Consider the following 72,089-nt stretch of genomic DNA (forward strand, 5'->3'; position numbering starts at 1 on the left):
TCTCAGCATTGCACTCAAGCCTGGACAGTAGAGCAAGACTGTCTCAAAAAAAAAGAAGAAAGGGAAGGAAGGGGAGGGGAGGGGAGGGGAGGGGAGGGGAGGGGAGGGGAGGGGAGGGGAGGGGAGGGGAGGGGAGGGGAGGGGAGGGGAGGGGAGGGAAGGGAAGGGAAGGGAAGGGAAGGGAAGGGAAGGGAAGGGAAGGGAAGGGAAGGGAAGGGAGAAAAAGAAGAAAACAGTGTAGAAGCTATACCTGAACATGGTCCAGGCAAGAACCCCACAGCCGGAATTAGAGTCTAAGGAGGCCGAGTGCAGTGGCTCATGCCTGTAATCCCAGCACTCTGGAAGGCCAAGGCAGGCGGATCACCTGAGGTCAGGAGTTTCAGACCAGCCTGGCCAAAGTGGCGAAACCCCATCTCCACAAAAATACAAAAATTAGCTGGGCATGATGGCAGGTGCCTGTAATCCCAGCTACTCAGGAGGCTGAGGTGGGAGAATCACTTGAACCCAGGAAGTGGAGATTGCAGTGAGCCAAGATTGTGCCATTGCACTCCAGCCTGGGCGACTGAGCAAGACTCTGTCTCAAAAAAAAAAAAAAAGTTGTTAATTGTTATAAGTACATAATAGGTATATATTTTTATGGGGTGCATAAGATATTTTGATACAGGCATACAATGAGTAATAATCACATTAAAGTAACTGGAGTATCCATCAGCTTGAACATTTATCATTTCTGTATGTTACAAACATTTTAATTATAGCTTTTTAGTTATTTTATTTTATTTTTATTTTATGTACTTTTTTTTTTTTTGAAATGGAGTTTCACTCTTTTTGCCCAGGCTGGAGTGCAATGGCTCAATCTCAGCTCATTGCAACTTCCACCTTCCAGGTTCAAGCAATTCTCCTGCCTCAGCCTCCCGAGTAGCTGGGAGTATAGGCATGCGCCACCTCTCCCAGCTAATTTTTTTGTATTTTTAGTAGAGATGGGGTTTCACTATGTTGGTCAGGCTGGTCACAAAATCCTGATCTCAGGTGATCCACCTGCCTCAGCCTCCTAAAGTGCTGGGATTACAGGCTTGAGCCACTGCATCTGGCCCAGTTTTTAGTTATTTAAAATGTACAGGCTGGGCACGGTGGCTCATGCCTGTAATCCCAGCATTTTAGGATGCCGAGGCAGGTGGATCACCTGTGGTCAGGAGTTCGAGACTAGCCTGACCAACATGGTGAAACCCCGTCTCCACTAAAAATACAAAATTAGCCGGGTATGGTGGTACACACCTGTAATCCCAGCTACTCAGGAGGCTGAGGCAGGAGAATTGCCTGAACCCAGGAGAAGGATGTTGCAGTGAGCCGAGATTGCACCATTGCACTCCAGCCTGGGCAACAAGAGTGAAAACTCCATCTCAAAAAAAGTACAATACATTATTGCTGACTACAGACACCCTGTTGTGCTATCAAATACTAAATATTATATTCACTCGATGTAACTGTATTTTTGTGCCCACTAACCGTCTCCACTTCTGCCCACTCCCAACTATCCTTCCCACCCTCTGGTAACCATCCTTCTACTCTCAGTCTCCATGAGTTCAGTTTTTTAAATTTTGAGCTCCCACAATTAAGTGAGAACTTGCAAAGTTTGTCTGTCTGTTCCTGGCTTATTTCACTTAACATAATGTCCTCCAGTTCCATCCATGTTGTTGCAAATGACTAGATCTCATCCTTTTTATGGCTAAATAGTACTCCATTGTGGCCGGGCATGGTGGCTCACACCTGTAATCCCAGCACTTTGGGAGGCCAAGGCAGGTGGATCACGAGGTCAGGAGTTCAAGACCAGCCTGGCCAAGATGGTGAAACCCCTGTCTCCACTAAAAATACAAAAAATTAGCCAGGCGTGGTGGTGGGCACCTGGAATCACAGCTACTCAGGAGGCTAAGGCAGAGAACTGCTTGAACCTGGGAGGAGGAGGTTGCAGTGAGCCGAGATCATGCCACTGCACTCCACCCTGGGTGACAGAGCAAGACTCCATCTCAAAAAAAAGAAGAAGAAGAAGAAGGCCGTGCGGTGGTTCACGCCTGTAATCCCAGCACTTTGGGAGGCCAAGGTGGGCAGATCACGAGGCCAACAAGGTGAAACCCCATCTCTACTAGAAATCCAAAAATCAGCTGGGCTTGGTGGTGTGCCCTGGAGTCCCAGCTACTTGGGAGGCTGAGGCAGGAGAATCGCTTGAACCCAGGAGGCAGAGGCTGCAGTGAGTCAAGATCATGCCACTGCACTCCAGCCTCAGCCACAGAGCAAGACTCCGTTTCAAAAAAAAAAAAAATAGTACTCCATTGTATATATGTACCACATTTTCTTTATCCATTCATCCATTGATGAACACGGGCTGATTCCAAATCTTGGCTATTGTAAACAGTGCTGCAATAAACATGGAGTGCAGATACCTCCCCAACATGCTGATTTCATTTCCTTTGGATAAATACCCAGTAGTGGGATTCTTGGATCATATGGTACCTCTATATTTAGTTTTTCGTTGAACCTCCAAACTCTTCTCCATAATAGCTGCACTAATTTACATTCCCACCAAGAGTTCCTTTTTTTCACATTCTCACCAGCATTCATTATTGCCTGTATATTGCTTAAATGCAATTTTTACTGGGGTGAGATGCTATCTCATCGTAGTTTTGATTTGCATTTCTCTGATGCTCAGTGATGTTGAGAACCTTCTCATATACCCGTTTGCCATTTGTATGTCTTCTTTTGAGAAATGTCTATTCAGATCTTTTGCCCTTTTTAAATAAGATTAATAGATTTTTTTTCCTGTAGAGTTGTTTGAGCTCCTTATATATTCTGGTTATTAATGCCTTGTCAGATGGATAGTTTACAAATATTTTCTCCCATTCTGTGGGTTGTCTCTTCACTTTGTTGATTGTTTCCTTTGCTGTGCAGAAGGTTTTTAACTTGATGTGATCCCATTTGTCCAGTTTGGCTTTGATTGCCTGTGCTTTGGGATATTACTCAAGAAATCTCTGCTCAGACCAATGTCCTGCAGTTTCCCTGATGTTCTCTTTTAGTAGTTTTATCGTTTGAAGTCTTAGATTTAGGTCTTTAATCCATTTTGATTTGATTTCTTTATATGGTAAGAAACAGGGGTCTAGTTTCATTCTTCTGCATATGGATATCCAGTTTGCCCAGCATCATTTATTAAAAAGACTGTCCTTTCACCAACATATGGTCTTGGCACCTTTGTCAAAAATGAGTTCATTGTAGATGCAGGGATTTGTTTCTGAGTTCTTTATTCTGTTCCATTGGTCGTGTGTCTGTTTTTATACAACTGCCATGCTGTTTTTATTACTGTAGCTCTGTAGTTTAATTTGAAGTCAGATAATGTGAGTCTTCCAGCTTTGCTCAGGATGGCTTTGGCTATGCTGGGTCTTTTGCGGTTCCACATAAATTTTAGGATTAATTTTTCTATTTCTGTGAAGAATGTCATTGGTATTTTGACAGAGATTATATCAAATCTGAGGATTGCTTTGGGTAGTATGAATGTTTTAACAATATTGATTCTTCCAATTCATGAATGTGGAATGTGGTTCCATTTTTTGTGTCCTGTTCAATTTCTTGCATCAATGCATTATAGTTTTCATCGTAGACATCTTTCTCTGCTTTCATTAAGTTTATGTGTAGGCATCTTATTTTATTTTTAGCTATTGTAAATGGGATTAATTCTTGATTTCTTTTTCAGATTGCTCACTGTTCACATATAGAAATCCTACTGATTTTTGTGTTGATTTTGTATCCTACAATTTTACTAAATTTATTAGTTCTAATAGTTTAGTGGTGAAGTCTTTAGGTTTTTCCAAATATAAGATTATCTCAGCAAACAAGGATAATTTGACTCCTTCCTTTCCAATTTGGATGCCTTTTATTTCTCTTATCTGATTGCTGTAGGTAGGACTTCCAGTACTATGTTAAATAACAGTAGTGAAAGTGGGTACACTGGTCTTATTCCAGATCTTAGAGGAAAGGCTTTCAGAATTTCCCTGCTCGGTATGATACTAGCTACGGGTCTGTCATATATGGCTTTTACTGTGTTAAGGTATCTTCCTTCTATTCCCAGTTTTTTCTTTTTTTAGGGATGTTAGATTTTATCAAATGCTTTTTCAGCATCAATGGAAATGATCATATGGTTTTTATCTTTAATTCTGTTGATATGATATATCATATCGATTGATTTGCATATGTTGAATTATCCTTGCATCTCTAGAATAAATCCGACTTGGTCATGATAAATGATCATTTAAATGCGTTGTTGAATTTAATTTACTGGTATTTTGTTGAAGGTTTTTATATCAATGTTCATCAAGGATATTGGACTGTAGTTTTCTTTTTTTGATGTTGGTATCAGGGTAATACCAGCCTCATAGTGTGAGTATGGACTTATTTTCTCCTCCTCTATTTTTCAGAATAGCTTGAGTAAGATTGGTATTAGTCCTTCTTTAAATGTTTGGTAAAATTCATCAGTCAAGCCATTTGCCGGGAAACTTTTTATTACAGCTTCAATCTCATTACTTGTTATTGGTCTCTTCAAGTTTGAGATTTCTTCATAGTTCAGTCTTGGTAGACTGTATGTATCTAGGAATTTATCCATTTCATCTAGGTTTTCCAATTTACTGGCATATAGTTGCACGTAACAGCCTCTAATGATCCTTTGAATTTCTGCAGTAATCCATTCTAATGTCTCCTTTTCATCTCCGATTTTATTTATTTGGGTCTTCTCTCTTTTTTTCTTAGTTAGTCTGGCTAACGGTTTGTCAATTTTCTTGATCTTTTCAAAAAACCAACTTTTTGTTTCATTAATCTTTTGTATTTTCTTCATTTCAATTTCATTTATTTCTGCTCTGATCTTTATTATTTATTTTCTTCTAAATTTTGGGTTTGGTTTGCTCTTGCTTTTCTAATTCTTTAAGACAGTGGTTCCCAATATTTCGGCACCAGGGACCAGTTTCATGGAAGACGGGGATTTTACCTTAGCTTTCATTGAATCCATATGTCAATTCAGGGGCTTTGTCATCTTTATAATTGTGCTTTCCAATCCATGAAGATGGCATATCCTTCCATTTATTTAGGGTTGGTTTTGAAGTTTCGTTTTTTGATTTTTTGTGTGTGGGTTTTTTTTTTATTAGTTTGTTTGTTTTTGAGACAGGGTCTTGCTCTGTCACCCAGGCTGGAGTGCAGTGGCGTGATCTCAACTGACTGCAACCTCCACCTCCCAGGCAAAAGCAATCCTTCTGCTTCAGCCTTTTGAGTAGTTGGGACTACAGGTGTATGCCACCATGCACAGCTAATTTTTGTATTTTTCGTAAATGGGTTTTCATCATGTTGCCCAGGCTGGTCTCAAACTGCTGGCCTCAAGCAATCTGCCTGCCTTAGCCTCCCAAAGTGATGGAATTACAGGCGTAAGCCACCATGCCTAGCCTTATTTAGGTTTTGTATAATTTTGTTTCAATAGTGGATATTTTCTAGTTATATTTTTGTTTGTCTTTTTCATTTTTATTTTAGGTTCAGGGGTACATGTGCAGGTTTTTTATATAGGTAAACTCATGTCATGGGAGTTTGATGTACAGATTATTTCATCATCCAGGTACTAGGTCTAATACCCAATAGACATTTTTTCTTATCTTCTCCCTCATTCCACCCTCCATCGTTAAGTAGGCCCCAGTGTCTGTTGTTCCCCTCTTTGTGTCTGCATCTTTTCATTTCCTTAGTGGTATCCTTTGAAGCATAAGATTTAAATTTTGATGAAGTCTAATTTACCTACTTTTTCTCTTGTTGCTTGTACTTTTGATGTTATATCTAAGAAATCATTGCCTAATCTAAGGCCACAAATATTTATACCTATGTTTTCTTCTAACAGTTTTATGGTTGGTATGGTTTGAATGTTTATGTTCCCCTGAAGTTTATTTGCTGAAATACTAATCTTCAAGATATACACACATAGTCAGCCCTCTATCTGTGGGTTCCACATCTGTGGATTCAACCAACCATGGATGAAAAAGGTTTGGAAAAAAATTGCCTCTGTACTGAACATGCACACTTTTTTTCTTGTCATTATTCACTAGACAATACAGTATAACAACTATTTACAGAGCATTTACATTGTATTAGGTATTCTAAGTCATCCAGAGATGAAGTAAAGTGTGAGGGAGGGTGTGCATAGGTTATATGTAAATACTATACCACTTTGTATCACCGGTTTAAGCATCCATGGATTTTGGTATGCATGGGAGGTCCTGGGACCAATCCTCCTGCCAACAGGTACCAAAGGACGACTGTATATGTATAAATATATGTATATGTACATGTGCATGAACACATGTACACACACACAGAGATGCAATGAGTACACCAGCAGCAATGAGCGTACCAGACACTAAGACTTTGGTTTTAAATACTATTCTCCTCAAAAGGAACCAGAATTCCTTGAAGAAATGGCTGACTTCGGGGCTAAAGCAGAGAAAGCATATAATACACCTAGAACATATTGTACCATAAAGTATGGTAATTCTCAAAGGATCATGGGGATGTGTCAAAATGACACAAGAGCCAGCCAAGGGGCTCCCACTGGCTAACTCTGGGATAATTTGAGCGTCAAAATAATGACATAATTATAGCAATTTCTTATAACCCATTAAATAGGAACCTATGAGCCCATACTAATATAAATTAATAGATAAATATTCCTCAGAAGTATTGACAACATAAAATAGAAATTACAAACAAAATATATTTTTTTCCTGGATGACAGAGGGAGACTCCATTTCAAAAAATATAATAAAATAAATAAATTTTTTAAAGTCAAAAAATTAATAGACAAATAAATGAGAGCAGAGGGATGGGAAAGCTTTCCCTTACAATAGAAGTTCAACTAATAAATGTGGAAGAAATAATAGAAGGAATGATTATCTTTTTTTTTTTTTGAGGCAGGGTCTCACTCTGTCACCCAAACTGGAGTGCAGTGGCGAGATCATAGTTCGCTGCAACCTCCAACTCCTGGGCTTAAGCAATCCTCCCACCTCAGCCTCCCAAGTAGCTGGGACTACAAGCACATACCACTGCGCCCGGCTAATTTTTGTATTTTTTGTAGAGACAGGGTTTTGCCATATTGCCCAGGCTGGTCTCAAACTCCTGAGCTCAAGTGATCTGCCCTCCTCAGCCTCCCAAAGTGCTGGGATTACAGGTGTGAGCTACCATGCCCAGCCAATGATTATCATTTGATAACCTTTACAGTAATAATCATTTTGGTGAAAGAACAAATAAAATGGTACTTATATAAATAGGTAAAGTCAGGGCAACTTTGAGACCCCCATCTCTAAAAAAACAATTAACTTAAATAATTAGCTGAGTGTGGCGTGGTGGCTGGCACCTGTAGTCCCAGCTACTTGGGAGACTGAGGCAAGAGAATCACTTGAGCCCAGGAGTTCTAAGCTGTAGTGAGCTATGATCTCACCACTGAATTCCAGCCTGGGTGACACAGCAAGACCCTGTCTCAAAAAATAAATAAATAGGCCGGCCACAGTGGCTCATGCCTGTAATCCCAGCACTCTGGGAGACCAAGGCGGGCAGATCACCTGAGGTCGGGAGTTCAAGACCAGCCTGACAAACACGGAGAAACCCCTACGAAAAAGACAAAATTAGCCGGGCACGGTGGCACGTGCCTGTAATCCCAGCTACTCGGGAGGCTGAGGCAGGAGAATCACTTGAACCTGGGAGACAGAGGTTGCGGTGAGCCGAGATATCTCTATTGCACTCCAGCCTGAGCGACAAGAGCGAAACTCCATCTCATAAAAAAAGAAAGAAAGAACATACTTTAGGTAGGCCAGGTGCAATGGCTCACACCTGTAATCCCAGCACTTTGGGAGGCCGAGACTGGTGGATCACGAGGTCAGGAGATCGAGACCATCCTGGCTAACACAGTGAAACCCCATCACTACTAAAAATACAAAAAAGTAGCCAGGCGTGGTGGCAGGCACCTGTAGTCCCAGCTACTCGGGAGGCTGAGGCAGGAGAATGGCGTGAACCCGGGAGGCAGAGCTTGCAGTAAGCCGAGATTGAGCCACTGCACTCCAGCCTGGACGACAGAGCGAGATTCTATCTCCAAAAAAAAGAAAGGGAAGGGAAGGGAAGGGAAGGAAAGGGAAGGGAAGGGAAGGGAAGGGAAGGGAAGGGAAGGGAAGGGAAGGGAGGGAAGGGAAGGGAGGAGGGAGGAAGGGAAGGAAGGATGGAAGGAAGGAAGGAAGGAAGGAAGAAGGAAGGAAGGAGAGAAGGAAGGAAGGAGAGAAGGAAGGAAGGAGAGAAGGAGAGAAGGAGAAAGAGAGAGAGAGAAAGAGAGAGAGAAAAAAAGAAAGAAAATACATTAGGTAATATAATGAACACCCACTCAGTCTAAAATAAAATATTTCTAAACACAATAGACTCCCCTCCCTACCACATTCCCAGTACAATATCTTTAATTTAGCATTTGTCATTCTCTTTTATGTATTTATACTTTTACTACACAAGTATCTATTTCTTAACAAAAGATAGTATTGTTTGGCATGATTTTTGACTTTACAGAAATTGTATAATACTGTATATGTCCTTCCAAGCTTATTTTTCTCACTCAAGTTTTCTTTGGCGGGAAGGGGGGGTTTGCTTGTTTGCTTTCTGAAAATTCCTAAGTCTTATCACTCAAGTTTGATATTTATTTAGCTTAATACACATAATTTTAATTCACTCATTTTATCTGCTATATAGTGTTCCATGATATGAATATATAATTTTCCATTGTGTATCATACTGATGAGCATTTTTTTTTTTTCTGAGACAGAGTCTCGCTCTGTCACCCAGGCTGGAGTGCAGTGGTGAGATCTCAGCTCACTGCAAGCTCCGCCTCCCAGGTTCACGCCATTCTCCTGCCTCAGCCTCCTGAGTAGCTGGGACTACAGGCACCTGCCACCACACCCAGCTAATTTTTTGTGTTTTTAGTAGAGACAGGGTTTCACCATGTTAGCCAGGACGGTCTCGATCTCCTGACCTGGTGATCCACCCACCTTGGCCTCCCAAAGCGCTGGGATTACAGGGATGAGCCACCACGCCCGGCCTTGATGAGCATTTAAATTGTTACCTCATCTATTCTATTACCATCAGTGCCAAAATGAACCCTAAATCTGACTCCTTGTGTTGATTTGCAAGTACTTCTCTAGGCCAGTGGCCCTCAAATTTTAGAAAGCATCAGAATCACCTGAGAGTTTTACTAAACAATAGACTGTTGAATCCCACCCCCCGAGTTTCTAATTCATTTCTAACAAGTCCTTAAGCGATGTTGATGCTGTTGGCCTGAAGACCTCACTTTAGAACAACTGCCTTAGGATGTTTACCCTGGATTAAAATTGCTATCAAATAATTCTGCATCTTCAACTTTACTAAATGATGCCAAATTGCTCTGCAAAGGAATTTTAATGATGTGCTCTCTCAAAGTCAGTTCTCTTTCTCATGTCTGAAACCACCTTTGCACAATTGTGACTGAGACAGTGAAAGAGATCTAACTTAGTCGACTTCATCTTGCTTCTAACCTCCAAGCTGTCCTTGTTCATTCCTGGGCATAAGCTGAACTAACTTTGGGAGAAACTTAGTTTATGGTTTATAGTTTGGAACAAGGATGATAACAGCCCTTTCCCAAAGCAGACCTCCTTCTTGCCTGGGGACTAGACTGCCTTTGTAGGACTAACATTAGCCACAAGATTAGAAATTATGGTTTCGGAGTCACGCAGCTGGAGGCTACAAGATTCTAAGATTCTGACCCTCCCTAAACTGCTCCTAAGATCAGTACTGGAGATATTTTGCAGACCCTGCACTTGATGGATCAGCTGGCACCACCCAGATCAATAAACTGGCTCATCTGAACTTGTGGCCCCCACCCAGGAACTGACTCAGCTCCAGATGACAGCTTTGACTCCTTATGATTTCATCCCTGACCAATCAGCACTACTGGCTTACTGGCTTCCCCCCACCAAGTTGTCCTTAAAAACTCTGCTCCTCAAATGCTCAGGAAGACAGATTTGAATTAATAATAAAACTCCAGTCTCTCGCACAACCAGTTCTGCCTAAATTACTCTTTCTCTATTGCAGTTGCCCTGTCTTGAGAAATCGGCTCTGTCCAGGCAGTGGGCAAGGTCCACACCACATTTGACGTCATAACACTTCAAAAGTGTTGCCAATCCAAAGAATATGGAATTGCATTGCACTGTGGTTTCCATTTGAAGTTCCCTGTTACTAATGGGATTGAGCATCTTTTTATGTGGCTGTAGCCATTCAGGCTAAATTATACTGTCTCTTATCTGTTCATTCCTTTGCCTATTTGCTATTAGGGTGTTTGACTTTAATTTATTTCAAAAGACAAAATTACAGGCTGGGCACAGTGACTCACGCCTGTAATCCTAGCACTGTGGGAGGCCGAGGCAGGTGGATAACCTTCGGTCAGTTTGATACCAGGCTGGCCAACCTGGTGAAACCTTGTATCTACTAAAAATACAAAAATTAGCTGAGTGGCGTGGCAGGTGCTTATATTCCCAGCTGCTTGGAAGGCTGAGGCAGGAGAATTGCTTGAACCTGGCAGGGGCAGAGGTTACAGTGAGCCGAGATCTCACCACTTCACTCCAGCCTGGGTGACAGAGTGAAACTCCGTCTCAAAACAAACCAAAAAAAAAAAAGACAAAATTACAACAAATTTGGTTTAAAAATCGACTTGACTTTTATTTGTGATTCTAGAATCAGGCAACGCTTCACTGTATGAAATAGAAAGGGTGTTCTGGTAGACAGAGCAGAGGAGGTTGACTTTGTAGGCCAAAAAGGGCTAAAGAAAACAGAAACAGAGACCAAAAGGTAAATTGGCCATTTCATAGTTACTTTCCTTCTAGGGTTAAAAACAGAGGGGACTGGCCAGGTGCGGTGGTTCACTCCTGTAATCCCAACACTTTGGGAGGCCAAGGCGGGTGGATCACAATGTGAGGAGATCGAGACCAACCTGGCTAACATGATGAAACCCTGTCTGTACTAAAAAAATACAAAAATCAGCTGGGCATGGTGGCGTGCGCCTATAGTCCCAGCTACTCAGGAGGCTGAGGCAGGAGAATCGCTTGAACCCGGGAGGTGGAGGTTGCAGTGAGCTGAGATCGTGCCACTGCACTCCAGCCTGGGCAACAGAGTGAGACTCAGTCTCAAAAAAAAAACAAAAAACAAAAAAAACAGTGGGGACTTCCTTGTTATGCTGACTCAGGTTGACTGGAATCTCCGGTGTTTTAGAAAACTGGCCCATTTCAAAGTTTGGTTTGATTATGTGGCACTTAGCATAAGTGACTCCATTCTGGTCTGGGCTGCCGGGGCCTAGGGCAGGAGGCTATCCCAAAACAATGGCCTCCTATAAACCTTACTTAACACTTATGTAGTTATAGTTACTAAACCATCATCTTTAGAACATAATGCGGAAAGGCTGGGTGCAGTGACTCACATCTATAATATCAGCACTTTGAGAGGCTGAGGTGCGTGGATCACCTGAGGTCAAGAGTTCGAGACCAGCCTGGCCAACATGGTGAAACCCTGTCTTTACTAAAAATACAAAAATTAGCCACGTGTGGTGGTGCATGCCTGTAATCCCAGCTACTTGGGAGGCTGAGGCAGGAGGATTGCTTGAACCCAGGAGGTGGAGGTTGCAATGAGCCGAGATCGTGCCATTGCACTCCAGCCTGGGCTTCAGAGAGAGACTGTCTCAAAAAAAAAAAAAAAAAAAAAAGAAAGAAAAAAAGAACATAATGAGGAAAATGCATGTCTAGCACATTTTTCAGAAAATTCAAGATATACATTTATACTGAATTTACTATAATACAGAAATTTCTGTGTTCTGTTAGCCTAAAAGGGCAAAGCTGATGCAAACTTTAAATATAGAGAGTTAATTTGGACGAAGTTTGAGGACTGCAGCATGGGACATACTTCCAGCTTGCTTTGGAGAGTACTCCGGGAAACAAAGGAGAGGCTCAAACCCACATATCAGGAGGGTGCAATTACTAAAGTTGTTTGTCAGGAAGTCTTCTTGGTTTACAGAAATAACATTAGTTAGCGATCAGCTAACCAATGTTATTGTTGAACTATAGTCTAGTTCCATTGTTTAACTATAGTCTAGCGCCCCGCATAGCAAGTGGCTTCAAGAGGGGAGTGACTGCTGTTACAGTTTAAATGCCTCTCTGGGCCTGGATAATTTAAAGAGGCTTGCCTTCCTCAGATTAAAATATGTTTTTTTCTTTCTCAGTTATAGTAGGAGAAAAAAGAATACAAAATTATACATGTACCACAATATACAAACTAAAATTCCAAAACACTATCCTTAGAAAAGAGACTAAAAGGAAATATACTATTATTGCATGAGCAGTTTAGAGATAGATTTCTTATTTTATGGCTTTAAGTGTGTATACTTTCTTCCAATTTTCTATATTTTCAGTTCTTTTATAAAATAATGCAGTTTCATATTCCATGGAGATTCAGTGCCAAGCTAATACAAAAAACAAAAATCATGTATGCAATATTACCCCAAATATCCCTTAAATTGGGCCGTCTCAGCCAGGCAGGGTGGCTCATGCCTATAATCCCAGCACTTTGGGAGGCCAAGGCAGGCAGATCACCTGAGGTTAGGAGTTCTAGACCAGCCTGGACAAAATGGCGAAACCCCGTGTCTACTAAAAATACAAAATTAGCTGGTGGTGCAGGCCTGTAATCCCAGCTACTCAGGAGGCTGAGGCAGGAGAATCACTTGAACCCAGGAGGCGGAGGTTGCAGTGAGCCCAGATTGTGCTACTACACTCCAGCCTGGGCGACAGAGCCAGACTCCATCTCAAAAAAATAAAAAAATAAAAAATAAAAATTGAGCCGTCTCTCAGGAAGTCCAATAGTGATTTAATAAATGCTCAGGGTAATTTTGCAACATGGCCTATTTTTTTCCCCTATCATTGGAATTGTTGCTATTTGTTTGATTGAGCACCAGACAGAACGACAGAAAAGCAACTATCTACGTGTATTTCTTTTTAGAATCACACTTAACTCTGGTAAGATGATGTTATCAGAGGCACCCAGGAACTAGGACCAACAAACTAGGGACCAAGGAAAAGCAGATTTACACATCCCATCTCATGCTCAGCCTACAGTTCACTGAGAGGAATGTTAGGTAGAATCATGCACCATTTACATTGCCACTTTCTCCCTCTCTTATTTTTGTGGAGTTGAGTTAATATGGTTGAGTTTGCATATGGTAAATTTGTATGTGATGAGACTCCTTTGTACATAATTCATTTATAATAGAAGAAAACCTCTTTTTTAGAAGGAACAGATTTCTTGAATATATAAAGATATACACACTTTCTGTTTTCATCATTCATTTACTCTTTCAGCAAGTATTGTATCTGCAATTTTTTTTTTTTTGAGATGGAGTCTCACTCTGTTGCCCAGGCTGGAGTACAGTGGTATGATTTCAGCTCACTGCAACCTCCACCTCCCAGGTTCAAGTGATTCTCCAGCCTCAGCCTCCCGAGCAGCTGGGATTAGAGGCCTGCACCACCACGCCGTGCTAATTTTGTATTTTTAGTAGAGATGGGGTTTCACCATGTTGGCCAGCCTGGTCTCAAACTCCTGACCTCCAGGGATCCGCCCGCCTCAGCCTCCCAAAGTGCTGAGATTACAGGTGTGAGCTATCACGCCCAGCAATTTTTAATAGAGGAGATAGAAGGAAGAAGTAAAATAGTCTCTATCTCTACTCTCATGGAGCATAATCAACTAATCTATCAGTAAAATAAATAAAAAACTACCCTGTGATAAAGAAGTACACAGTAGCTTAATAACATATAAAAGTAATATTTTATCTTCATTGAGGGTTTTAGAAAGGCTCCCTGAGAAAGTGATTGCTGAGCTGGGTGAGAAGTGTGGTGGATACTGTGATGTGTGGACTAGCAGTGGTGCTGGAGCCAGATCATACTGCCTCATGGGTGCCAATAGTTGAATTGTTAGGAATTTTGAGACAGGTTTTAAACAACCATTATTAAATATTATGTAAAGTTACATTAAAAACACAAATCAATAATACTCAAAACTCATCACTTCCTAATTATTTTTTACTACATTTTACTATTATCTGTGCTTTTGAGGTTATCTATTGTGCATCTTTTCCCAATTCCACATTCACTGATATCACAATTGGTAGCTTGAAACTGGTCATGGTGGGGGTATGTACAACATGGAAATTGGCAAACACTATAAAATGGGGCTTTTTCTCCCAAAGAGCTGGTTGTTAAACGTTTACCAACATACTACTGAGACAGCCAAGTGTAAAGAGGTTCCTGGAGAAACTCTGACCAGCCTGTGCACACTGGAGTAAAGCCACAGAAGTTCACACCCTTTACAGCAGGAGGAGCCTGGCCCCTCCTCTTCCTAGGTGGAACCTGGGATTCAATCCGTAAGGTGGGAAGCCTATATACTAGCAGGAGTCTCCCTCTGCTGAGAGTCACTGTTTCCCTTTGTTTTTTTCTTTGTGACCAATAAATTCTACTTTTCTCACCCTTCAAAGCGTCTGCAAGCCTAACCTTTCATGGTCATGTGACAAGAATCTTGTTTTTAGCTGAACTAGGAAGGAAGTCCTACAACACTACTGTGCACAACCCAAATCCTCCTTCAAAGAAAGATCTCCTGCCCTATGGGGAATGTGGTCAGTAGATGACCTTTAGCTATAGGTACCTTTAGGGATTACTTACATGCAAAGAATCATCCTTCCAAGGTTGATGTACATCTCATGAATGACTGAAGTGGGAGTATAAAGGTCCAGTCATTTCAACCGAATGTAAGATACCTGAAAGATCATTTTAGCACCAAAGGTCTCCATGAGGCTTTTGTTGGACTGTGCTACTTCTTGACTTCTCCCTCTGCCAAAGTATGCTTTCTTTCCCTCTCTTTCCCAGCTGTTGGTCCCAAAAGCACCCTTTTCCGCACTAAACTCCGTATGAGTCTGCTTCTGGAGAACTCAACCTGCAAGAAAAAGGATAAGGAGGGTGTTAAAGAGAAAATGTTAAGGTAGGGAGTGTTAAAAGAAAGCCTTTAGCCAAATTAAATTCAGAAGAATTTAACTGAACAAAGAATGATTCATGAATTGTGCTGCCTCCCAGCCAGAGTAGGCTCAGAGACTCCAGCACAGCCACGTGGTGGAAGATTTATGGACAGAAAATGGAAAGTGGCATACAGAAAATGGAAGTGAGGCACGGAAAAAGCCAAATTGGTTACAGCTCAGTGTTTGCCTTATTCGAACACAGTTTGAACAGTTGGCCATGTTTGACTGGTCAAAACTTGGCACAAGAGTAGGCTACAATCTGTTTACAACTAACTCCATTTGGGTAATAGTTCGTGATGTACAGAGAAACCTTTAGGCTGAACTTAAAATATGTAAGGAGGCAGCTTTAGGCTAAACTTGATTTAACAGGAGTGTTCTAGGGCATGGAAAACTATCTGAACAATGTCTTGTATTGGAAGACAAAATAGCACAATTGAGGAAAGTATTAAAGGGCTAGTGGAACCCAGAGAGAGCAGGAAACAGCTTAATGTGAAATGAAACTGAAAAGGTAAGTTGGGGCAAAACCATGTAGGATGTTATTGGCCATGATAATGATTTGAGTTTGTCAAAAGGATAATGGAAAGCTACTGGAAGGCTGGGGTGGAATGTTATGCGGTGGGCAATGCATTGTAAGATTTGCATTTGGAAATATTACTATTACTATGGCAGAATGTGGAAAATAGATTGGATAAAAGAAAGTGTAAACTTGCAAGGTTAGCTAGGAGATGACTGTAGTGGTAAAGATGATGGCAGCCTAGACTTGATAGTGATGGAGATGAAAATTTTTGGATTGATTTGAGAAATATTTAGAAGGTAAAAAATGATGCAAGCTGGTAATAGATTACAAGAAAGGGGAGGTGTTAAGGATGATAACTAAGTTTTTGATTTGCTAAACTGGATAAATGGCACCATCCAATGAGATAGAAGAGGATTAGGTTTGGGGGAAAGATCGTAAGTTTATTTTAGGACACAAAGAATTTGAGCTTCCTTTGAGACAATCAAATGCAGTATTCTGGAAGCCAAGGAAAGAGAATGTTTCAAGAAGGACAGAGAGATCAATTATGTTGAAAGCTGTACAGAAATGAGATAATATACAGCTCAAAGTATGTAGGCCCCTTATCTACGGTTTTGCTTTCCACAATTTCAGTTACCTGTGATCAACCACAGTCTGAAAATATTAAATGACAAATTCCAGAAATAAACAATTCATAAGAGTTTTTTGTTGTTGTTTGTTTGTTTGTTTGTTTTTGAGACAGAGTCTTGCTCTGTCACCCAGGCTGGAGTGCAATGGCATGATCTTGGCTCACCGCAACCTCTACCTCCAGGGTTCAAGCAATTCTCCTGCCTCAGCCTCCCAAGTAGCTGGGATTACAGGTGCTTGTCACCACACCTGGCTAATTTTTTCTTTTTTTTTTTTTTTTTGAGATGGAGTTTTGCCCTTGTTGCCCAGGCTGTAGTGCAATGGCACGATCTTGGCTCACCACAACCTCAGCCTCCCAGGTTCAAGCAATTCTCCTGCCTCAGCCCCCGAGTAGCTGGGATTACAGGCATGTACCACCACGCCTGGCTGATTTTATATTTTTAGTAGAGATAGGGTTTCTCCATATTGGTCAGGCTGGTCTTGAACTCCCAACTCAGGTGACCCACCCTTCTCGGCCTCCCAAAGTGCTGGGATTACAGGCGTGAGCCACTGTGCCTGGCCTGTTTTTTGTTTGTTTGTTTGTTTGTTTTTTTAAGACAGAGTCTTGCTCTGTCACCCAGGCTGGAGTGCAGTGTTATGATCTCAGCTCTCTGCAACCTCCGCGTCTTGGACTCAGGTGATCCTCCCACCTCAGCCAGCCTCCCAAGTAACAGGGACTACAGGTGCACAACACCACCACCCCCTGGCTAATTTTTGTATTTCTTGTAAAGACAAGGTTTTGCCATGTTGCCCAGGCTGGTCTCGAACTCCTGGGCTCAAGCGATCTGCCTGCCTCAGCCTCCAAGAGTGCTGGGATTATAGGCATAAGCCACCATGCCCAGGCAATTCATAAGTTTTAAATTGAGCACAGTTCCAAGTAGTGTGATGAAATCTGACGCTGTCCCACTCCAGCCCAGCTGGGACATGAATTCTCCATTTGTCCAGCATAGCTGTACACAGTTCCTGTCCATGAGACACTTATTAGCCCTGTCCGTTATTAGTTTGACTGTCACAGCATTGCAGTGCTTACATTCAAGTCACCCTTACTTTACTTAAAAATGACCCCATTGCACTAGAGTAGTAGCGCTGGCAATTTGGAAATGCCAAAGAGAAGCCACAAAGTGCTTCCTTTAAGTGAAAAGTTGAAAGTTCTCAACTTAATAAGGAAAGAAAAAAATTGTATCCCAAGGTTGCTAAGATCTACAGTAAGAACAAATCTCTCTGTGAAATTGTGAATGGTATATCATTATAATTACTCCATTATTATTTATTGTTGTTAATCTCTTACTGTGCCTAATTTGTAAACTTTATCATAGATATGTACCTATAGGAAAAAATATAGTATCTATAGGGTTTGGTACTATCCGTGGTTTCAGACATCCACGGGGGGCTTGGAACATTTGCCCCACAGATAAGTGAGGACTACTGTGTCCTGCTGCTTCAGGGGAGTGATGAGTATAGAAGCCAGCTTGGAATGGGTTCAGAGTTGAACAGGAAGAAAGAAAAGGGAGGCACTTTTCCTTCTACCACAAAAACAACTGTAAGAAATGTACTTATATTTGGCCTAAAAGAAAAATGTACCACGCCCGGCCAGGCACAGCAGCTCACGCCTGCAATCCCAGCACTTTGGGAGGCCAAGGCAGGTGGATCACCTGAGGTCAGGAGTTCAAGACCAGCCTGACCCACATGGAGAAACTCTGTCTCTACTAAAAATACAAAATTAGCCAGGCTTGGCGGCGCATGCCTATAATCCCAGCTACTTGGGAAGGTTGAGGCAGGAGAATCGCTTGAACCTGAGAGGTGGCGGTTGTGATGAGCCAAGATTGTACCATTGCACTCCAGCCTGGGCAACAAGAGCAAAACTCCATCTCAAAAAAAAAAAAAAATGTTTAAAAAAAGAAAAATGTACCAGGCCCAATGGCTCATGCCTATAATCCCAGGACTTTGGGAGGCGAAGACAGGAGGATTGCTTGAGCCCAGGAGTTCAAGACCAGCCTGGGCAACATTGCAAAACCCCGTCTTTACAAAAAAAATACAAAAATTAGCCAGGCATGTGTAGCAGGACGAGCCACAGACAAAACCCCTCAGACACCAAGTTAAAGAAGGAAGGGCTTTATTCAGCCGGGAGCATTGGCAAGACTCACATCTTAAAAACCGAGCTCAGGCCAGGCACGGTGGCTCACGCCTGTAATCCCAGCGCTTTGGGAGGCCAAGGCGTGCGGATCACGAGGTCAGGAGATCGAGACCATCCTGGCTAACGCAGTGAAACCCCGTCTCTATTAAAAATACAAAAAAAATTAGCTGGGCGTAGTGGTGGGCACCTGTAGTCCCAGCTACTAGGGAGGCTGAGGCAGGAGAATGGTGTGAATCCGGGAGGCAGAGCTTGCAATGAGCCGAGATCACACCACTGCACCCACCCTGGGCAACAGAGCGGCACTCTGTCTCAAAAAAAAAAAACAAAAACAAAAAAACAAGCTCCCCAAGTGAGAAATTCCTGCCCCTTTTAAGGGCTTACAACTCTAAGGGGGTCCATGTGAGAGGGTCGTGATCGATTGAGCAAGCAGGGGATACGTGACTGGGGGCTGCATGCACTGGTAATCACAATGGAACAGATCAGGACAGGGATTTTCATGATGCTTTTCCATACAATGTCTGAAATCTATAGATAACATAACCGGTTAGGTCAGGGGTCAATCTTTAACTAGGCCCAGGGCATGGCGCTGGGCTATCCACCTGTGGATTTCATTTCTGCCTTTTAGTTTTTACTTCTACTTCTTTCTTTGGAGGCAGAAATTGGGCATAAGACAATATGAGGGGTGGTCTCCTCCCTTATTTCTCCCTTTGCGAACCTCACTCATTAGTGGGAGTTTTCACTTTTATCCTCACTACCCATGTCTTCTTGTAAGACAAATCAATAGTGATTCATATAGTACACTTGTGCTGAAACATTTTGGTGAACTAAGGTAGCGATGAAGTTTTTTATCATTTGAAGAAGTACAGGTAGCAAACAAGGAGCAATAAGCAGGTTCCTATTCCTATTACAACTCCCATTATAAGAGTTTTAAATCCTCCTAGCGCTGGGAACCATTTTCCAAACATGGCCCCAGGATCGAATCCATGCCACACTTGCATGGGCACATGTGCCAGTTTTGTCATATCTCTACGTCTTTAACTACTTGCTCTTGGTCGTCTATGTGTAGACAGCAATTAGTAAGGTTAAATTTCCCACAGACCCCCTCCTTCAGCTGCTAGCAAGCAGTCGAGAGCCAATCTACTTTGATAGACAGCATTTCTCATCTGAGTTTCTTGCTAGGCCAGAATGGTCAAGGCTCTGCCAGTTTTGTTAGTGATTATTTCTAAGACAGCTTGTAACCGTATGATTCGGTTAAGCGTGTAAATGGGGCTCCAGTATCCCCATGAGCCATCTTGTGCTCAAGTAGCAGGCCCATAATATTGTATGATTTTCTCAGGGGGCCATTTATCATCTTTTTAATTTCTTATAGCTATGCTTATCTCTTAGAATGTCTTAACTGTCTGGGAATACAGCCCAGTAGGTCTCAGCCTTATTTTACCCAGCTCCTATTCAAGATGGAGTTGCCCTGGTTCAAACGCCTCTGACAACAGTTCTGTTAGTCCAAACTGCACCATTTTGTAAGCTCCCCACTATTTTGCAGACCTTGGTCAAAGTGAAACATTTCACAGGGGTTCAGGGCTGTAAGAAACATCCTGTCTAACCACTTGATCACAAGATGGACAAAGGCCCAAATAAAGAAACATCCCTATCATATCTTGCTGGGCAAAGTTCCAAGGAACACCACGATGACATCTGCCAGAACAAGGGCCAGAACTGCCTTATCACAGGAACATCTTATCAATATCCTGCCAGGCAGCAAGCCATACTGCCCAGACCCCTCCCGCCCATAGCTATAAATACCCTCAGCCTGTAAGCAGTGGTGGGCTCTGGCATTAGGCTGGTCCCCCACTTCTGTAGGTTTTATGCTGGACATAAACCCTGCATTTACTGTCGAGCCGCCCTCTTTCTGTGTGTGTTTGTGTGTGTGTATGTCTTTCTTTAACCCTCATGTTCCCTTCAAAACCTAACAAGTTCTAGAGACTTTTCACATATTAACACGTGTATAATCCTCCCAACAGCCCTACAATATAAACATTACTATTCCTACTTTGCAGATAAGAAAACTGTGGCACAGAAAGGCCAACTAACTGACCCAAGATCCCACAATTACTAAGTGGCAGAGCTGGGATTCAAACCAAGACTGACACAGGAGCCCACATTCCTAAATTTTTAGCAACAGAAAAATAACCTTTATAATACCCAGTCCTACTTGTCAGAGGCGTTTGACCCAGAGTGCCTCCATCTTGAATAGGGGCTGGGTAAAACAAGGCGGAGACTTACTTGGCTGCATTCCCAGCAGGCTGGGCATTCTTATTTTTTTTTTTTTTTTTTTTTTTTTTTTTTGAGACGGAGTTTCACTCTTGTTGCCCAGGCTGGAGTGCAATGGCGTGATCTCAGCTCACTGCAACTTCCATCTCCGGGTTCAAGCAATTCTCCTCCTCAGCCTCCCGAGTAGCTGGGAGTACAGGTATGCACCACCCCACCCAACTAATTTTGTATTTTTAGTAGAGACAGGATTTTGCCATGTTGGTCAGGCTGCTCTCAAACTCCTGACCTCAGGTGATCCACACGCCTCGGTCTCCCAACTGCTGGGATTACAGGCATGAGCCACTGCGCCCTCTGCCTATGGAGTAGCCATTCTTTCATTCCTTTACTTTCTTAATAAACTTGCTTTCACTTTACTGTATCGATTTGCCTCGAATTCTTTCTTGCACAAGATCCAAGCTCTCCTGGGGTCTGGATGCGGACCCCTTTTCAGGTAACACTACCTGACCTGTTTTTACAGATGTGCCTGTATTATACATTTCACAGGCAGAATTTAAAGAAAATCAATGCTTTCCTTTTCAAAAAGGAGACAAAACAGTTTGCAGCAACACTTAACAAAATCCTCTTCCTTCTCCTAGGTTCTGTCCTCACACACTTGGATTCCAGGGCCTCTAGCAATGACGGTTACCAGTACTCCAGGCCCCACACAAAAAGCCACAAAAGCACTCACCTTCCTCCGTTACTTTATTTGATAGATGACCCCAGGCTCCCTGTGGCAAAGAAGAATCCTTTCTTTTTCTTTTTTTTTCCAGAGACGGTCTTGCTCTGTTGCCCAGGCTGGAGCGCAGTAGCATGATCATGCCTTATTGCAACCTTGACCTCCCACGTTCAAGCGATCCTTCCGCCTCTCCCTCCTGAGTAGCTGGGACCACAGGCACATGCCACGCCTGGCTAATTGTTTTTGTATTTTTTGTAGAGACAAGGTTTTGCCATGTTGCCCCGGATAAGAATGTTTCTTTAGAAATCTGGAAATTGCCATTAGGTTCCCTTAGGAGTAGGAGAGAAGGCCATGAAGGTTCGCACGTGGTCACTCCTAGAAAAGTGCCCTGGGATAGTTTGCTGAGGAGGCAAATTTTGGTCAATACTAGTTTCTCCTCTCCAAAGTCCATCAAAGGCATTGTTCAAAAGAAACGGCCGTACCACTACTTGTAATCGATTCTCTACAGCTTCAAAAATAGTTATCTCTGGTTGGGGGAAGGGCACGTGAAATTTTAAGACTTTGGGCCTTCTCATCACAAAAATGATCCATACTCACAAAAACTTAGAGGCAGAGGGTATGTTAACCTAGATTAAGAATCCCTAGGCAGAGTGCGGTGGCTCACGCCTGTAATCCCAGCACTTTGGGAGGCAGAGGTGGGTGGATCACCTGAGGTCAGGAGTTCGAGACCATCCTGACCAACATGGAGAAACCCCATCTCTACTAAAAATACAAAATTAGCCAGGTGTGGTGGCACATGCCTGTAATCCCAGCTACTTAGGAGGCTGAGGCAGGAGAATCGCTTGAACACGGGAGGTGGAGGTTGCGGTGAGCCGAGATCGCGCCATTGCACTCCAGCCTGGGCAACAGGAGCGAAACTCCATCTCAAAAAAAAAAAAAAAAAGAATCCTTAACGCAGAGGAAAAGATTGGTGAGCTTTGTTTAATCACACACGCTGTACATTTTCCACACCCTCTCCCTCTGCGCTGCAGGAATCCGCTGTACTTCTGACGGCCCATAGGTGGCACTGCAGGGACAGGTAAGTGCACCGGGAGCGCCAACCAGAGAGGGCTGATAGGAGGCGGGCTTCAATGCGTCACAACGTGGCGGGAGGAGCCTAAGGGGAGAGGAAAGGCGAGTGTTCTGCTTGCGCAGACGCAAGGCCGGGTACTACCCCGGGAGTGAGTGTTGCTGGGCCTGATGACGTGGCTTGGCAACGTCCCTAGCGCCGCTGCCTCTTGGGAACTTGGCGCCGCCGGAACTGCTCGCGGCCTAGTCCCGACGCGCGTGAGATAGTGAGCGGGAGCCGGCGACAGCGACAGCGACAGCGGCAGCGGCGGCTCGGCCTGCAGGAACCCGACGGGGCCTCTGCCATGGGGGAGTGACGCGCCTGCGCCCGCTGTTCCGCGGCAGCGGCGAGACATGAGGAGACCCCGCGGCAGGGGCAGCGGCGGCGGCTCGTGAGCCCCGGGATGGAGGAGAAATACGGCGGGGACGTGCTTACCGGCCCCGGCGGCGGCGGCGGCCTCGGGCCGGTGGACGTACCCAGCGCTCGGTAAGGGACCGATCCGGAAGGCAGCGACCGGCCGGGCTGCTCAGGATACACCTTCCCCGGCTTCCTCCGGTCCCCGCTGACAGCCCGGGACGTCCCGGGGTCGGCGCGCCCTCTCCCTGTGCCTCCCTCCCTGCGCGCAGGCTGCCTCCGGGCTCCCCGGGCTCTTCGGGTGCCCGCTGCAGAATGAAGGCGCTAAAGCCAGAAAGCTTCTGCTTGAATTTCTGGGTTACAAGGCAGACAGTCAGTCTTAGAACTGCCCGCCAGTTCACGGGACAGGTTTTCTGATCTGTGAGAAGCCTTTCTCTTGGCTGTTTCTCCCAAATAGTCTGGTGACTACTTAACCTTTCTGACGTTTCCCCGCATAAATTAGGGGAAGGTGTCACCATCATCTCTCTTCAGGCCACGAAACCAAAGTACATACGTGAACTTGGATGCTCAGATTAACTGAGCACATCGATGGTCCAGCCCCGTTTTCTTTTTTTATTTTGTTCTTAAATAAGAAATGGGTCCTCGTTGTCAAAAAAAATCTAAACAGCACAGCAATTCATAGAGTAAAAAGTGAAAATTCCCACTTCCTCTCTCCAATTCTCCCACCAACCCGAAAAGTAAGGGACCAACAGGTGCAGCGACCACTTTCTAGTGTGTACTTCCTAAGTTCTGAGATAGTGTCGAAAATGCACAAAATATAGCCCTGCAATTTGGCTGGAACTGGTGTTCATTGCCTCCATTTTTAACGAGTTCTTCCCATTCTGGAATAAATACTTTCTTTGATATTTAAAGAAAGTGATAAATGTGATAAATTCTTTAGAACTGTAGTAATAGCATTATAACGTAACTTTTTTTTTTTTTTTTTTTTTTTTGAGACGGAGTTTCGCTCTTGTTGCCCAGGCTGGAGTGCAATGGCGCGATCTCGGCTCACGACAATCTCCGCTTGCCAGGTTCAAAAGATTCTCCTGCCTCAGCCTCCCGAGGAGCTGGGATTACAGACATACGCCACCACGCCTGGCTAATGTTTTGTATTTTCAGTAGAGACGAGGTTTCTCCATGTTGGTGTGTAGAGACGAGGTTTCTCCATGTTGGTGTGGCTGGTCTCGAGCTCCCGACCTCAAGTGATCCGCCTGCCTCGGCCTCCCAAAGTGCTGGGATTACAGGCATGAGCCACCGCGCCTGCCCAACATAAGCATTTTTTATGAAAAGGGAAGAACACCACATAGGACAGAACTTAAACCAACTGCATTTTTGTAGCATAAATTTAATTTTTTAATCTATTTTGAGCATCTCATTTTGTAAATAACAGCATATCAGATGTTAATTCTTGAGACTTGACAACTAAATGCAGTAGGCAAAATTCTGGTCTGATTTGGTAGTAGGGGAAAAGTGCTTTGAAGGATGTTACTGGGTCAGTTGACAAAATTGGACTATGGACAGTAGATTAGATAAAAGTATCATATCAGGCCGGTCGCAGTGGCTCACGCCTGTAATCCCAACACTTTGGGAGGCCGAGGCAGGTGGATCACCTGAGGTCAGGGGTTCAAGACCAGCCTAGCCAACATGGTGAAACCCCATCTCTACTAAAAATACCAAAAAAAAAATTAGTTGGACGTGGTATGCGCCTGTAATCCCAGCCACTCAGGAAGCTGAGGCAGGAGAATGGCTTGAACCCAGGAGGCAGAGGTTGCAGTGAGCCAAGATCGCACCACTGCACTCGAGCCTGGGTGACACAGCGAGACTCCGTCTCAAAAAAAAAAGCATATCGCTTAAATTTCCTGAAGTAGACAGCTCTGCTGGTTTTGTAAGAGAATGTCCATGTTCTTGGGAAAAACAAGTATTTAAGGATAAAGAAGCATGAAGTATGTAACTTACTCTCAAATAGTCCAGGGGAAAAAAAATACCTCTGTGTGTGCATTCAGAGAGAGAATAATAAGTCACATGGGATGATACATTAACAATTACGGAGTCCAGGTAAAGGATATACTACTCTTGTAACTTTTTCGTAAACTGGAAATTATTTTTAGATGAGTAGTTTAAAAGTGTTATGTATTCAAGAGTGTAAAGAGTGTATTGTCTCAGGTAGGGAAATGTGGTAAACAATCCTTTGCTATTTTATTTGTACTATTTACTTAGCAGAGTTGCCCTTCAATTGTAGTTCATTGCAGAATCAAATTCAACTCAGGACTGGTTGAGTTGAATAAAGAATGAACTCTTGCCCAGTTCATTCTTTAATTTTTAGTAGAGATGAGGTCTTGCTATGTTGCCCAGGTTGATCTCGAACTCCTGGGCTCAAGCAGTGGTCCCACCTCAGCCTCCCAAAGTGCTGGGATTACAGGCGTGAGCTACCCTGCCTGGCCTGGATTCTTTGATTTTTAAAGTTCCAATTAATGAACTGTTGGGCTAAAGATGAAAAACCAGGCTAAGTAACCTATATTGATAAGCAGACATTCCTAGTTCATGTTACGAAGGAAAAACAATGGCGTCAATTTATCAGGAAGTGGAGACGGGAGAGGAGAAGAAAGGGAGGCTAATTTTTAAAAACTTTTTGGAGAGACGGGGTTTCACTATATTGCCCAGGTTGGTCTTGAACTCCTGGACTCAAGTAATCATTCTGCCTAGGCTTCCCAGGCATGAGCCACCATGCCTGGTCCATCCCCCCCTACCCCCAATTTATAAACCATTATTTCCCATTAACTAGTCTTGTCAAAGGTTATCACTGGACTTTTCTGTGAAGGTTTAGAAAATTCCCTGGTTCTCGCCAGGCGCGGTGGCTCATGCCTGTAATCCTAGCACTTTGGGAGGCCAAGGTGGGTGGATCACCTGAGGTCAGAAGTATGAGACCAGCCTGGCCAACCAACATGGCAAAAACCCGTCTACTAAAAATACAAAAATTAGCCTGACATGGTGGTAGGCACCTGTAATCCCAGCTACTCAGGAGGCTGAGGCAGGAGAATTGCTTGAACCCGGAGGTTCAATCAAAGAAAATTCCCTGGTTCTCTAAACCTGGAATTACTGAAATCTGGATTTAGGTTCAAACCTGCCTCTTGGGCTTTGCCTACTGCAGGAGCTCAACAGTTCTCTGGCTAAAAAATAAAAATCAGTATGTAATTCAAGTTCAATTCATTCAATAAATACTCAAGTATCTACTATGTAGAAGGCACTATACATGGGGTTTTAAACAACTCGGACTACCAGCTCATTTATTAGTTGTGTGACCTTGGGCAAATTACTTTTCTACGACTCAGTTTTGTGAAACAAGGATACCACTTCTTAGTTTGTAGGACTGTTGTAAGAATTAAGTGAAATGATGTATTCAAAGCACTTGGAACATAGCAGGTGCTCAACAAATGTTAACTGTGACCCTCTGCCCTTACCCACAAAGAGGACTTAAACCAAAATAAACCATTGTTTAAAATAATCCGTATTTGTGAATTTAGGCATAAAAATACCCACAATTAAAGGACTTGTCAACTAGTTTTTGTTGCGGATTATAACTAGTATTTGATTTTTGGTCTGTATAAAGTAAAACTCTTGCAACCTGGAATCCATCAAAATTCAACCAGTCTTGAGTTGAATTTGATTGATTCTGCAATAAACTACAATAGAAGGGTAACTCTGCTAAGTAAATAGTACAAATAAAATAGCAAAGCATTGTTTACCACATTTCCCTACCTGAGACAATACACTCTTGAATAAATAACACTTTTAAACTACTCATTTAAAAATAATTTCCTGTTTATGTAAAAGTCACAAGAGTAGTATATGCTTTACCTGGACTCCGTAATTGTTAATGTATCATCCTGTGTAATATATTATTCTCTCTCTGAATGCACATACAGAGGTATTTTTTCCCCTGGACTATTTGAGAGTAAGTTACATACTTCATGGTTCTTTATCCTTAAATACTTGTTTTTCCTAAAAACATGGACATTCTCTTAAAGCCAGCAGAGTTGTCTACTTCAGGAAATTTAAGTGACCTCGCCAGAGGCTAAGACTCGTGACTCGTATAGTGGTTGAGGAGAGATAGTTGCCTGCCTGCTGGGTAGGAACCTGGGGATCTGATTACTTGGAAGACTTCCTAGAGATCCTCGTCTTTTCAGCTTCTCATTCCCCTCCTGAGGTGTTTCCAATTCCTGAGCCTTTTTAGGACACTAGGTCCAGTCAATTGACCTTTCAACCACAACTCTCACTGCAGTCACTTAACAAGGCCGAGGAGGCGCAAACCAAAGGCATTTACCATTCTTCCGTTTCTTCCTGTATTGTGGTCTTTTAACTTCATAACAGAATTTAGTTTTTATTTTGTTCTCCTTATTTGTTTGGAGGAGTTATTAAGTTAGAAAGCAGATAACAAAATAGTCCAGCAACTCGATCAACAAAATTTTCATTTTTCGTTGGGCATTTTTTGTTAAAGTAGACTATATCTATACATAATCGTTCATACACATTGAAAAGAAACCAGAAGTATGTATACCAAAATGTCGTGGTTGGTTGGTTGGTTTTGAGACGGAGTCTCACTCTGTTACCTAGGCTGAAGTGCAGTAGTGCAATTTCGACTCACCGCAACCTCTGCCTCCCAGGTTCAAGCAATTCTCTTGCCTCAGCCTCCCAGGTGGCTGGAATTACAGGCATCCGCCACCATGCCCAGCTAATTTTTCTATTTTAGTAGAGGTGAGTTTTCGCCATGTTGGCCAGGCTAGTCTTGAGTTCCAGACTTCAGGTGATCCACCCACTTCAGCCTCCCAAAGTGCTGGGATTACAGGCATGAGCGCCCAGCCTGTTTGTTTGGATTTTGAGACAGGGTCTCACTCTGTCGCCCAGGCTGGAGTGCAGTGACATGAACACAGCTCACTGCAACCTCAAACTTCCAGGCTCAGGTGATCCTCCCACCTTAGCCTCCCGAGTGGCTGAGACTGCTGCCACGCGCCATAATGCCTGACTAATTCTTTGTGTTTTTTGTAGAGATAGGCTTTTGCCATGTTGCCGAGGCTGGTCTCAAGCTACTGCACCTGGCCTCAAAATGTTAACAGTAGGGCGCGGTGGCTTACACCTGTAATCCTAGCACTTTGGGAGACCAAGGCTGGAGGATCGCTTGACCGAAGGAGTTCAAGACCAGCCTGGGCAACACATTGAGACCCCATCTCTATAATTTAAAAAAAAAAAAAAAAAAAAAAGTCAACAGTAGTTATCACGTGGATGGTGAGTTGTTTGGGGACTTTGTTTTGTTTCAATTTGTGTTTATGTATATTTCTATGGTTTCTGTAATGACCTCTTGTTTAAAAAACCAGATTGATGAGTTGCTTGTAATTTCAGTGATACTAAAAATTGTTTCTGCTTTTATTTTTCAGATTAACAAAATATATTGTGTTACTATGTTTCACTAAATTTTTGAAGGCTGTGGGACTTTTCGAATCATATGATCTCCTAAAAGCTGTTCACATTGTTCAGTTCATTTTTATATTAAAACTTGGGTGAGTGTGTGGGGGTTTTTTTTCTTGATATTTTTTATTTCTTTGAAAATCCTGTTTTAACAGAGTATCTTTAAGAAACTTTACGTACAATATTTTGTTTGTTCCTCCTGACAAGTATTTGATAAATTTTTTTAACTAGGAGTATACTTTAGAGGTACAAAGAGACTGAAAAGAAAAGGGATTGTTGTGCTCTAATCACTTGCATAAACGCAGACTTTGATGAGATTTTTGCAAATTTATTTTTTGGGCTATTTTTTATTATTTATTTATTATTCACTGCATAATCCTTTCTTGGCACAGAGTCCTCATACAGTATGAACATTAAATTATTCTACTTTTAAGAAATGCTTTTTTTTTGTTTTTTCTTTTTTGAGACACTGTCTCACTCTGTCGCCAGGCTGGAGTGCAGTGGCGTGATCTTAGCTCACTGCAAGATCGCTGCCTCCTGGGTTCAAGCGATTCTCCTGCATCAGCCTCCCGAGTAGCTGGGACTACAGGCGCTCACCACCATGCCCAGCTAATTTTTGTATGTTTAATAGAGACAGGGTTTCACCATGTTGGCCAGGATGGTCGCAATCTCTTGACCTTGTGATCTGCCCACCTCAGCCTCCCAAAGTGCTGGGATTACAGGCATGAGCCACCACGCCTGGCCTACATATAAGAAATTCTAAATAAAGATTTCCTGGACCTTGAGATTGATAGTGACCACCCTCTATGTTAATAAAAACCTATTAAAGATTGTTGGGAGTCAGCTGGGCACGGTGGCTCACGCCTGTAATCCCAGCACTTTGAGAGGCTGAGGCGGGTGGATCGCCTGAGGTCAGGAGTGGGAGACCAGCCTGGCCAACATGTTGAAACCCCGTCTCTACTAAAAATACAAAAATTAGCCAAGCATGGTGGCACGTGCCTGTAATCCCAGCTACAAGGGTGGCTGAGGCAAGAGGATGGCTTGAACCTGGGAGGCGGAGGTTGCAATGAGCTGAGATCATGCCACTGCACTCCACCTGGGCAACAGAGCAAGACATCATTAAAAAAAAAAAAAAAACACTCTTGGGAGTATAATTTTGGTAAGTTGGGAGAGAGATTATTGACTAAGAAATATTAAGCACCAGTTACATGCTTTTTTTTTTTTTTTTTTTTTTTTTTTGAGGCAGTCTGGCTAGGTTGCCTAGGCTGGAGTGCAGTGGCGCAATCTCAACTCACTGCAACCTCTGTCTTCTGGGTTCAAGCAATTCTGTCTCAGCCTCCCGAGTAGCTAGGATTACAGGGGTGTCCCACCATGACCAGCTAATTTTTGTATTTTTTTTAGTAGACATGGGGTTTTGCCATGTTGGCCAGGCTGGTCTCCAACTCCTGACCTCAGGTGATCTGCCCACCTCAGCCACCCAAAGTGCTGGGATTACAAGCTTGAGCCACCGTGCCTGGCCAAGTTGTGTGCATTTTTATATGACTATTTTGGCAATGTGAAAGGTAGGGATATATAATTAGTAATTTCTTCATTTTCATTATACTATTTCAAGATTTATTACTGAATTTTACAGAAAATAGGAATTCTTTTCTTTGATATTTTAAGATATAAAAAAATTGTGACTCCTTTATTTTTGTGGCTTGTTAGCTGGTTCTGAAGACAGTTAGAAAATAAGAGTTATTGGCCAGATGTGGTAGCTCATGCCTGTTTTCCCAGCAGTTTGGGAGGCTGAGGCAGGTGGATCACCTGACATCAGGAGTTCGAGACCAGCCTGGCCAACATGTTGAAACCCTATCTCTACTAAAAATACGAAAAATTAACTGGGCGTGGTGGCACGCTCCTGTAATCCCTGCTACTCAGGAGGCTGAGGCAGGAGAATCGCTTGAACCCAGGAGGCAGAGGTTGCAGTGAGCCAGGATCGCACCACTGCACTCCAGCCTGGTGACAGCGAGACTCCATCTCAAAAAAAAAAAAAAAAAGTTATCAAAATATTGCAATAGGAGTTTTACTAAAATAAGTATAATTCTCCAGTATGATTTATTCAGAGGATAGCACTTCAAGTTCTGGCATATTTGTTTAAAATAAGTGTCTTTACTTAAAACTATATCTTGTGTTTAATATGGATTAATATTAATACATTAATGTTTCAATATTTACAGGACTGCATTTTTTATGGTTTTGTTTCAAAAGCCATTTTCTTCTGGGAAAACTATTACCAAACACCAGGTAAGATTTTTGCAGAATCTTTTATTTCTAGCAGCTTCTCATTTAGTGGGCCAGGAGGCAATGCTTATTTTTTATAATGGGTACGTAATGAATGATTTAAGTATGCCACAGAACAATTTTAGAGTTAACTTGCTCTTGTCTTTTCAGAATGGAGACTTTAAATCATAAAGTACTAAGATCATGGAATGTTTTTAAAAAAACAAGAGGGTAAAAAAAATTATAAAGCATTCATGTAATTGTTTTCTTCAGTACACACTTCTTATTCTGAAAGATTTACAAATTGGACATGAAAACATGCCCAAGAGCCTAGTACAAATGTCACTGGAAAGCTGACAAAGCATAGGGGTTAAGCGTGAGATTTCTGAAGTCAGACAAAGTCATGTTCTGTCTGTCCTCCTTACTGACCCTTTGGGCAAGTTACTTGATTTCTCTCTACCTTAATTTGCTCACTGTAAAATGGAGATAATAGTAACTTCCTAACAGAACTGTGAGGAAGAAATGAATTAATACTTAGGAAGTTCTTAGAATGATGCCTCATCATCATTGTGACAATGTGACACCCTCATGATCATTGTCACTGTTCTCTTTAGGCAGCTGTGAGTCAAACTAGAAATGTCCTACATTTTGCATAATCATCTCACATCATCACTTCTTTGGGCAGCAGTTATACCATAGTACATGTTTGCTTTATGCCATGACTTACAAACCTGTGTCATAATTTTTTTATTAGACGAATTTAAGGACTTCTGTTTCAGAGACCAAGAACATTTTTTAAAATAGGATTAATAGTCTAAACCCCATTTTAACTTTTTTCTCTCCTTTCAGATAATTGGATCACTAAAAATTCCTGGTAGAAAAGAATTTAACAAAAAGTTAAATGATCCTAGGAAACTAGTGAGAAACTGAGAAATCATAAAATTGTACTCTGAAGAAAAAGATTTCAAAATCTACCAGCAGACAGGAATATAGATAATGGAAAACAGAATACTGTCCTTTTTTGTTTTTCTGTTTTTGAGAAAGAGTCTTGCACCATCGCCCAGGCTGCAGTGCTGGTGACACGATCTCAGCTCAGTGCAACTTCTGCCTCCCAGGTTCAAGCGATTCTCCTGCCTCAGCCTCCTGAGTAGCTGGGATTACAGGCACCCGCCACCACACCCAGCTCATTTTTGTATTTTTAGTAGAGATGGGGCTTCATTCACCATATTGGCCAACCTGGTCTTGAACTCCTGACCTCAGGTGATCTGCCCTCGTCAGCCTCACAAAGTGCTAGGATTACAGGCATGAGCCACAGCACCCAGCCCAGAATACTGTCTTGGAAATCTAGACTTAGTCAAGGGATCTTATGTTTTCTATTTAATTTCAAAATACGTAATTATTTCACCTTTAAAATATTTATTATTATCTTTCTGTATTTTATTTAAAATTTGGATATATAGCAAAATATATGTAACTGAAATTTTTAATTTTTTTGTTTCCATTTATAGTGGATCAAAATATTTAAACATGCAGTTGCTGGGTGTATTATTTCACTCTTGTGGTTTTTTGGCCTCACTCTTTGTGGACCACTAAGGTAAATTAAAATGCATATTTTGAATGTGTGTTTGTATTTCTTCATTTTGAATATTATTTTTGTTCCACTGTGTTTTATGTCAAATATTTATCTGTATAAATGTGTCTAGCACTTTTATAGCATCAGAGAGAATTCAACATATAGAACAAACCTGTTTAGTTTCTGGACTAGTTCTTTGGTGAATACCATTAATATATTTATTCATGATTTGTCATAGATATTTTACTAGTTAGAATTCCAAGTTTCAGAAAATTTTTAGCATAAATGGCTTTTTAATCATTTATTTGTGATCCCTGTTAACAACTTAGAAGCTATAATAAAAGGTCTGAAGTGGTAAATAAAATTAGCCAATAAGGAGAACAAAATCTCTAAAAGCACTCATTTTTTACACAATTTTGCAAATACTCTCATAAGTAAATGTCTCAGAAGTAGTATATCAGTTATCAGATTAAATGCATGGTGGATAAAGTAAACTACTCCCATTTCATATTTCCCTAGATCTATATAGCTTAGTCTTTTTCTGCAAGTGGACTGGTTTAAGGAGGAAATGCTTAGGGACCATTGATAGGAATTGTATCATGCAGCTGTGTATGAGTATGCTTTTAACATTTCCCCATCTGTAAAGGATTTTACTTAGTGAATAAGTGTAAGAAAAAATGCCTTGCCTTGAGAATGAGAGGTAAGGAGTGAAATGAAGAATGTTCTTGGCCAGCACTGTGGCTCACGCCTGTAATGCTAGCACTTTGGGAGGCCAAGGGGTGGATCATTTGAAGTTAGGAGTTGGAGACCACCCTAGCCAACATAGCAAAACCCCGCCTTTATTAAAAAATATACAAAAATTAGCCAGAAGTCACTTGAACTCAGGAGGCGAAGGTTGCAGTGAGCCGAGATCACGCCACTGCACTGCAGCCTGGGCAACAGAACAAGACTCCGTCTCAAAAAAAAAAAAGAATGTTCTAAAGCAGAGATCCCCCACCCCCTGGCTACAGACCAGTATGGGTTCGTAACCCATTAGGAACCAGGCCACAGAGCAGGAGCAAGCTTTACTGCGTGAGCTCTACCTCCTGTCAGATCAGCAATGGCATTAGATTCTCATAGGAGCACGAACCCTATTGTGAACTGTGTGTGCATGGGAGGGATCTAGGTTGCATGCTCCTTATGAGAATCTAATGTCTGATGATCTGAGGTGGAACAGTTTCGTCCTGAAACAGCCCCCCACCACTGCTGTCTGGAAAAATTGTCTTCCAGGAAACCAGACCCTGGTGCCAAAGAGGTTGGGGACCACTGTTCTTTTTTTTTTTTTTTTTTTTTTGTTTTGTTTTTTTTTTTTGTTTTGAGACGGAGTCTCGCTCTGTCACCCAGGCTGGAGTGCAGTGGCGCGATCTCGGCTCACTGCAAGCTCCACCTCCCGGGTTCACGCCATTCTCCTGCCTCAGCCTCTCCGAGTAGCTGGGACTACAGGTGCCCGCCACCATGCCCGGCTAATTTTTTGTATTTTTAGTAGAGACGGGGTTTCACCGGGGACCACTGTTCTAAAGGATCTCACTCAGAATAGTGGGGTAGACAGAGTGGAAAGTGAAGGGTGAGAAATGTGGAAATGCTTTGTGAAAAGTCCTTTCCCCTCTCATGGCCAATAGAATAGCTTCTGGATTGGGATCCCTTTGACTTGTTTGTCATGTACTTTGTCAGATGCAGAGTAAGTATAATTGGAAATGTCATATCTCTAGCCACAGTAGCAGCTGCAGCGTGGAGGGGTGAGAAAGCTAGCTGAATTTCCTAGCTTGGGAAGAGGTTTTTCACCTTATGCTTGAATATGATTGAATATGATTGAGTGCTGCTATTGCTTATCATCTGCAGTATTTTAAATTTGTTATTCATGAAATTATGTTTTGGTTCCTGTGTTACTATATCACTGTCCTTTTGTGTTACAATAAGGAGGGAAAGGGGAAGTACTTATATTTTTACTTGGTTCCCTATTTAGTCATCTAGCTCCTGACCTTATCACTACCAACACTGCCCTCTCATTCTTCTACTAAAACCATCATGCAGTTTCTCAATTGCAAAAATTTTAATCCCAGCACTTTGGGAGGCCGAGGTGGGCAGATTGCTTGAGCCCAGAAGTTCGAGACCAGCCTGGACAACATGGCAAAATCCCATCTCTACAAAAAATTAGCCAGGCATAGTGCTGCGTGCCTGTAATCCCAGCTACCTAGAAAGCTGAGGTGGAAGAGATCACTTGACCTCAGGAGGTAGAAGCTTAACCTTAGCATACTTTACTCTTTTGTAAAAACAGCTTAAAACATAAACGCATTGTACAACTGTACAAAAATATTTTCTTTCTTTATATCCTTATTCTATAAGCTTTTTTCTGTTTTTAATTTTTTTTCAACTTTTTTTTTTTTGGAGACAGGATCTTGCTCTGTCGTTCAGGCTAGAGTATATGGCACAATCTTGGCTCACTGCAACCTCCATCTCCTTGGCTCAAGGGATCCTCCCACCTCAGCCTCACCAGTAGCTGGGACTACAGGTGCCTACCACCACACCTGGATAACTTTTGTATCTTTTTTGATAGAGAGCAGGTTTTGCCATGTTGCCCAGGCTGGTCTCAAACTCCTAGGCTCAAGGATCCACCCTTCTCAACCTCCCAAAGTGCTGGGATTACAGGCATGAGCCACTGCTTCTGGCATTTTTTTGTTAAAAACTAAGACACACACGCATTAGCCTATACCTACACAGGGTCAGGATTATCAGTATTACTGTCTTCCACCTCCACATCTTGTCCCACTAGAAAGTTTTCAGGGGTAGTAACATGCAAGGAATTGTCATCTCCTATGATAACAATGCCTTCTTCTGGGATACCTCCTGAAGGACCTGCCTGAAGCTATTTTACAATTAACTTTTTTTTTTGTTTTTGACACCACTATTTGAAGTCAAAGGATATAGTTACCTTATTTTTAACAAGCAAAGGTACATTCTAAAATAATTAAAGGTAGGCCGGGCGCGGTGGCTCAAGCCTGTAATCCCAGCACTTTGGGAGGCCGAGGCGGGCGGATCACGAGGTCAGGAGATCGAGACCATCCTGGCTAACAGGGTGAAACCCCGTCTCTACTAAAAATACAAAAAATTAGCCGGGCGTGTTGGCGGGCGCCTGTAGTCCCAGCTACTCGGTAGGCTGAGGCAGGAGAATGGCGTGAACCCCGGGAGGCGGAGCTTGCAGTGAGCCGAGATCGCGCCACTACACTCCAGCCTGGGGGACAGAGCAAGACTCCGTCTCAAAAAAAAAAAAAAAAAAATAAAATAATTAAAGGTATACTATAGTAAATACATAAACCAATAGCATAGTCATTTATTATCATTATCAAGTCTTATGTTCTGTATATAATTGTAGGTACTGTATTATATGACTGGCAGTACAGTGGGCTTGTTTATACCAGCATCACCAGAAACACGAGTAATGCATTAATGCTAGGTGACTGGAATTTTTCAGCTCCATTATAATCTTATGGGACCACCATCGTATATATGTGGTCTGTCATTGACCAAAATAATGTTATGCAGCACATGGGTATATGTTGCCTGTACCTTTTTTTTTTTTTTTTTTTTTTTTTTTTTGGAGATGGAGTCTTGCTCTGTCACCAGGCTGGTGTGCAGCAGCCCCATCTTGGCTTACTGCAACCCCTGCCTCCCGAGTTCAAGTGATTCTCCTGCCTCAGCCTCCCGAGTAGCTGGGATTACAGGCGCGTGCCACCATGCCCAGCCAATTTTTGTATTTTTGGTAGAGACGGGGTTTCACCATGTTGGCCAGAGTGGTCTCGATCTCTTGACCTCATGATCCGCCTGCCTCGGCCTCCCAAAGTGCTGGGATTATAGGTGTGAGCCACCGTACCCAGCCACGTTGCCTGTATTTTTTAGCTTACTGCAAACAGTGCTGGTATGAGCAACCTTGGAAGTGTTACCTGATACATACCTATACAAGAATAAGAAATCTGTATGACGTAATTCTATGAGTGGTATGATTGGGTATTTGTAGCTTCAATCTTTCTAAGGTAGATAATGCCAAACTATTTTCTAAAGCAGTTGTACCTATTTATTTTTCTTATGTTTTGTGAAATCAAGGGAAAATGTTTTTCTTTCTCTAACTCTAGTTGAATTCATGCATCTTGATAAAGATAAATTACATTTCATGAATGATAATGTTTTATTTTTGTAGGACTTTGCTGCTATTTGAACACAGTGATATTGTTGTCATTTCACTACTCAGTGTTTTGTTCACCAGTTCTGGAGGAGGACCAGCAAAGGTAGAATTTTCCATTATCAGTTACTTGGAAATGGAAAGTATGTATGTCATATATTATCCAAAGGAATAAAATCTTATCTTTCACCATGTAAAAGAATGCAGGGAGGCTGAGCGCAATGGCTCACGCCTGTAATCCCAACACTGTGGGAGGCTGAGGCGGGCGGATTACATGAGGTCAGGAGCTTGAGACCAGCCTAGCCAACATGGTGAAATCCCGTCTCTACTAAAAATGTAAAAATTAGCTGGGCATGGTGGCAGGCACCTGTAATCCCAGCTACTCTGGAGGCTGAGGCATGAGAATTGCTTGAACCTGGGAGGCAGAGGTTACAGTGAGCTGAGATCACAACACTGTACTCCAACCTGGATGATAGAGTGAGACTCAGCCTCAAAAAAAAAAAAAAAAAAAAAAAAAATCCTGGGGCTTTTTCCGCTAGTTTTACATTTTTACAATTTTTTTTGTTTTTGAAGAATTCTGTAAGTTTACAAAAATAGATATTTGTGAAAATATAATCCATAGTTGGAGAAATTTCTGAACATGAAAACAGTGGAAAATGATTCTGAAATGATTATAGATTCCTAGGAAGTTGCTAAAATAGTACATAGAGGACCCTCACCCTTCATTTAGTTTCCCCAAAGGTAACTTCTTAACCAACTAAAGTACACTATCAAAACCAGTCAATTAGACCTAGTATTTCATATCACAATAGGGTGACTATGATCAATAATAATTTAGTCGTACATTTAAAATAACTAAAAGAGTATAATTGAATTATTTGTAACACAAAGGCTAAATGCTTGAGGGGATGGATACCCCGTTTTACATGATGTGATTATACACATTACATGCCTGTATCAAAACATCTCGTGTACCCCGTAAATACGTATACCTACTATGTGCCCACAAAAATTAAAATCAAAAATTTAAAAAAAAAAAAAAAAAAAAAAAACAGGAAATTGACATTGGTGCAATCCGTAGACCTTACTCAGATTTTACCAATTTTACATACAATCGTGTGTGTGTGTGTATGTATGTATGTATGTATGCATGTAGGTCTATGAAATTTTGTCATATGTGTAGATTTGTGTAACCATCGTTACAAGATATACAACTGATGCATCACCACAGTGATCTCTTTCATGTTGTACTCATGCACCTTTCCCCCAAACCCCCTACTGATTCTTAACCCCATAAATCATTTTTGAAAAATAACTAAAAACTTGTTAAATTTAAATTATGATGAACATTTATCCAACATTTTGCCACCTAAGCACTCCTATTCATCCTAAGTGATTCAAGTATTATCCTTTTGTTAAATGAGTTACCAATCTACAGTTCCAAACTGTTAGAACTATATAGTGTTTCTATTTTACCAAATTAAACACTTCCTTGCTGGGTCCGACTTGCAGACCCTGGCTGAACGACAAATGCACTCAGACACAGGTATTTAGTGAAGGAGTGGGCTAGGGAACCAGGCGGCTTACAGACCCTAAGGAGGGTGCTGTAAAGAGTCAGCAGCTGCGGCCCTGACAAGCTGGTGCTGCGGGCATTTATTCAGTGTAGATTTAATGACAAAGGCCTTGAATCAACACACTTTGTGGGTAAATAACATTGCTGACCCCCTACATAGAGAGCAGTCTTGAGTGCACATGATCAAAGGTCGGCTTTAGGACAACATGAGTAAACGAGCTATTTAGATAAACTCCTCTACATTCCCTTGTATCTACGCCTTAAGCTTTTAGGCTTCTGATAAGAGAATCTGGCTGCCTTCAGCCAAAATATCCTTCAAAACTTGCAAAACCCCCCGGCCTTCCAAGAAGGTTTGCTTCTGTTCCTATAATTTCTCCCACCACCGTGACCGATCTCCCACACTTCTTGTGCATGGTGCATTTTCCTAGACATAAAGGAAAGGCTACATAAAGACAAACAAGGTATAATAGTCCCTATTCTGAAAGGGACTTTCAAGCAAAGTAATGGAGGGAGATGAATGAAGTAATGAAGTGAACAAAGTAACATGCCAAGTAGAGCAGAGTAAAAGAATACTCCGCCTGTAGATTTCAAACTGGGTCATTAGTATTAAAGCATGGGCCACTATTTAATCCTTCCCCCTCACAGAGTACTCCAAAATAAATTTCAAGTGGATTGAAGAGCTTTGTGAGTTTACAAAATAAACATTTGTAAAAACATAGAATAAAATACGTAGATGGAGAAAATTCTGAGCGTAAAAGCAGTGGAAAAAATCACAAAGGGAAAACTCACTATATTTGGCTTCGTAATGATTATAAACTTAACATATAACAGAAATCAGTGTGTATACAAAAAACTAACAACAAAAATTGCCAGAAATAAGTTTTACATTTCTTTCAAAGTATAAATCACCCATTTCAGTTTAAAAAATGCTTAAGATCCTTGGCAGGAAATCAGCAAAAAACTGAGAATGACAACTCACAAAAGAAATAAAAATCACTTGAAAACATTAAAAAAAAAGTTTTCCTCCTTAAGTAACTAGAAATGAGAGTGTTCTCATTAGTGTGAGAAATGAATCAGGGCATCAGTCCAGGACTTGATGATTGTTTTTTCTTTTTTTTTTTTTTGAGATGCATTCTCACTGGGTTGCCCAGGCTGGAGTGCAATGGCACCATCTTGGCTCAGTGCAACCTCTACCTCCCAGGTTCAAGCAATTCTTCTGCCTCAGCCTCCCGAGTAGCTGAGATTACAGGCACATGCCACTACACTCGGCTAATTTTTGTATTTTTAATAGAGACAAGGTTTCACTATGTTGGCCAGGCTGGTGTTGAACTCCTGACCTTGTGGTCTGCCCACCTTGGCCTCCCAAAGTGCTGAGATTACAGGCGTGAACCACCACACCTGGTCTTTTTTTTTCTTTTTTAAACAGAGTTTCACTCTGTCACCCAGGCTGGCGTGCAGTGGCACGATCTCAGCTCACTGCAACCTCTGCTGCCCAGGTTCAAGCAATTCCCCTGCCTCAGCCTCCTGAGTAGCTGGAATTACAGGCACCTGCCACCACGCCTGGCTAATTTTTGTACTTTTAGTAGAGACGGGGTTTCACCATATTGGTCAGGCTGGTGTTGAACTCCTGACCTCATGATCCACCCACCTCGGCCTCCCAAAGTGCTGGGATTACAGGCATGAGCCAGTGCGCCCAGCCTCTTTCTCTTAATTATGAGACTGAAGCATTACAAAATTCTCAGTTGCCTTCTTTGTTAACAAAAAGATTAAGTTACGTTCTCTGTATTTGATTGTTGTTGATGTTGCCATATCCTAACTCAGTGAAAACTTAAGAAATTTAAAAGTACGTAGTTTTTCTTATGTGGAGCATACTGAATTTTGTTGTAATACCACACTAACAGAGAATTTATCCATTATAGTGGTAATCATATAATGAATAGAAGAGTATCCTCACTTTGCATTGTAAACTTTAATAGAAGTATTGTATTATACGTCCATTATAGGTATATATAATACACTTAATGTATCTATATATAGTAGGTATTCTACAAGTATATGTGTCATACAAAACGTTATACCTGTAAATCTGTAAATATAGAATGTATAGTAATGCTATTTAGCCAGGCACAGTGGCTCATGCCTGTAATCGTAGGACTTCGGGAGACCGAGGCAGGTGGATCACGAGGTCAAGAGATCGAGACCACCCTGACCAACATGGTGAAACCCCGTCTGTACTAAAAATGCAAAAATTAGCCAAGCATGGTGATGTGCACCTGTAATCCAGCTACTCAGGGGGCTGAGGCAGGAGAATCACTTGAACCCGGGAGATGGAAGTTTCAGTGAGCCGAGATCGCACCATTGCACTCCAGCCTGGGCAACAGAGTGAGACTCTTCTCAAAAAAAAAAAAAAAAAAAAAAAAAGGAATGTATAGTAATGCTATTTAGATTGCTCTTGAAGCTACCATTCTGAAATATTTACATAAACTAAGCTAATATGTCCTTTCTATAATTTTCTTTTATGAAAACCTTTTTCCTCAGCCTGGACAACATGGCTAGACCTGGTCTCTACAAATAAAAAATTAACCAGGCATGGTGGCACAGGCCTGTGGTCCCAGCTGTTTGGTAGGCTGAGGCAAGAGGATCACTTGAGCCCAGGAATTGGAGGCTGCAGTGAGCTGTGTTCACGCCACTGTACTCTAGCCTGGGCGACAGCGAGATCTGTCTGAAAAAAAAAAAAAAATTTCCCTGGAATGAGAACATAAATTTTAAGTTTATCAGCTTTTTAAGTACTTTATACTTTACTAGATCTTAGAAATGACTTTGCTGGTTTTACCGTGCCCTCTGGATTATTTTTCTCTAGAGGAGTAGTATCTAGAATATTCTCTATTCCTTGCATATTGTAGAGTAAAGTAAGTTCCTACCAGTTATTCTTTAGCTACTTGGGCTTTTCAACCAGAAGTAAAGTAGCATTTAGGAAGGTTGATTCTGTAAACAGTAACAATTTGTGCATAGTAATATGCCTAGCCATGTTAGCAAAGAGGTAATCGGTGTTATCATTAGTTTATATCTCTTTGATACCTTACTGCTAATACTGTAAGCTTATATAAGAGCTTTAATGTCAGATGTTTTTTCAGTTTTTTAATGCATTTTTGTAAATGCTTACTTGAGAAAATGTTTTTCTTTAGTATTTATGTAGTTAACAGTCTTAAAAATCAACCCTTGAAAAAGTCATCCTTGATGTTATTTTCTTTATTTTCAGACAAGGGGAGCTGCTTTTTTCATTATTGCTGTGATCTGTTTATTGCTTTTTGACAATGATGATCTCATGGCTAAAATGGCTGAACACCGTATCCTTTTGGAGTAGATCAGAGTTGTTTCAAGTCTTGTGGAAAACTAGAAGCCTAGAACAATGGAAAAAGAAAGGATGAGTGAATTAAACTGATCAATGATGAATGAAACTTTCATAGATTAATGTAGATATTCTAAATCAGTATTCAAATAATGAACAAACTCATTATAAGTTAAATATTTTATAGCATCTTTATATCACCTACAGTACCCTAAATTTTCAGAAATGTAGGGACATTGAAAGAATATTTTGGAATGTCCTGGTGCTGGAAAACAAAAAAAGGTGATTTGCCACTCAACATGTTTGCTCCCTTATAATTTAACAATTAAAAGGCTCATAAATGAAAAACCTTTGGTATCTTCTTGCCTGAAAGAAAAAGTTCAAATTCCCTTACCTAATATTCATTGTCTTGCTCTAAATTATTATCTCTAGCTCAGCCCCAACTCTTCTCTTATGGAAACCCAACTTTCTAGTCAAATATATCTACTCATTTTACTCTACAAACATGCCTTTTTTTCTATTTTCTATTCACACATCCTTACCCACTCCATCCAGCAGAACTCCAAGCACCAGTTTTTAATTCTTCTGTTACTGATACTCACTGCCCTAAAACTTATTAGTAAACTAATAATAATTTTCTTTGTTACAGTGAGGGAGAAGAGTATGACTTTGGAAAAGCTCCAGGTTGCTTGTGATACAACCTCTATTCCCCACCCTCTTTTGCTTGCCACTTACTTTGCTAAGACTTATGTGGTCAGTGACTTAGAAGACAGATTTAGGACTCACTTTACATGTCAGTCTTAAAGGGCAACCTTAATTCCGCTGGACAGGAGTGGTCCAGGGAGATTCCTTGCTCTTGTACCTTGTCGTACTTAAAGTATGTACGCAATATGTCTTTTAGAGGTTAACTACTAACATCTGGCAAGTTTATCTTAAGCACTATTGTAATTGTTTGGAGACAACAAAAGAAATACAGGCATTCCAATTTATAAATGAGGTCCTGGAATTAAATGTTAGATTGTTTTATTTTGTTTTGTTTTTAAGTGAAACATGTTATTGAAAGTAATTAGGTTTAGGCCGGGCGTGGTGGCTCACGCCTATAATCCCAGCACTTTGGGAGGCCGAGGCGGGCGGATCACGAGGTCAGGAGATCGAGACCATCCTGGCTAACGTGGTGAAACCCTGTCTCTACTAAAAATACAAAAAATTAGCTGGGCGTGGTGGCGGGCGCCTGTAGTCCCAGCTACTCGGGAGGCTGAGGCAGGAGAATGGTGTGAACCCGGGAGGCGGAGCTTGCAGTGAGCCGAGATCATGCCACTGCATTCCAGCCTGGGTGACAAAGCGAGACTCCGTCTCAAAAAAAAAAAAAAAAAGAAAGTAATTAGGTTTGGGGCCTCCAGATCAGTCTATATGCAATCCAAAATAATGTAACTAAAATTTCAGGAGAACTTCAGGTGTCAAAGAGTGACTTTTTGGAATTTTTTTCCTTTACTTCAACTCACTTAGCTGAAGGACATCATGACAGTGCTCTAACTCATATGCTTTACACAGCCATTGCCTTCTTAGGTGTGGCAGATCACAAGGTATGATTTCTTTGTTCCTAACAGGATCAAAAGATTCTGAAAAGTTGTAGCAACTATAACTAAAAAGGTACATTTAAAATAAATTATCAGCTGGGCCCAGTGGCTCACGCCTGAAATCCCAGCACTTTGGGAGGCCGAGGCAGGTGGATCACCTGAGGTCGGGAGTTCAAGACCAACCTGACCGACATAGAAAAACCCCATCTCTACTAAAAATACAAAAGTAGCCGGGCATGGTGGCACATGCCTGTAATCCCAGCTCCTCAGGAGGCTGAGGCAGGAGAATCACTTGAACCCGGGAGGCCGAGGTTGCAGTGAGCCAAGGTCACGCCATTGCACTCCAGCCTAGGCAACAAAAGCGAAACTCTGTCTCAAAAAAAATAAAATAAAATAATTATCAGTAATTTATAACATTGCCTGCCATTTAAGTAGTTAAGTAATTGAGTATATGGGAAAAATATACTAGTTCCATTTCTTTAAATATTATGTTAGCGTGGTGTGGTGGTGTGTGCCAGTAATCCCAGCTACTTGGGAGGCTGAGACAGGAGGATCTCTTTAATCACAGGAGTTTGAGGCTGCAGTGAGCTGTGATCATGCCACTATACTTCAGCCTGGGTGACAGAGCAAGACCCTGTCTCTGGGGAAAAAAAAAAAAAAATCATGTATTTAACAATTGACTATTGAACTGTGTGTGTGTCTAATGAGACTTACCTAATTTTACTCACAGGGTGGAGTATTATTGCTAGTACTGGCTTTGTGCTGTAAAGTTGGTTTTCATACAGCTTCCAGAAAGCTCGCTATCGACGTTGGTGGAGCTAAACGTCTTCAAGCTTTATCTCATCTTGTTTCTATGCTTCTCTTGTGCCCATGGGTCATTGTTCTTTCTGTGACAACTGAGGTAAGATAAGAGCAAGAATTTATTGGTATTAAATTGCTAGTAAAATGAATTGCTATTAAATTTTTAGTTCACTATATTCAACAAATTATATTTTAATTTGAGTTTGAAAGTGGCTTAAATTGTCTTTACTTTTTCTTTGTTGTTTTTTTAAAAAAATTTGGAGTTAATTTTATTGTTTATAGAAAATACAAATCAAATGCTGTTACATTTACATATCCCTCACATTCCTGTGGCCCAAAGGAATCATTTGAAGAAGCAGCAATTAACCATGTGTTAGGCTTAAAGATTGTGTGTTGCCTAGTGTTTATCGAATGATTATACAATAGTGCTTTTGTTTTTTAAAACTTTGGAGAATACTGAGAAAATGTACCAATATCTTATAGCTTTTGTATGTTGGCATATTATGAATCATATTGAATCATGCGATTTTTATTTTTTTTTAAAGATTAACGGAAACATCTTGTAAGATGCGAACTTTATACACGTATAGTCTTGACAATTCTTTTTTTTAATTTCTAGAGTAAAGTCGAGTCTTGGTTTTCTCTCATTATGCCTTTTGCAACGGTTATCTTTTTTGTCATGATCCTGGATTTCTATGTGGATTCCATTTGTTCAGTCAAAATGGAAGTTTCCAAATGTGCTCGTTACGGATCCTTTCCCATTTTTATTAGTGCTCTCCTTTTTGGAAATTTTTGGACACATCCAATAACAGACCAGCTTCGGGCTATGAACAAAGCAGCACACCAGGAGAGCACTGAACACGTCCTGTCTGGAGGAGTGGTAGTGAGTGCTATATTCTTCATTTTGTGTAAGCATTTTCCCCCTTGTTTTTATTTTAACAAATTTCTATTTATGGATTTTGATGGTCACATCTTTTATTTAATTTGGGAAATTCTTCAGTGCTTGCATGTAGTGCTGACAGTTACTGTGTTGGTTTTGGTAGCTTAAACTTCTAAAATTTAAACAATATTTTTTTTTCTCTTTGTAGCTGCCAACATCTTATCATCTCCCTCTAAGAGAGGACAAAAAGGTACCCTTATTGGATATTCTCCTGAAGGAACACCTCTTTATAACTTCATGGGTGATGCTTTTCAGCATAGCTCTCAATCGATCCCTAGGTTTATTAAGGAATCACTAAAACAAATTCTTGAGGAGAGTGACTCTAGGCAGATCTTTTACTTCTTGTGCTTGAATCTGGTAAGATTTTTAAATGTTAGTTGGCATATCCTAAAAGCATAATATTTTAATTTTGACAATTCAGGTATAAGTTTAGTACTTCCCAAATTTCTGGTAATAAGATGGGCTAAAATTTAAATTATTTCTGAGTATAATAGTAAGATTACGAGATCATATTCGGACTACTTAGGCAATCCTTAAGGCATGTGCCACCATGCCCAGCCACTTAAGCAAACAATTTGTGAAGCATTTTAGACGCATTGATTTAGTATGTTCCTTCAAATCAATAAATATAGTAGCATTTAAAGAGTTCTAATAACTTAGAGGATCTCACTGTTAGCAATCAGTGGTATAAATCACCTATTGCTAACATTTTATAACCTAGTTTATTATTTTTTATAGACATATAAACAAAACCATTTTTAAATAGTTTGTAAAATGGATTTATCTTAGTTTTTTACAATTTGTGTGAAATAGGGTTTCTAATGTAAGTGGCAGTTAAATAACTAAACAATTATAGCAGATCTTCAAGTAAATTTGGATAATTGAGGGTTAAAGTCCTCCTAATTGAAACATAGTTCCCAACATACTCCTCCCCTTTTTTTGGTAACATTTTTAGCTTTTTACCTTTGTGGAATTATTCTACGGCGTGCTGACCAACAGTCTGGGCCTGATCTCGGATGGATTCCACATGCTGTTTGACTGCTCTGCTTTAGTTATGGGACTTTTTGCTGCCCTGATGAGTAGGTGGAAAGCCACTCGGATTTTCTCCTATGGGTACGTACATCGACTATCGAGGTGGTATTTCTTAAGTGCAAATTCCATCTTAAGGAACAGAATTATATTACTTATATTACTTTTAATACAAATAATTTCCAAATCTTCATTTTTAAAAAATGTGAAGTAAATAAGGGGATGTGAATTGGGCATTTGATAAATACTGAATGGAATTAAGCTCAAAGATTTTGCTCCCTTGGCCAAGCACGGTGGCTCACACCTGTAATCCTAGCACTTTGGGAGGCCAAGGCAGGCGGATCACCTGAGGTCAGGAGTTCAAGACCAGCCTGGCCAACGTGGTGAAACCTCATCTCTACTAAAAATACAAAAATTAGCCGAGTATGGTGGCACGCACCTGTAGCCCCAGCTACTGGGGAGGCTGAGGCAGGAGAATCGCTTGAACCCAGAAGGCAGAGGTTGCAGTGAGCCGAGATCGCGCCACTGCACTCCAGCCTGGGCAATGGAGTGAGACTACGTCTCAAAAAAAAAAAGAGAGAGGGCCGGGTGCGGTGGCTCACGCCTGTAATCCCAGCACTTTGGGAGGCCGAGGCAGGTGGATCACAGGGTCAGGAGATCGAGACCATCCTGGCTAATATGGTGAAACCCCGTCTCTACTAAAAATACAAAAAAAATTAGCCGGGCGTGGCGGCGGGCACCTGTAGTCCCAGCTACTCGGGAGGCTGAGGTAGGAGAATGGTGTGAACCCGGGAGGTGGAGCTTGCAGTGAGCCAAGATTGTGCCACTGCACTCCAGCCTGGGCGACAGAGGGAGACTCCGTCTCAAAAAAAAGAAAAAAAAAAAAAAGAGTAAAAAAGGACTTTGATGAATATATAACATTTTAACAAATATATATATATATATATATATATATATATATATATACACACACATATATATACGTGTATATATATATGAAGGACCTTCCAGGCATTAATATGATATTTAAAATATTGCTAATTTTCTAATATTATTAATTACTTAGTAGTATGAAAATTTGGACTTGTTTCCTCATTTATAAAGTTTATACTTTAAAAATATTTTTCATTTTCCTTTTCTGAAAAATGTTCTATGTTTTTAGGTACGGCCGAATAGAAATTCTGTCTGGATTTATTAATGGACTTTTTCTAATAGTAATAGCGTTTTTTGTGTTTATGGAGTCAGTGGCTAGACTGATTGATCCTCCAGAATTAGACACTCACATGTTAACAGTAAGTCTTTTTATTTTCCTGTTTGGATTTCTAGTCATACTTACGTAGTTTTTTCTATCCTAAAGTTTAACTGTTTGCAATTATTGCTCTAAGAAGGTTTTATTTTATTTTTTACTTATATCAACATAACTTCCTATCTTGCTGTTTACATTTATACTGCTTCCTCTTAGAAATTCTCTTTTTTTTTTTTTTTTTGAGACAGAGTCTCTTGTTTTCCAGGCTGGAGTGCAGTGGCACGATCTCAGCTCACTGCAGCCTCCACCTCCCAGGCTCAAGCGATTCTCGTGCCTCAGCCTCCCGAGTAGCTGGGATTACAGGCCTGTGCCACCACACCCAGCTAATTTTTGTATATTTTGTAGAGATAGAGTTTCGCCATGTTGGCCAGGCTGGTCTCAAACTACTGACCTCAAGCAATCCTCCCACCTTGGCATCCCAAAGTGCTGGGATTACAGGCATGAGCCACTGTGCCCGGCCAGCCATAGCAACTTTTAATGTTCTCCCTGTACCACCAAAGCTTTACATGTGCTGTTTCTTGTAGTTGGCATGTCCTTTCCTTACTTCTGCCCTTCAGCCTCCATCAAGATTTTGCTTATGTGAAATACGTTTTTTCTTTTCCTTTTTTTTTTTTTTTTTTTTTTCCAAGCGATTCTCCTGTCTCAGCCTCCCAAGTAGCTGGGACTACAGGCACCTGCCACCACGCCTGGCTAATTTTTGGAAATACTTTCTTTTAATCCCCCTCTTCTCTCCACAAAGTTTGTTAGATTCCTTTTCTCAGTATTCTCATTATGTTTTGTGCATTCTTCTTTTAGCAACATTGAGTTGCAGTTGTTTAATTTGTCATTCTTCCACAATTAAGATATGTAAGTATCTTCAGGACCTGAATTATGTATTATTAACTCTTAAATTCAGTTCTAGCACCTGGCTTGTCGTAGGAAATCAGTTGTTAAATGACAAAAAGCAGCTCTGGATCTTGCTGGTGGAAGCATACATGAGTAAAATGTTTCTAGAATACAGTTTGGAAAAATAGACTTTTTTGGATTTTTAAGTTCTTGTATCCTTTGACATTTAATATTTATCATACATAAACATTCACACAAACATATAAAAGTACATGACTCTGGCCGGGTGCAGTGGCTCACGCCTGTAATCCCAGCACTTTGGGAGGCCGAGGTGGTTGGATCACCTGAGGTCAGGAGTTTGAGACCAGTCTGGTCAACATACTGAAACCCCATCTCTACTAAAAATACAAAAATTAGCCGGGCATGATGGCACACACCTGTAATCCCAGCTAGTTGGGAGGCTGAGGCAGGAGAATCACTTCAACCACGAGGCAGAGGCTTCAGTGAGCCCAGGTTGCGCCACTGTACTCCAGCCTGGGTGACAGAGAGACTCTGCCTAAAAAAAAAAAAAAAAAGTAGTACATGATTCATTGTACCCTTATTTATAATAGTGAAAAAATGGAAACAATTCACTGTCCGCCAGTGAAAAAAATAAATAAATTTGTTATCTATGTAATAGAATACTGTGGAGGTACTGAAAAGAATGAGATGTATCTGTATATACTGGCATGAAAATATTTACAAGATGTACTAGTGAAAAACAAATTGCAGGCCATGCATGGTGGTGGGCGCCTGTAATCCCAGCTGCTTGCGTGGCTGAGGCAGGAGAATCGCTTGAACCTGGGAGGCGGAGGTTGCAATAAGCCAAGATCATGCCACTGCACTCCAGCCTGGGCGACAGAGTGAAACTGTCTCAAAATGAAAAAAAAAAAATTGTAAAATAGTATTATGATTACATTGTTGGTTTTAAAGGGTGTTATGTGTATGTATGTTAGTACATAGATGGAAAATACACCATTTTAAGCGCGAGTAACCTTTGGTGGTAGAATTATAGGGGACTTTCATCTTCTACATTTTTATTTTCCTGATAAAATACACAATGATGAAGTATTTTCAGTAGGGGAGAAGGAGTACTTATGAGATGATGGAGTCTCTGTAAGCAGTACTTGGTTTCATTCAAAGTCATTAACCATCTACAAGCTTATAAAGCCTAATGAAATTTTAAAATCTGGAGTCAATCGGTCCGAATCAGGAAGAAGTAAATAACCTCCCTACACATTTAATAAAGTAAATCTCTTACTACTTTTGAAAAGTAATTAAAAGTATTTGTCCTTCTCATATTTATATTTTTCTTTTATAAAACAAATGGATTGCTTTAAATTATAGATGTAGGCAAATTAACACCCTGAGCTACTACTATTCAAGATTATTTTGTAAGAGCAGATAATCAAGGATAAGTAACTTTGTTTATCCTTTGGAGTGTTATTGTGGCACCATTAAATTAAAGTAATTTCATTCACTTTGCTAAGAAAAAAATGAGAGGCCAGGCATAGTGACTCATGCCTGTAATCCCATAATCCCAACACTTTTGGAGGCCAAGTCGGGAAGATCGTTTGAGCCCAGGAGTTTGAGGACAGCCTGGGCAACATAGACCCTGTCTCTACCAAAGAAAAAAATTTGTTTTTAATTTAAATAAATGAGAGATTACTATTGTATGTATGCTTTTTCATTATACTTGTTTTACTTTGGAAAATTTTACTGTGTTTAAGACATAATAAGACCATATTTGGAATCTGCTCATTAATAAATTATAATTGTTGGCATATAAACTATTCAAATTTACCTAGTAATATAAACAAGATTTCAGGTACAGTGTATGCTTGCCCTAGTAAGCAGTACTTTCAAACTCTTAAATAAACAAAACTTTGCATCATTTATTTATACATAAACCATAAACCAAGTACATACCATTCTTAATTGAAATAAGTCCAAATTCCTCTACTTACCAATTCTGCTTGGTATTTGAAAGTTAAAATGTTTCTTCTAAAATGTTCTAAAATTCACATTTTTAAAATTTTGGACTTACTGAAACTTAGTAAGGTTTTACTGTGAATACTTTCAAAACTGTAAACAGAAAAACATATATAGCTATATAATAACTTTTAAATAACAAGTCTATTTTTAAATTACTAATTTAAAGGTTTTTTTTCTCCCTTTTGCTAGCCAGTCTCAGTTGGAGGGCTGATAGTAAACCTTATTGGTATCTGTGCCTTTAGCCATGCCCATAGCCATGCCCATGGAGCTTCTCAAGGAAGCTGTCACTCATCTGATCACAGCCATTCACATCATATGCATGGACACAGTGACCATGGGCATGGTCACAGCCACGGATCTGCGGGCGGAGGCATGAATGCTAACATGAGGGGTGAGTCCTTGCAAAATATTATCCTACTTTTCAACTGTGTTCTAAATCGACCCTCTGTGTTTATTTGTATTAAGTTTTGGGCTTCTGGTATGATCTGATTTTTAAAAAGCAATCTGTGACTGAAAGAAAGGTGTGAAGCTATCACTATAGAAAATAGTCTTACCTGAATACACATAAAATTAAATACTATTCAACCTTTAAAAAGAGGGACATTCTGGCTGGGAGTGTGGTGGTTCACGCCTGTTAATCCCAGCAATTTGGGAGGCTGAGGCGGGAGTACCACCTGAGGACAGGAGTTCAAGACCGGCCTGGCCAATGTGGTGAAACCCTGTCTCTACTAAAAATACAAAAATTAGCCGGACATAGTGGCAGGTGCTTGTAATCCCCAGCTACTCAGGAGGCCGAGGCAGGAGAATCGCTTACAGGTGTAAGCCACTGTGCCTGGCCATCACAGAAAATTTTTTAAAAAGAAAATGAGGCCGGGCACAGTGGCTTACATCTGTAATCCTAGCACTTTGGGAGGCCAAGGTGGGTGGATCGCCTGAGGTTGGGAATTCGAGACCAGTCTCTCCAACATGGTGAAACCCTGTCTCTACTAAAAATACATAACTTAGCCAGGTGTGGCAGCAGGCGCCTGTAGTCTCAGCTACTCAAGAGGCTGAGACACAAGAATCGCTTGAACCTGGGAGATGGAGGTTGCAGTGAGCCTAGATTATGCCACTTTACTCCAGCCTGGGCAACAGAGTGAGACTCTGTATCTAAAAAAAAAAAAAGAAAATGAAAATATATTTGTTCTTAAATGTTAGTTTTTAAATGATTATAATTATAGAGTCCTTTTCATAGTGACAGCTGAATAGATATTAGTTGCAAGGTAAACACAGTGTGCTATTATGAACCTTCATTACAAAAAGGAAATTCTTACTCCTTTTTTAGAAATTTTTATTGCACTATAAAAAAATGGAGGAAGTACTAATCATTTATTATACCAAATTGTTTATTCTGATTGCTTAATATAAGTAATGTGGGTAATGTCAAAACTTGCCTCAAGTATGATTTTTGGGAAGCCTTTCTAGACAAAGTACACCATAAAATTCAGCATGCTGTGTCATGAGTGCCCATGTCCTTATATTTTTACCACTGTATTCCGAATTCCTTGAGGGCAGTGACCATGTTTTAGGCATTTTGAAGTACGAGCCAGTAGCAAAGTATGTGGTGCACAGTAGGTATCCAGTAATATTGGTAGAATGTATTAAAAAACTACATTAGATGTGCCTTAATTTTTAATGTCCTTATGTATTTTATTTGTAGGTGTATTTCTACATGTTTTGGCAGATACACTTGGCAGCATTGGTGTGATTGTATCCACAATTCTTATAGAGCAGTTTGGATGGTTCATCGCTGACCCACTCTGTTCTCTTTTTATTGCTATATTAATATTTCTCAGTGTTGTTCCACTGATTAAAGATGCCTGCCAGGTTCTACTCCTGAGATTGCCACCAGAATATGAAAAAGAACTACATATTGCTTTAGAAAAGGTACTGTATATAATTTCTTCACTACTTTCTTCCTTGAAAATCACATTTTTGAAGTCTTTGCTGGAAATAAAACAGACAACCAAATAAGTAATAAAACAAAAAGAGGCCAAAAACTAAATAGAAAGTAGCATTTAAAATTTAATAAGTTGACCTAACAAGAAATATGCAAGATATAAATGAGAAAAATACAGTTTTACTTAAAGGACATAAAACAGTGACCGAATAGATGGATGAGATTTTCTTGGATGAGAAGACTGTTTATTATAATGACGTTGATTTTAGTTTATTTAGATTTCAATTTCGTTGCCTTCGTTGTATATTTTTGTTTATGGTTTGTGATGTTCTAAAATTATTTGGAACTTACTTGGAAGAGTTACTGCTTGAGAATAAGAAAACATACATAAACTTATAGAATTAATTAATAGGATCCTACTTTGCAATTATAAAGTAACAGAATTAAGTGACAAAACTAACAGTTTGGATCGAGACCATCCTCGCTAACAAGGTGAAACCCCGTCTCTACGAAAAATACAAAAAATTAGCTGGGTGTGGCGGCAGGCGCCTGTAGTCCCAGCTACTCGGGAGGCTGAGGCAGGAGAATGGCGTGAACCTGGGAGGCGGAGCTTGCAGTGAGCCGAGACCGCGCCACTGCACTCCAGCCTGGGTGACAGAGCGAGACTCTGTCTCAAAAAAAAACTAACAGTTTGGTCCTTGCACAAGACTAAAGACATAAATCAACTTTTAAAACAATAATAAGTTCCCACTCTTGTGACCTGGGATTGTTTCCTGGACAGCGCGAAAAAAAAGAAAAAAGGTAATAATAATAATAATAGGTTGTCTGTAACAGAAGAAATAATAAAAAATGAAAATAAATAAAGAATTATGGTATGTAGCGTAAAAGAAGAAATAAAAATAGGTTCTCCAGAAACAGACCCAGAAGTTTATCGAATTCAGTATATAGCAAAGATGGTATTTTAGATCACGGGAGAAATAGTTGACCTAAATAACCAGCTTTCAGTTAATTACTTCTTTACTTGATGGGGAAAAAAAGCTATATCTCTATACCATATTATATAAAAATAAATTTCCAGTGGGTTAAATATGTAAATGACAAAAAAATTATGAAACTACTAAATAGAAAAATATTTTTGTTTGTTTTTTGAGACGGAGTCTTGCTCTGTTGCCAGGCTGGAGTGGAGGGGCACAATCCCAGCTCACTGCAACCTCCGCCTCCCAGGTTCAAACGATTCTCCTGCCTCAGCCTCCCAAGTTGCTGGGATTACAGGCCTACCACACCCAGCTAATTTTTGTATTTTAGTAGAGACGGGGTTTCGCCATGTTGGCCAGGCTGGTCTTGAACGCCTGACCTCAAGCTATCCACCCACCTTGGCCTCCCAAAGTGCTGGGATTACAGGTGTGAGCCACTGCACCCGGCCAGAAAAATATTTTTATAATCACAAAGGTAGGGAAAGACTTTTTGATATACTTGAAACCAGAAGCCAAAAAGGGAGGATAAAATTTACAAATTTGACCAGTTGAAAATTGCCGGTTGGTGGAAGATTTCATTAACAAATATAAAACATAAAAGGCAGACCAGGAAAAAACATTTGCAGCACATATAAACAGGCAAAGGCTTACTGCCCATCATCCTCTAAGTCAAGAAAAAGACAATCTTAGCTGTGCATGGTGGCTCATGCCTGTAATCCAGCACTTTGGGAGGCTGAGGTGGGCAGATCACTTGAGGCCAGGAGTTCAAGGTCAGCCTGGCCAACATGGTGAAAGCCCATCTCTACTAAAAATACAAAAATTAGGGTCAGGCACGGTGGCTCACGCCTGTAATCCCAGCACTTTGGGAGGCTGAGGCGGGCAGATCACGAAGTCAGGCGATTGAGACCATCCTGGCTAACATGGTGAAACCCCATCTCTACTAAAAATATAAAAAATTAGCCGAGCGTGGTGGCGGGCACCTGTAATCCAAGCTACTCGGGAGGCTGAGTCAGTAGAATTGCTTGAACCCAGGAGGTGGGGGTTGCAGTGAGCTGAGATCACGCCATTGCACTTCAGCCTGGGCAACAGAGCAAGTATCTGTCCTTCCCCACAAAAAAAAAAATTAGGCCGGGCACGGTGGCTCAGGCCTGTAATCCCAGCACTTTGGGAGGCCAAGGCTGGCAGATCACAAGGTCAGGAGATTGAGACCATCCTGGCTAACACTGTGAAACCCCATCTCTACTAAAAAAATACAAAAAATTAGCCAGGCACGGTGGTGGGCACCTGTAGTCCCAGCTCCTCAGGAGGCTGAGGCAGGAGAATGGCGTGAACCTGGGAGGTGGAGCTTGCAATGAGCCATGAACCTGGGAGGCGGAGCTTGCAGTGAGCCGAGATGGCGCCACTGCACTCCAGCCCGGGCCACAGAGCAAGACTCTGTCTCAAAAAAAAAAAAAAAATTAGCTGGGTATAGTAGTAGCGCACACCTGTAATCCCAGCTACCTGAGTGGCTGAAGCATGAGAATCACTTAAACCCAGGAGGCAGAGGTGCAGTGAGCCAAAAATCACACCACTGTACTCCAGCCTGGGTGACAGAGCAAGACTGTCTCAAAGGAAAAAACAGTCATGTAGAAAAATAAGATGAGAATATATAAACCAGCAATTCCTAGAAATAAACAAATATAAAATAGACTCTCTTTCACCTTGTGGTTTACTACATCATATTAAAGTAATTGGGATCTGCTGATGAAAAGATGGCATCTTGAATATTTAAGTTCTATCATCTTAACCCATTGTTTTCATAAATAAAATTAGTAAAGTTCTCTCACCTCATAGTTAGTGGATAGTAGTACATCATGGGGTTTTTTTAAGTTTTTGTTTGTTTTGTTTTAAAATAGAGCTGAGGTTTCTCCATGTTGCCCAGGCTGGTCTTGAAATCCTGAGCTCAAGCCTCGGCCTTCCAAAGTGCAGGATTATGGGCGTGAGCCACCGCGCCTGGCCTAAAGTATTTTTTATTTCAATAATAATATATGTCCGTTGCAGGCCGGGCGCGGTGGCTCACACCTGTAATCCCAACACTTTGGGAGGCCGAGGTGGGCGGATCACAAGGTCAGGAGTTTGAGACCAGCCTGGTCAATATGGTGAAACCCCATCTCTACTAAAACTACAAAAAATACAAAAATTAGCTGGGCGTGGTGGCACGTGCCTGTAGTCCCAGCTGTTCAGGAGGCTGAGGCAGAAGAACCGCTTGAACCCAGGAGGCAGAGGTTGCAGTGAGCCGAGATCACACCACTGCACTCCAGCCTGGGCAACAGAGTGAGACTCTGTCTTAAAAAAAAAAAATATATATATATATATATATATATCCATTGCAGAAAACTTCAAAATATAGAAAAGTGCAAAAAAGAAAAAAAAAATCACATAATTTTACCACCTGGAAAGAAACACTTTTTGTTTCCTTCCCATTCTATAAAAAGCCATGTAAAGAAACATTTTTACAAGTTGTTTCCATATTAAAATTTTTGAAAATAAAAATGGCAAAAAACTTTCGTAGTATTTTATAAATTTTCTTCCCACTTAATAATGTCATGTTGATTAATATTCTAATACATTGTTAATGACTGCAGTACTACATTGTATAGGTAGTCAATAATTTATTTAACCAATCCTCTGTTGTTGAACATTGAGGATATTTTTTGAATGTGTTATCTCTATATAACAAATAATGTGCATTTGAATGTGTCTAGGTAATGGTTAGAATAGGCAGAGTTGTGCTGTATCAGGGAAAATAAGGGTACTGCTATTGATAAGAGCCCATTTTAGGTATAAAGATAACTGTAACAGCTGGGCACGGTGGCTCACATCTGTAATCCTAGCACTTTGGGAGGCCGAGGTGGGCGGATTGCCTGAACTCAGGAGTTCAAGACCAGCCTGGGCAACATGGTGAAACCCCATCTCTACTAAAATACAAAAAAAAAAAAAAAAAATTAGCCAGACGTGGTGGCGTGCGTCTGTAGTCCCAGCTACTCGGGAGGCTGAGGCAGGAGAATTGCTTGAACCTGGGAGGCGGAGGTTGCAGTGAGCCGAGATGGTGCCACTGCACTCCAGCCTGTGACAGAGCAAGACTCCGTCTCAAAAAAAACAAAAACGAACAAAATAAAGATACTTGTAACACCCATTTGCCTTCTTACTCAGAGCTGCCATATAGCATCATTCCTAGGTGAGATTTTTTTTCCCCCCACACGTCTGTAGCCTCCAGAAATAGATCAGAATATTTTAGGCACCTTTACTTTAAGCTAATTTCCCATCTCCTATTCCTTCCTGCTTCTGGCTTCTCATTATGGCTAGTTTTTTGTTTTGTTTTGTTTTTTTAATGAGCTTAACAGTGATCCTGGACCAAGGAATCTGTGTGTTTACTTTCTGTCAAAAAGCATCTCCATTGTGTTGTGTAAAGTAGCCTGTATGACTATTTATATCACCTCTTTTATTTGACAGATACAGAAAATCGAAGGATTAATATCATACCGAGACCCTCATTTTTGGCGTCATTCTGCTAGTATTGTGGCAGGAACAGTTCATATACAGGTGACATCTGATGTGCTAGAACAAAGAATAGTACAGCAGGTAATCTTTTGTTTTTAAAGTAATTTCAATTGAGGTCATTCATACCCAAAATTGTACACCTTATAAGTTATATGGCTCAATAGTCATTTACTATTCAAAAATATCAATCTTCCAACTCTTTTTTTTTTTTTTTTTTTTTTGAGACAGGGTCTCACTCTTTGCCCAGGCTGGAGTGCAGTGGCGTGATCTCGGCCCACTGCAACCTCCGCCTCCTGGGTTCAAGCAGTCTCCCTGCCTCAGCCTCCCAAGTTGCTGGGATTATAGGCACCTGTCACCATGTCCGCCTTTTTTTTTTCTTTTGCATTTTTAGTAGAAACGGGGTTTCGCCATGTTGGCCAGTCTAGTCTCAAACTTCTGACCTCAGGTGATCTGCCCGCCTTGACCTCCCAAAGTGCTGGGTTTACAGGCGAGCCATCATGCCCGGCCTAATCTTCCAACTCTGTAACGGTAATATAAATTACTTTTTACATCTAGATTTGTTTTATATCTAAAAATTGCTAAAATAAATGAAGTTTTGTGTTTAGAGGATAAGCTTTAATTAATGTAAAAAAATTCATTTATGAATTTGATTCATCTTGGTTCCCAGTAGATTATTAAAAAATAAGTTATTATAAATATATTCCTAAATTAGTAATAATCAGCTTGGCAGGGTATATGCTATGTTTGGAGATAGAGGTCAGAGCAGTTACTAAAGCCCTGTTCTAGATGTGCCAAATTGGAAACAACAGCTGTGAATGTCAAATCAGTAATTTACTAACCTAAAAAAGTCTAATATTTTAATTAACTAAATGATGAACATTACTTTGAAGATTTATCTTGGACTACTGTAACTATTTGTTTGTTTGTTTACTCATTCATTTTAGAGACAAGATCTCACTATGTTGCCCAGGCTGGTCTCAAACTCCTGGGCTCAAGCGATCCTCCTGCCTCAGCCTCTCTGGGCCACTGTGCCCGGCCTGTAACTATTTTAAAAATGTGACACAGGTTTAATATTCTTTATCTAAAATGCTTGGAACCAGAAGTGTTTTCGATTTGGGATTTTTTTTTTTAATACTCGCATTACACTTACCAGTTGAGCATCCCTAATCTGAAAATCCAAATCCAAAATGCTCCAATGAGCATTTCCTTTTAACGCCATCTTGGCCCTCAAAAAGTTTCAGATTTTAGAGCGTTTCAGATTCTGTATTTTCAGATTAAAGATACTCAACCCGTATCAACTATGTACAGCATATTAAGACGTGTGTACTAAATGCATTACTCTAAATGCTTCAAAATATCTGGATTTTTATAACAGGTTACAGGAATACTTAAAGATGCTGGAGTAAACAATTTAACAATTCAAGTGGAAAAGGAGGCATACTTTCAACATATGTCTGGCCTAAGTACTGGATTTCATGATGTTCTGGCTATGACAAAACAAATGGAATCCATGAAATACTGCAAAGATGGTACTTACATCATGTGAGATAACTCAAGAATTACCCCTGGAGAATGAACAATGAAGATTAAATGACTCAGTATTTGTAATATTGCCAGAAGGATAAAAATTACACATTAACTGTACAGAAACAGAGTTCCCTACTACTGGATCAAGGAATCTTTCTTAAAGGAAATTTAAATACAGAATGAAGCATTAATGGTACAAGTGGAGTAATTATTTAAATTATGTGTATAAAAGGAATCAAATTTTGAGTAAACATGATATATTACATCATCTTCAAAAACATATGATGGATTCTAGTGAAGACCAAAATTACTTCTGTTTACTTTCTATCAGGAAGCATCTCCATTGTAAATATGTATTTACATGTTTATTACAAAGACCCAAATGAAAAATTTTTAGTCCATTTTTTGCATAGCCTAAGGATAAAATAGGAATAAAAGTTCTATATTTATGGATTTTCTGTATATAAAACTGGTTTCTAATTATAACAAGTCCATTAAGTAAAATCTGTATTGCCACTTTAAATGTAAACTAAATTATTTGGGAGAAACTTCAACCACTGATATGAGATAAGCAGTGAGAATAGGGAAGTGTATAACATCACAGTTTTTGATGTATTACAAAAATCAACCACTCTATAAAATAAATTTTTTTTTACTTTTGGTAATATTTGCAAATGAATACTTAATTTATTAGGGTAAAGAACTTATACTAAGTTGTGTCCATGTTATTCATTTACTTACCATGTTCCTTTAAAGTAGAATATTTCATTTCTTGTTATATATTTGACATTCCAAGCTGCTTGTCAAGCTGTTGTCCAAGCAGTGGTAAGCTTTCATCCTTTCTTAGCTCCATAATGTTGTGAAACAGCCAGTTAAGAGAATCATAAATAATTGTCAACTCACAGTTGAATTCTCTGCCTATGTAGGTAACTTTTTTCTAATTTCTGGAACATATAGATATATAAGAAATATCAAAGAACAGGTAGTTATTTCAAAGTTTAATAAGTAAAACTTGTTCATAAACATTTGAGCACCATGAAATCAAAATGCCCTATAACTACTTTCTATAGTCATATCTAATTTATATTTTTTTCATTTCCAGTTGTAACTAGATATGTAGTAAAGTCTGAAAAGACTTTACGATGAATAGATAATAACATGCAGTTTTATCAGCACCAAAGAATGTTGTCCAAAAGAAAGTTTTTGATACCTGTCTTTCTATTTATAACCATCTGAATATTTTCATTCTTATATTAAGAATTTTGATAAGTAGGTTGAATTTAGTATGAGTACTATTTTCTTACATATACCACAATGGCAAACATGTATTATAAATCATATTTTTGTCTTGCCAATTTTAATATATGAGGGGTTTTAGAAATTTGTTGTAAGTTATTTTTATATTCCTTGTCTTTTGCATATTTTTTGGCCAAAATCTTCAATACATATTAAAATTTTTGAGTGGTGGGAAAATAATTGCATATTGATGTTTTAATGCAATTTTTATACATTAAAAAAATTAAGCAGATAGGTGCAATAAATATTACACCAAAGTTAAAATTGTCATTTCCCTTAGAAGACATATAAACAGCAAAAAAATTAATGTGATTGTGAGATATTAGAGTGAGAGAGAGCAGGGGCTGAAGGTTAGGGAGGTACAATTAGAAAGTATGGAAACTCTAATATTGAAAGCACCAGGGTACTGTATTTCAGCTCATGCAAAATCATGCAACTAGGCCAGGTGCAGTGTCTCATGCCTGAAATCCTGGCACTTTGGGAGGCTAAAGCGAAAGGATAGCTTGAGCCCAGGAGTTTGAGAACAGCCCGAGCAACATAGCAAGATTCCATCTCTACAAAAATTTTTAAAAATTAGCTGGGGCATGGTGGCACACACCTCTTGGGAGGCTGAGGCAGGAGGATTGCTTGAGCCTAGGAGGCCAAGGCTGCAGTGAGCCATGATGGCACCACTGCTCTCCGGCCTGGGTGACACAGCAAGATTTTATCTCAAAAAAAAAAAATTCATGCAACTTTAAGCAAATCAGCCTTTCTAAGGTATCTTTTTTTTTTTCCTCATACATAAACTATATAAAACCTGCTCAAATCTACAGCACAGGATTTGGGAACAGAAGGTATAATGTATGTGAAAATGCACTGGAAGTTGAAGAAGGCTAAATAGCCCAGGCATGGTGGCTCACGCTTGTAATCCCAGCACTTTGGGAGGCCGAGGCGGGCAGATCACGAGGTCAGGAGATCGAGACCATCCTGGCTAACACGGTGAAACCCCGTCACTACTAAAAATACAGAAAATTAGCCAGACATGGTGGCAGGCGCCTGTAGTCCAAGCTACTTGGGAGGCTGAGGCAGGAGAATGGTGTTAACCCGGGAGGCGGAGCTGGCAGTGAGCCGAGATAGCGCCACTGCACTCTAGCTTGGGTGACAGAGCAAGACTCCATCTCAAAAAGAAGAAAAAAAAAAGAAAAAGGCTAAATACGAAGAATTGTTACTTTTTAAGCCTGATTTCAAAGGTAGCCGTCATTAACTTTTCTCTTTTTTTCTATAAATCAGCATCTCAAGAGATTAATTAGATGTTTAACGTATAAATAAGTTAAAAATAATGCCCAAAATAGAAGCCTGTTTTGAGGGAGGGGAGTTTGGATTTTTTTTTCAGAGACAAGGTCTCACTCTGTTGCCCAGGCTGGAGTGCAATGACATGATCATAGCTCACTGCAGCCTTGAACTCCTGACCTCAAGCAATCCTCCCACCTCAGCCTCTCCAGTAGGTAGGACTGCAGGTGCGCACTGCCACGTCCAGCTAATGTATTGTTTGTAGACACAGGGTCTCACCATGTTGCCCATGCAAGTCTCGAAACTCCTGGGCTCAGGTGATCCTCCCACCTCTTCTTCCCAAAGTATTAGGATTATAGGCCTGAGCCACTGCACCTGGCCCAGAAGCCTAATAGTTCATTTGTCCCAAGAAAGGTGATGGTGGTTATTTACCACACCTATTAATTTATCTTCCTTCCCTTACTCTCCAACCATTGTTTTCTATTATTACCAATTTGGGAGCTCATGATGTAGACTTGGAATACATTTTGCATCTTTTATAATATAAATTTATTGTTTCTTTGACATGATAACTGATCAAGGCCTGGCACAGTGGTTTACACCTATAATCCCAGCACTTTGGGAAGCTGAGGCAGGAGGATCACCTAACCCCAGGAGTTCGAGACCAGCTGGAGCAACATAGAGAGCTCCCCATCTCTAAAAAAACAGAAATAACTGATCAAACTTTCAACTTTTCCAATTTCATCAGAAAAATAAGCTACATAATTAGATATCTCTAACCAAAGGATCCTGGTTTTACTTTAGATTATGATTCTCCCCGAAAATGTCTACTACAGTAATGCAGAGATGTGTGTTTTTACTAGTTAATAGTCACATGGTCCAAAGTTCAGAAGAGTAAATGGCATAAAGACTTCCACTTCTTTCAGTCACGTACATAGCTCTCCTCTCTAGAAATGACCGTTCTTGTCAGTTTCTAGACTATCTTTCCAGATATTATATGCATATACAAGAAAAAACGTGTGTATTATTTTTCACTTCGAAATTATTCCACAATTAAAACAGTAAAAAGCATTCTTTCTTTAGCTGCCTAATAACTCCATTGATGGCTTTTTTTTTAAGATTCGTTCTAATCTTTTTCTATTCTAGACAATACTAATATAAATAGCCTTATACAGACATCATTTTGCATGTGTGCAAATAAATATGTAGGATAAGTTCCTACAAGTGGAACTTCAGAGTCAAAGGGTTTGGAACGTTGTATAAATTTGAAAAATATTACTAAATTTTACTCCATTGAGATTGTAACAGCTTACCCTCCTGTCAGCAATGTTAGATGTCTCAAAATGGAAATAGAGAAACATTTCGTATGGCCTTAATGAGTAGCAAATTAAATATGCAGGGAGATTATATTTAGATGGCTGAGCTCAGTAATAAAGCCACTAAAGTTCATTTCACTTTAGAGTGATTTTCCAGAAGGAAAATTTTCTGGTAAATTATTTAATTAATTAAATGGTAAATTACCAAACTTTTTCTTTTTCTTTTTTTTTTTTCTTTTTTTTTTTGAGACATAGTCTTGCTCTGTCACACAGTCTGGAGTGCAGTGGTGCAATCTCTGCTAATTGCAACCTCTACATCCCAGGTTGAACTGATTCTCTTGCCTCAGCCTCCCGAGTAGCTGGGACTACAGGCACGTGCCCACCACACCCAGCTAATTTTGTATTTTTAGTAGCGACACCGTGTTGGCCAGGCTGGTCTGGAACTCCTATCCTCAGGTAATCGGCCTGCCTCAGTCTCCCAAAGTGCTGGGATTACAGGCGTGAGCCACCGTGCCTGGCCCTTTTTCTGTCTTATTCCTTGTATCCACAGCACATTTCTGACACAGACATTCAAAGATATGTTATCATATGCAGTGCATATAGAAACACTGTTCTGTTACATATTTTCTTTCCTGATATTTTTATTAAGGTGTTTTTAACATAGAATAAACTGCCTGGGCATGGTGGCTCACGCCTTTTTTTTTTTTTTTTTTTTGAGAGGTAGTCTCACTCCATTGCCCAGGCTGGAGTGCAGTGGTGCAATCTTGGCTCACTGCAACCTCTGCCTCCCAGGTTCAAGCGATTCTCCTGCCTCAGATTCCTGAGTAGCTGGGATTACAGATGCTCGCCACCACACCTGGCTAATTTTTGTATTTTTTTTTTTTTTTTTTTTGAGACAGAGTCTCGCTCTGTCACCCAAGCTGGAGTACAGTGGCACGATCTCAGCTCACTGCAGCCACTGCCTCCTGGGTTCCAGCAATTCTCCTGCCTCAGTCTCTCAAGTAGCTGGGATTACAGGTGCGTGCCACAATGCCCGGCTAATTTTTGTATTATTAGTAGAGACAGGGTTTTGACATGTTGGCCAGACTGGTCTTGATCTCCTCAACTCAAGTGATCCGCCTGCCTCAGCCTTCCCAAGTGCTGGGATTACAGGCATGAGCCTGGCCAATAGAAGCTATTTTAACTGAAGTGAGATGATATCTCATTGCAGTTTTGATTTGCATTTCTCTGATGCTCAGTGCTGTTGTGCTCCTTTCCTAAACGTGTTTGCCATTTGTATGTCTTTTGAGAAATGTCTATTCAGCTCTTTTGCCCATTTTTAAATCAGATTATTAGATTTTTTACTATAGAGTTGTTTGAGCTCCTTACATATTCTGGTTATTAATCCTTTGTCAAATGGATAGTTTGCAAATATTTTCTCCCATTCTGTGGGTTTCTCTTCACTTTGTTGATTGTTTCCTTTGCTCGGCAGAAGCTTTTTAACTTGATGTAATCCTACTTGTACATTTAGGCTTTGGCTGCCTGTGTTTGTGGTATGTTACTCAAGAACTCTGCCCAGTCCAGTGATCCTAGAGAGTTTCCCCAGTGTGTTCTTTTAGTAGTTTCATAGTTTAGAAGTCTTAGATTTAAGTCCTTAATACATTTTTATTTGATTTTCATAGATGGCAAGAGATAGGGGTCTAGTTTCATTCTTATGCATATGGATATCCAGTTTTCCTAGCACCATTTATTGCAGAGACTGTCCTTTCCCCATTGTATGTTATTGGCACCTCTGTTGAACATAAGTTCACTGTAGATGTACGGATTTGTTTCTGGGTTCTCTATTCTGTTCATTGGTCTATGTGTCTGTTTTTATGCCAGTGCCATGCTGTTTTGGTTATTGTAGCTCTATAGTATATTTTGAAGTCAGGTAATGTGATTCTTCCACTTTTGTTCTTTTTGCTCACAATAGCTTTGTCTATTCTGAGTCTTTTGTGATTCCACATAAATCTTAGGATTTATTTTTTTCTACTCTGTGAAGAATGTCATTGGTATATTGATAGGGATTGCACTGAATCTGTAGATTGTTTTAGGTTGTATGGGCATTTTAACAATATTGATTCTTCCAATCCATGAACATGAAATATTTTTCCATTTTTTTGGTGTCTTCTTTAATTTCTTTCACCAATGATTATAGTTTTCATTGTAGAGATCTTTCACTTCTTTGGTTAATTTCTAGGTTTTGAATTTTATTTATAGCTAATGTGAATGGAATTACATTCTCAATTTCTTTTTCAGATAGTTCACTGTTGGCATATAAAAATACTACTGATTTTCAGCTGGGCGCAGTGGCTCACGCCTGTACTTCTACCACTTTGGGAGGCCGAGGCAGGCAAATCACATGAGGCCAGGAGTTCGAGACCAGACTAGCTAACATGGTGAAACCCTGTCTCAACTAAAAATACAAAAATTAGCTGGCCATGCATATCTGTAGTCCCAGCTACTTGGGAGACTGAGGCAGGAGAATTTCTTGAACCCAGGGGGCAGAGGCTGCAGTGAGCTGAGATTGGGCCACTGCACTTCAGCCTGGGGAACAAAGCAAGACTCTGTCTCAAAAAAAAAAAAAAAAAAAAAAAATAGGCCGGGCACAGTGGCTCACGCCTGTAATTCCAGCACTTTGGGAGGCCGAGGTGGGCGAATTACCCGAGGTCAGGAGTTTGAGACCAGCCTGGCCAACACAGTGAAAACCAGTCTCTACTAAAAATACAAAAATTAGCCAGGTGTGGTGGCACACATCTATAATCCCAGCTATTCGGGAGGCCGAGGCACAAGAATCACTTTAACCCAGGAGATGGAGGTTGCAGTGAGCCAAGATTGTGCCACTGCATTCCAGCCTGGATGATAGAGTGAGACTCTGTCTCAAAAAAAAAAAAAAAATACTACTGATTTTTGTATAATTTTTTTTTAATTTTTATAAAAGACAGGGGTTTCTCCATATTGGCCAGGCTGGTCTCAAACTCCTGGACTCATGCAATCCTCCAGTCTTAGCCTCCCAAATTGCTGGGATTACAAGTGTGAGCTACCATGCCTGGCCTCATAAGATAATTTTGTATCCTGCAGCTTTACTGAATTTATTCATCAGTTCTAATAGTTTTTTGGTGGAGTCTTTAGGTTTTTCCAAATATAAGATCATATCATCTGCAAACAACAATAATTCAACTTCTCCCTTTCCAATTTGAATGCCCTTTATTTCTTTCTCTTGTCTGATTGTTGTGCCTAGGACCCTCAGTACTATGTTGAATAACAGTAGTGAAAGTGGAAATCCTTGGTGTGTTCCAGATCTAAAGAAAGGCTTTCAGTTTTTCCCCATCCAGTATACTAGCTGTGGGTCTGTCATATATGGCTTTTTTTGTTTTTTTTTTTTTTTGAGATGGCGTTTCGCACTTGTTGCCCAGACTGGAGTGCAATGGCACGATCTCAGCTCACTGCAACCTCGGCCTCCCGGGTTCAAGCAATTCTCCTGCCTAAGCCTCCTGAGTAGCTGGGATTACAGGTATGCACCACCACGCCTGGCTAATTTTTTGTATTTTTAGTAGAAACGGGGTTTCACTATGTTGGCCGGGCTGGTCTCAAACTCCTGACCTCAGGTGATCCGCCTGCCTTGGCCTCCCAAAGTGCTGGGATTACAGGGGTGAGCCACTGCACCAGGCCCATATATGACTTTTATTATGTTCTTTCTATACTCAGTTTTTTAAGATTTTTTATCATGAAGGGATGTTGAATTTTTTCTTTTTTTTTTTTTTGAGACACAGTCTTGCTCTGTTGCCCAGGCTAGAGTGCAGTGGTGCGATCTCGGCTCACTGCCAGCTCCACCTCCTGGGTTCACACCATTCTCCTGCCTCAGCCTCCCAAGTAGCTGGGACTACAGGCGCCTGCCACCACGCTCAGTTAATTTTTTGTATTTTTAGCAGAGACGGGGTTTCAGCATGTTAGCCAGGATGGTCTCAATCTCCTGACCTCATGATCCGCCCACCTCAGCCTCCCAAAGTGCTGGGATTACAGGCGTGAGCCACTGCGCCCAGCCAGGATGCTGAATTTTATCAAATGCTTTTTCAGCATCAGTAGAAAGAATCATGTGGTTTTTGTGGCTCATTCTGTTGATATAATGTATCACATTCATTGATTTGCATATGTTAAGCCATTCTTGCATCCCTGAGATAAATCCTACTTGGTCATGATGATTGATCTTTTTCATGTGTTGTTGAATTCAGTTTGCTAGTATTTTGTTTAGGATTTTTGCATCAATGTTCATCAGATATATTGGCCTGTAGTTTTCTTTTTTGATGTGTCTTTGCCTGGTTTTGGTATGAGTGTAATACTGGCCTCGAAGAATGAGTTTGGAAGTTTCCTTGCTTCCTTACTTTTCAGAATAGTTTGAATAAAATTGAAATTAGTTCTTCTTTAAATGTTTGGTTAAATTCAGCAGCGAAGCCATCGGGTCCCAGGCTTTTTTTACTGGGAGACTTTTTGTTACAGCTTCAATCTCGTTATTTGTTATTAGTCTCTTCAGGTTTTGAATTTCTTTCTGGTTCAATTTTGGTAGGTTGCATGAGTGTCTAGGAATTTATCCATTTCTTCTAGATTTTCCAATTTACTGGTATATAGTTGTTCACAGCATATAGTTGCTCTAATGGTCCTTTGAATTTCTGCAGTATTGGTTGTAATGTCTCCTTTTTCATCTCTGATTTTATTTATTTGGGTCTTCTGTCTTTTTTTCGTAGTCTGGCTAATGGTTTTTCATTTTTCTTTATCTTTTAAAAAACAATTTTTGTTTCATTGATCTTTTGTATTTTCTTGGTTTCAACTTCATTTATTTCTGCTCTGATCTTTATTGGTTCTTTTCTTCTACTAACTTTGGGTTTGGTTTCCTCTTGCTTTTCTAATTCTTCAAGCTTCATCATTAGGTTATTTATTTGAAGTTTTTCTTCCTTTATTTATATATATAAAAATATATAAATATGTAATGCTTCACGAATTTGCATGTCATTCTTCTTTTCTTCTTCTTTTTTTTTTTTTTTTTGAGATGGAGTCTAGCTCTGTTGCCAGGCTGGAGTTCAGTGGCACAATCTCGTCTCACTGCAACCTCCACCTCCTGGGTTCAAGCAATTCTCCCGCCTCAGCCTCCCAAGTAGGTGGGATTACAAGCACGTGCCGCCACACTCAGCTAATTTTTGTATTTTTAGTAGAGACGGGGTTTCATCATGTTGGCCAGGATGGTCTCGATCTCCTGACCTCATGATCCGCCCATCCCAGCCAAAGTGCTGGGATTACAGGCGTGAGCCACTGCACCCGGCCTTTTCTTCTTTTTTGATATAGGTACTTACAGCTACAAACTTCCCTCTTAGTACTGCTTTTGCTGTATCCAATAGGTTTTGGTATGTTGTGTTTCCATTATCAATTCTTTCAAGAAATTTCTCAATTTCTTTCTTAATATCTTCATTGACCCACTGGTCATTTAGGAGCATATTGCTTAACTTTCTTTTTTTTTTTTTTTTTTTTTTTGAGAGTTTCGCTCTTTTTACCCAGGCTGGAGTACAATGGTGCAATCTCAGCTCACTGCAACCTCCACCTTCTGGGTTCAAGCAATTATCATGCCTCAGCCTCCCAAGCAGCTAGGATTACGGGCGCCCGCCACCACACCTGGCTAATTTTTGTATTTTTAGTAGAGATGGGGTTTCACCACGTTGGCCAGAATGGTCTTGAACTCCTGACCTCAGGTGATCCGCCCGCCTTGGTCTCCCAAATTGCTGGGATTACAGGCGTGAACCACCACGCCCGGCAATATTGCTTAACTTTCATGTATTTGTATAGTTTCCAAAAATCCTTATTACTGATTTCTAGTTTTACTCCAGTGTGGTCAGAGAAGATACTTGATATTATGTCAGTTTTTTGAATGTTTTAAGATTTTTTTTGTGGCCTAACATATGGTCTGTCCTTGAAAAAAATACATGTGCTGAGGAGAAGAATGTATGTTCTGCAGCTGTTGGATGAAATGTTAGGTAAATATTATTACGTCCACTGTCTATGGTGTAGATTCAGTCCAAGGTTTCTTTGTTGTATTTTTGTCTGGATGATCTGTCCAATGCTGAAAGTGGGGTGCTGACATCTCCAGCTACTATTGTATTGGTCTCTTTTCAGTTCTAATAAAATTTGCTTTATATATATCTGGGTGCTCCAGTGTTGGGTACATATATATTTACAATTATTATATCATTTGCTGAATTGACCCCTTTATCATTATATAATGACCTTCTTTGTCTCTTTTTATTATTTTTATTTTACTTTATTTTATTTTTTTTGAGACAGAGTCTCACTATGTCGCCCAGGCTGGAGTGCAGTGGTGCGATCTCGGCTCACTGAAACATCTGCCTCCCAGGTTCAAGTGATTCTCCTGCCTCAGCTTCCTGAGTAGCTGGGACTACAGGCGGCCACCACCACGCCTGGCTAATTTTTGCATTTTTTTTAGTAGAGACAGGGTTTCACCATGTTGGCCAGGCTGGTCTCGAACTCCTGACCTCAGGTGATCCACCCACCTTGGCCTCCAAAAGTGTTGGGATTACAGGCATGAGCCACCGTGCCTGGCCCTTTGTCTTTTCATAGTTTTTGCCTTGAAATCTGTTATGTCTGATATTAGTATAGCTACTCCTACTCTTTCTTGGTTTCCACTGGCATGGAATATCTTTTTCCCTCCATTTATTTTCGGTCTATGGGTGTCTTTTTAGGTGAATTGTGTTTCTTGGAGGCAGTAGATCTTTGGGTCTTGTTTTTTTAATCCATTCAGCCACTCTGGGTCTTGACTAGAGAGAGAGTCTAGTCCATTTGCATTCAATGTTATTTATAAGAACTTATTCTTCCATTTTGTTATTTTCTGAATCTTTTGTGGTCTTCTCTTCCTTCTTCCTTCCTGTCTTCCTTTTAGTGAAGGTGATTTTCTCTAGTCATATGTTGAATTTCTTGCTTTTTACTTTTCGTGTTTGTGTTGTATGTTTTTAGATTTGAGGTTAGCATGAGGCATGCTAATAATACCTTAAAAACCCATTATTTTAAACTGATTATAACACAGAACATAAACTAACAAGCAAAAAGAAAACTAGGGCCGGGCGCGGTGGCTCACGCCTGTAATCCCAGCACTTTGGGAGGCCAAGGGGGGAAAACACGAGGTCAGGAGATCGAGACCATCCTGACTAACACGGTGAAACCCTGTCTTTACTAAAAATACAAAAAATTAGCCAGGCGTGGTGGCACACACCTGTAGTCCCAGCTATTCAGGAGGCTAAGGCAGGAGAATGGCACGAACCCGGGAGGTGGAGCTTGCAGTGAGCCGAGATGGTGCCACTGCACTCCAGCCAGGGCGACAGAGCAAGACTCTGTCTCAAAAAAAAAAAAAGAGGAAAAAAGAAAACTCTATACTTTAGCTTTGTCTCCCCACTTTTTAACTTTTTGCTATTTCTAGTCATATCTTACTGTACTATGTCTTGAAAATTTGTTGCAGTTATTATTTTTGATCAGTCTATCTTTTCATCTTTCTACTTGAGAAATGAGTAGTTTACCTACCACAATTGCAGTGTTATATTATTCTGTATTTTTCTGTGTACTTACTATTACCAGTGAGTTTTGTAACTTCAGATGATTTCTTTTGTTGTTGTTGCTGTTGCTGAGACAGGGTCTTGCTTTGTCACCCAGGCTGTAGAGCAGTGGCACGATCATAGCTCACTGCAGCCTTGAACTCTCAGGTTCAAGCATTCTTCCCACCTCAACCTCCCAAGTAGCTGGGACTACAGGTATGCGCCATCACACCCAGCTAACTCTTTTAACTTTTTTGTACAGATGAGGTCTCACTATGTTGCCCAGGCTGGTCTCAAACTCTTGAGCTCAAGCGATCCTCTCTCTTCAGCCTCTCACAGTGCTGGGATTACAGGCATGAGCCACTGCGCCCAGTTCCTTCAGATGATTTCTTATTGCTCATTAACTTCTTTTTCTTTTAGACTGAAGAACTCCCTTTAGCATTTCTTGTAGGACAGGTGTGGTGTTGATGAAATCCCTCAGCTTTTGTTTATTTGGAAAGGCTATTTCTCTTTCATGTTTGAAGGATGTCTTTTGCCGGATATACTATTTCTAGGGTAAAAGGTTTTTTCCTTGTGCACTTAAATGTCATGCCACTCTCTCCTGATCTATAAATTTTCCACTGAAAATTCTGCTGCCAGATGAATTGGAGCTCCATTTTATGTTATTAATATTTGGTTTTTTTCTCTTGCTGCTTTTAGGATTCCTTCTTTATCCTTGACCTTTGAGAGTTATTAAATGCCTTGAGGTAGTCTTTGGGTTAAATTCTTAGTGTTCTACAACCTTTTTTGTTTGTTTGTTTGTTTTTTGGGTTTTTTTTTTCTTTTTTTTCTCTTTTCTACAATCTTCTTTTTTTTTTTTTGAGATGAAGTCTCATTCTTGTCCCCCATGCTGGAGTGCAATGGCACGATCTCAGCTCACTGCAACCTCTGCCTCCCAGGTTCAAGTGATTCTCCTGCCTCAGCCTCCCAAATAGCTGGGATTACAGGCGCCTGCCACCAGGCCCAGCTAATCTTTGTATTTTTAATTGAGACAGGGTTTCACCATGTTGGCCAGGCTGGTCTCAAACTCCTGATCTTAGGTGATCTGCCCGCCTCAGCCTCCCAAAGTGCTGGGATTACAAGCATGAGCCACCATGCCCAGCCTTACAATCTTCTTATACTTGAATATTGATATCTTTCTCTAGGTTTGCGAAGTTCTCTGTTATTATCCCTTTGAATAAACTTTCTACCCCTATCTCTCTCTCTCTCTACCTCCTATGGCCAAAAACTCTTAGATTTGCCCTTTTGAGACTGTCTTCTAGATCTTTTTTTTTTTTTTTTTTTTTTTTTTTTTGAGATGGAGTCTCGCTCTGTCACCCAGGCTGGAGTGCAGTGGCGCAATCTCAGCTCACTGAAAGCTCTGCCTCCCGGGTTCACGCCATTCTCCAGCCTCAGCCTCCCGAGTAGCTGGGACTACAGGCGCCCACCACCATGCCTGGCTAATTTTTTGTATTTTTAGTAGAGACGGGGTTTCACCTTGTTAGCCAGGATGGTCTCGATCTCCTGACCTTGTGATCCACCCGTCTTGGCCTCCCAAAGTGCTGGGATTACAGGCATGAGCCACCGCACCCGGCCTGTCTACTAGATCTTGTAGGCATGCTTTACTTTTTAAAATTCCTTTTACTTTTATCTCCTCTATGTATTTTCAAATAACCTGTCTTCAATCTCATTAATTCTTTCTTCTGCTTAATCAATTCTGCTGCTAAGCAACTCTGACACATTCCTAAGTATGTCAATTACATTTTTCAACTCCAGAATTTCTGCTTGATTCTTTTTAATTATTTCAATCTCTTTGTAAAATTTATCTAATAGGCCAGGCATGGTGGTTCACGCCTGTAATCCCAGCAATTTGGGAGGCTGAGGCGGGTTGCAGATCACCTGAGGTCAGGAGTTTGAGACCAGCCTGGCCAACATGGCAAAACCCTGTCTCTACTAAAAACACAAAAATTAGCCAGGCATGGTGGCAGGTGACTGTAATTCCAGCTGCTCAGTGGGAGCCTGAGGCATGAGACTCACTTGAACCCAGGAGGCGGAGGTTGCAATGAACTGAGATCATGCCACTGCACTCCAGCCTGGGGGATAGAGCGAGAGACTCTGTCTCCAAAACATAAAAATAAATAAATGAATTTACCTAATAGGATTATGAATTCCTTTTCTGTGTTATCTTGAGTTTCTTTGAATTTCCTCAAAACAGCTACTTTGGATTCTGTCTGAAAGGTCACTTATCTCTGCCTCTCTGGGACTGGCCCCTGGTGCCTTATTTAGTTAATTTGGTGAGGGTATGTTTTCCTAAATGGTCTAGAAGCTTGTGGATATTTGTCAGTGTCTTTGTATTGAAGGCTTAGGTATTTTTTGTAGTCTTCACAGTCTGGGCTTGTTTGTACCTGCCCTTCTTGGAAAGGCTTCCCAAAGGGCCTTGGGTGTTGTGATCTAAGTTTTTGGTTACTGCAACCGTATCTGCATTAGAGGACACCCCAAGCCCAGCAATGCTGTAGATCTTGCAGATTCATGAAGATACCACCTTGGTGGCCTTGGTTAAAATCCAGAAGAATTCTCTGCATTACCAGGAGGAGATTCTTGTTCTCTTTCCTTACTTTCTCCCAAATAAATGGAGGCTCTCTCTCTCTCTGCTGAGCTGCCTGGAGTTGGGGGAATACGTGACACAAGCATCCC

At 40.7% G+C, this 72,089-nt stretch overlaps 1 protein-coding gene across 5 annotated transcripts; it reads left to right on the top strand.

Annotated features, from left to right (window-relative positions):
* The first annotated feature begins 22,661 nt into the window (after window positions 1–22,661).
* On the top strand, window positions 22,662–59,365 carry SLC30A5 (solute carrier family 30 member 5). Of its 5 annotated transcripts, none has more exons than XM_030798373.1 (16): window positions 22,662–23,063; window positions 28,400–28,522; window positions 30,650–30,716; window positions 32,201–32,286; window positions 36,497–36,584; window positions 41,311–41,398; window positions 42,907–42,983; window positions 43,708–43,878; window positions 44,398–44,686; window positions 44,867–45,075; window positions 45,674–45,831; window positions 46,910–47,039; window positions 50,102–50,303; window positions 51,612–51,838; window positions 56,318–56,446; window positions 57,741–59,365. In XM_030798373.1, exons 1-16 carry the CDS (start codon window positions 22,981–22,983, stop codon window positions 57,909–57,911), a joined length of 2,298 nt encoding a protein of 765 aa, XP_030654233.1. In that variant the 5' UTR covers window positions 22,662–22,980; the 3' UTR covers window positions 57,912–59,365. The 5 variants fall into 5 exon arrangements, with proteins under 5 accessions (XP_030654233.1, XP_030654235.1, XP_004091277.1 ...); XM_030798375.1 differs by having other exon boundaries at window positions 44,398–44,661; window positions 44,867–44,908; window positions 57,741–58,191; XM_030798374.1 differs by lacking the exon at window positions 28,400–28,522 and having other exon boundaries at window positions 22,668–23,063; window positions 57,741–58,557.
* The last annotated feature ends 12,724 nt before the right edge of the window (window positions 59,366–72,089 follow it).

The sequence above is a fragment of the Nomascus leucogenys genome, chromosome 18 (genome assembly GCF_006542625.1).
Source record: "Nomascus leucogenys isolate Asia chromosome 18, Asia_NLE_v1, whole genome shotgun sequence".
Classification (NCBI taxonomy): domain Eukaryota; kingdom Metazoa; phylum Chordata; class Mammalia; order Primates; family Hylobatidae; genus Nomascus; species Nomascus leucogenys.

Coding starts and splice junctions, on each gene's coding strand:
- SLC30A5 (XM_030798373.1), top strand. CDS start 22,981: ATGGAGGAGAAATACGGCGGGGACGTGCTTACCGGCCCCGGCGGCGGC. Junction 30,717..32,200: donor AAACTATTACCAAACACCAG/GTAAGATTTTTG, acceptor TTCCATTTATAG/TGGATCAAAATATTTAAACA. Junction 50,304..51,611: donor CATGAATGCTAACATGAGGG/GTGAGTCCTTGC, acceptor TTTTATTTGTAG/GTGTATTTCTACATGTTTTG.